The 72,089-nt window shown below is 42.9% G+C and overlaps 1 protein-coding gene across 6 annotated transcripts; it reads right to left on the bottom strand.

Moving 5' to 3' along the window:
- Positions 1–12,790: 12,790 nt before the first annotated feature.
- pfkpa (phosphofructokinase, platelet a) lies at positions 12,791–45,653 on the bottom strand. 6 transcript variants are annotated; one of them, XM_024374708.2, is made up of 23 exons: positions 45,392–45,653; positions 38,139–38,212; positions 36,350–36,430; positions 35,982–36,171; positions 35,133–35,298; positions 34,984–35,028; positions 34,716–34,824; positions 34,311–34,406; positions 32,906–32,998; positions 31,874–31,999; positions 31,405–31,469; positions 30,687–30,756; positions 30,108–30,254; positions 23,768–23,838; positions 21,285–21,372; positions 17,038–17,190; positions 16,278–16,442; positions 15,852–15,913; positions 15,459–15,570; positions 15,242–15,341; positions 14,778–14,783; positions 14,213–14,318; positions 12,791–13,733 (listed from the first exon to the last, which is right to left on the bottom strand). In XM_024374708.2, the coding sequence occupies exons 1-23, from the start codon at positions 45,486–45,488 to the stop codon at positions 13,574–13,576; spliced, it is 2,382 nt and encodes a 793-aa protein (XP_024230476.1). In that variant the 5' UTR covers positions 45,489–45,653; the 3' UTR covers positions 12,791–13,573. The 6 variants fall into 6 exon arrangements, with proteins under 6 accessions (XP_024230476.1, XP_024230479.1, XP_024230482.1 ...); XM_024374711.2 differs by lacking the exons at positions 17,038–17,190; positions 34,311–34,406 and adding exons at positions 18,701–18,853; positions 33,907–34,002; XM_024374714.2 differs by lacking the exons at positions 14,778–14,783; positions 17,038–17,190 and adding an exon at positions 18,701–18,853.
- Positions 45,654–72,089: the final 26,436 nt, after the last annotated feature.

Below are 72,089 nucleotides of genomic sequence, written 5' to 3'. Positions count from 1 at the left end.
GATCATTATTGTTGTAAAAATGATAGCTAACGGGTTAGCAATTAGCATGTTTGACTTATCAGTGGAAATACGGTCGGTCCCCAGTTATTGGCCACCTAATTTTGTTCAAAAAAGAGACACCAACCTCATATTCGAAGTGTTTACTAGACAGTTGACTTGAAGGTTAGCCTTCAAGTAAAAAAAAAAAGGACTTGCCTGTCAATTTATCATAGCGTAGCTAGGTGCACCCCTCCTTGGTTCTTCACCAACATCTTCTTCAGTGTTGTAACCAAATGATGTCTCATGATTTGTTTTACAGATTAATCTTATGTTTTGAGAAAGTAGATAACAGTTTTAATACTAACATATAAATGAGTATGAACTTAACTTACATAAACTGCAATGAAAATTGGTGGTCAGCTAGCTAGAAGGTTGTCTTTAGTCGCAAAATGTTTTCCAGGCCATTTCAATGTTGAGCTCCAGATGATTTAATCCTCCAACTGCTAGAGAGTGTCCGAAGTTTGGGGGTGTCTGAAGTTGGGGGGAAATTAGCTCCAGTAATGCTGAATAGGGGTGCCGATTCGTTACAGTGTGTTACAGCACTCCCCTTTAGTGCTTTGTTAAATACGCTTTAACTGCTTGTCTGTCCAATCAATGGTGCTGATACTGGGGGTTCTAGAGTCTGTATTCCAAATGGCACCCTATCCCCTATATGGTGAACTACTTTTAAACAGTAGTGCACTCACTACATAGGGTATAGGGTGCCTTTTGGGATTTAGACAGAGAGTTAACGAGTAACCCTGTGAGAGAATACGAAAAGAATGATTTACTTTGTCATATCTCCCTCAATTACCTCATAACTCTGCACATGGACTCAGTACTGGTACCCAGTGTATATAGCCAAGTTATTGTTACTCATTGTATATTTACTCCTCTTGTAATTGTTTCTATATTTTATTTTTCTCTCTGCATTGCTGGTGTAAGTAAGCATTTAATTTGTAGTCTACACCTGTTGTTTATGAATGTGACAAATAAAACTCTATGTGATTTTGGATTTATCGTCTGTTTTCACACAGGGACCTAACCTGAGCAGCCATTGAAGAGGAGTCAGTTCATATTGGCATTCCTTACAGTCCGTCTCCCTAGAGGAATATCCACCCTGGGTAAACAGAGCCCACACATCAGATGGTGTGGATGATACATGGAAATAGAATTACTAGAATGGTAAATGGTAAAAAAAAAAACAGAAATTGGTCCACCTATCACAGCACATTGACTTGAATAGGAATTCACGTTCTAGTGATTTTATTTCTATGGTCCAGCATACCTCTGGATTATGGACAGGTCACTGTGAATGACTGGGGAATAATTACATTTTAGCACTCTTTGACACCACCACCACTGACTGAACTACAACACCAGCCAGCTAGGGTCGAGGTCAGCCTCCCGTAAATATCTTCGCACTTGTTAACGTGTCAGGGCCTTAATGCGCCAGCTAACAGCCCACGGGGGACCTATGGAAAAATAAAAATGGGTGGCTTGAACTGTCGAACAGGACTCTGGACCGTCGTTATTTTTACAAGTCTTTACGACTCAATTTAGCTGTCAGGATATAAAACAAGCAGGTATCAAGCGTCAAAATAAAAGCGGTCCAGGTCCAAATGAGTTATTGTCAGTGGAGGTCTCCTGTCAATGATCTCTGCATGGGGGTGGAAGGGTGGAGGAGAGGAAGCGGGAGGAGGATGGGAGGGTCGGCTAATCAACGGGTTTATTTAGATCAGCCTTGGCTTCAAATCCTGCAGAAAATCAAAGTCCACTGGGTTATGTGGATGGGGAGATATGGGACTCATCTCTGTTTGTCAAACAGAGAGAGAGAGAGAGAGAGGCCCCTTCACTCATTTGCTGGGCTGACATGTTCTAAGGGCTCCAACCAAACACCATCTTCTCCTCCTCCTCAATCTACACCCTAATTATCCAACCGATTTCAATTAAAAACCCACGTTTTAAATGCAAATGAACGGACGCTTTAAAAAAAATATGTTTTCCTTTTTCATTTCCCTCCCTGTCTTAATATTCCAAACTGGATATTCCCCTGCTAGGAATTGATTAGGTTTTTGCTTTTCTTTTTTTTAAGCTAGCTTAAATGGTAGCTTTGCTGCCTGTGTTAATTATTCTCTGATATAGCTTTTATATCACTCCTGATAGCTAATGTTAATGGCACTGTCTCTCCCTTCAGAAAGGCCTTTTCTGCTGTTATTTCAGACCAATTGGAGCGTACTCTAAAGGAAGGGAGGAGACGATCTGTAATTAAAATTCTGTTCAGCATGACAACGCTGTTTCATGGCTCATTTTACACACGTGTGATGAATGCCTAATAAGCATGGTAACTACAATGGGTAAATAGATACCGGTAGTTCTAGGATACAGATTTACTATTATATAGCCACACCTACATTACAGTTCATGCTTATCTATAGTGGATACAGAACCTTTAAGGTTGTGTTTACACATGCATCCCAATTCTGACCTTTTCCCACTAATTGTTCATTTGACCAATCAGATCAGCACATTTGCCTATAATTGGGCAAAATATCAGAATTGGGATTCTTGTGTAAATGCATTGAAATAATGAATGTGTTTGTTGTTCTGAAAGCTGGACATCTTTAAGGGGACAGTGGTGTGTGAGGGAACTGAGGTGTATGTGTGTGTGTGTGTGTGTGTGTGTGTGTGTGTGTGTGTGTGTGTGTGTGTGTGTGTGTGTGTGTGTGTGTGTGTGTGTGTGTGTGTGTGTGTGTGTGTGTGTGTGTGTGTGTGTGTGTGTGTGTGTGTGTGTGTGTTTGTGTGTGCATACTGATTATGTGATGTGTTTACACAGTTAGGGGCAGCAGGGAGAGAGATAAACTCCTGGGACGGTGTCCACTGGGCTTGTCAACTAGTGTCACTCACTAATCAATGTATGCTCCTCTGCCTCTGAGCTGGTCTCAACTGAACAAAGACAGCATCCAAGGGACCAGTCCTCTTCAGTATTTAACCTCCACTGTATCCTACCACTCTCTTTTTTCCTCATCAAAGCATTCTGGCTATTTTGTTTCCCAGCTCTGCAGAGAATTATTGCTCATGACAACGATCGCGGAAGTTTTTTTTCCATCTCCCTCTCGACTCAATGCATGCTGGGATTGTATTACCCTGTGATATTCTACCGCTACCTATTAAATATGCATGAACCCTGGAGATGAAAAATAATTTTGGGAATGCTGCTTGTAGACTGTCTCCCTCTCTTTGAATGTTCAAATATGCCTTCATCATCTTTTGTATCAAACCTTGAATTCATTCTTTAATTTAGGATGACGGGGTATAACAGAAAGATGGGTAGCATTTTGCTATTGATCTCATTAAAAAAGGAAGAAAGGAAAAAAGAAAGAGTTCCGGACTTAACCAGATGCAAGAAAACGAGGGGTTTGATCCACCAAACACGAACAACTTTGCCCCAAGCTTCTACCCATGAATATTTAGGAAATGAAATTGGAAACAATAAATGAAATTATGTACAGTATGTATGACGGGTGTAAATGTGGACCACCATAATGTGGTTAGTGTTTTGCAACATGATCCTCTCCTTTTCTAGCATTGAATTAGATTCATTATACAGAACCGAACTACATGCAATCATCATGCAGTCTGATGTTGACCTCTGTTCCAAAATGTAAACTATTCATGTGGTTGTTTTGTATGTTCATCTGGATAGAGTTAAACAATTTTCTGGACACCGTTTGAGCCCTGCTATGCACCAAAAAGTTATTTCAATCAGGGGTTGGAACAGGATCAGGGGACAGAACTGAAAACTGGGAAATAACAAAACGTTATCAAATCATAAGAGGGTACAACAGTGATCTATACTGTTCCGGAACAGAAGCTTTGTTTTAAAAGCATGGGAATAATAACTTTCAGGGCATTCATTTTCAGCCCTACACTTGTCTTTCCGTAACGCAAACAACTATAGCTTGCCCACTCCATAGCCAGCTGATCTATCTGCTCTGATTGGTGAAGTAATTTAATATTGAGCTATTTCAAAGGTTTAAAAAGAAACAGAAGGCCTCCTGGGTGGCGCAGTGGTCTAGGGCACTGCATTGCAGTGCTAGCTGTGCCACCAGAGACTCTGGGTTCGTGCCCAGGCTCTGTCACAGCTGGCCGCGACCGGGAGGTCCATGGGGTGATGCACAATTGGCCTAGTGTCATTAGGGAGGGTTTGGCCGGTAGGAATATCCTTGTCTCATCGTGCACTAGCGACTCCTGTGGCGGGCTGGACGCAGTGCATGCTAACTAGGTGACACATTGTGTTAAGAAGCAGTGTGGCTTGGTTGGGTTGGGTTGTGTTTCGGAGGATGCCTGGCTTTTGACCTTTGTCTCTCCCGAGCCCGTACAGGAGTTGTAGCGAAAATTGGATTCCATGAAAAGGAAGTACATTTTTCTTTAAAGGAACAGAAAGGAATGATAAAAAAACCAATACTTTTGGGGGGTTTGAATTGGTTCAGAACTTTATTTTGCTGGTCAGAACAGTGGAACGGAATTTTTAAAAAGTATTTTTCCAACCCCTGCTTTCAATGGTGATGTCCCACTGAGCAGGTACAGGCTATTGCAATCTGGGTCCAGGAAACTGTCCCTAAGTGTAATAAAGGCACCACCTTGGAAGTTGTGGGAACTTAAATTCTTGGTTTCCCATTGGTTTTGGGATCGAAGTTATGGGAAGGTATGTTTTTGATTTCCCATTGGTTCTGAGAACAAAGCCCTATGCTTCCTGACTGGTATAAAACATAGATTTTCTTAGCGTTCTGAGAACGGAAGTGAACAGTTCTGAGAACTTTTTAAAATGGTTCCCTGAACGTTTTCCTGGGAGGTTTTATTAACTTTGTGAGAAGTGAAATTATATGTTATTTGAAGGTAGGTATTTAAATAAATAACGTTTTGGAGAATATTTTCAATAACACTTTAAATAACACTGCTAGCTTACAGTAGGCTAACTGTTTGACTTCTAAGCACAGACAGGACACATTAATATTCATTTGCTTAGGCATTACTCATGCAAACACATTTTTTTTGTGTGTGGCACAGCGTCAGTGAGATTCAAACCTATGATCTTCTGTTCTCTATCCATGGAATTAATCCACTTCTCCGCCAGGATTGAGCTACTGTAGCATGCCATGTTTTTTTATTTATTCATACAAATCTGTTAATTTTAGTCTATTCAAACATTCCCCATTTCAAAGTAAACAAGTACTAATTATGATCAGGTGTAGCCAATTAGTGTGCGTGGCCAACACACTTAAACACACTTAACAAGTTAGAGGATAGAGAGTTTTGTTGATGCTGTGTTAAACGTTAAATAACATTCTTAGAACGTTCTCTGAACATTACTAAAGTTTGCTTTTGATTTTTATATACATTTTTATTAACATTCCTCAAAAAAAATTGAGAACATTACTTTCAATAGAACCACGAGGAAACCTGTTGGAAACACTATGCTGAAGAACTGAAATTCCCACAGTAGAACATCCAGTTGAAGAACGTTCCTAGAACATGACCAAAATTGAAATGAAATGTAACCATGTTTGAAGATTTAGGAAACGTTCTGTTAAAGTAATGAAATAGCAAGAAAATAATGTTTTTTTTGTCAAGTTCTTTAAATGTGCTGAGAATGTTCTGAAGCCAAGCAACTATCTTGCACCATTCCCAGAAAGTTGTGGGAAGGTTGTATTCAAAATAACCATAGGATAACCACGCTCTCACCAAGCTCTAAGGAACACATGGTTCTCAGAACATTATGTGCTAGCTGGGCAGTTTCCTCTGTCTCTGTCTCATTGAGTTATTGGGAACTCTGTGTTCCCTGTCTCTATCTTTCTCTGAAATGTTGGGCATATATACACATTGTTTGTTATGTCTTTGCTGCTGCTGGCTCTGAAGCCTTCCCAGCTAGCATATACATTTCTGAGAACCATGGGTTTCTTAGAGCTTGGTGAGAGCCTGGCTGTCCCTTGGTTATTTAGCATACAACTTTCCCACAAAATTCTGTGAATGGCTAAGGATAGTTGCTTGGCTTTGGAACATTCTCAGCACATTTATATAACTTGACAAAAAAAGCAAAAATGTTTCTTAGCATTTCATTACTTTAACAGAACATTTTCTAAAATGTTCAAACATGGTTACATTTCATTTACATTTGGATTGTTCTCGGAATGTTCTCCAACTTGTTTTACATTGGGAATGTTCTCAAATAGTTCAGAGGATGTTAAGAAACAACATTCTTCAGAGGGAATTTCAGTACTTCAGCATAACATTATCTACAGGTTTCCTCATGGTTCTATTTCAAGTCATGTTCTCACATTTTTCTGAGAATGTTAAGAAAACTTTCCAGAAAAACCACAAGAAAACTTTAGTAAATGTTCAGAGAACGCTCTACAAATGTTACTTAAAAACATATACATTCCATTCTCGTCATCAACAAAACTCTCTCCATCTTCTAACTTCTTACTTTAGTGTGTTCAGGTGTCCACTAATTGGCCGTACTTGATCTTAATGAATGCTTGTTTCCTTTGAAATTGGTGTCTGTTTGAATAGACTAAAATTAACAGCTGTGGCGCAGTGGGCTCATTTCATGAATAGAGAACAGAAGATTATAGGTTTGAATATCACTGATGTCGTGTCACAATAAAAAATAAATGTGTTTGCATGATTAATACTTATGGAAATTAATTTCCATGTCCATATCGGTGCTTGGAATTGAATTGTTTAAACCCAAAACAGGCAATGTTATTAAAAGTCTTATTGAAACAGTCAGTGAAGGTTTTAAGGAGGTTATTTACAAACCTTCAAATAACCTATCATTTCTGTTCTCGGTGTTAATAAAATCTCCCAGGAAAAATTCAAGGAACCAGAGTAAAATGTTCTCAAAACCTCCCTGCAACCTCAAAATAAACATATACAGAACAGGTGAAATTTTCACTTCTGTTTTCAGAATGTTCAAAAAACTTTTACCGGTCAGGAAATGTATGGCTTCATTCCCACCAACAATGTGAAACCAAAAACATATGTTCCCACAACTTCCAAGGAATCAAATGTGCTAGCTGGGTTCTGTAGGTCACACACACGATGGTACAGTACAGTAGGACCAGCCTCCCTCCCTCCCGCGTCGACCCACCAGCCCCCTATGGGTGGCATTCATTCACTCCAAACCACATCTGCATAACTGCATCTTTCATGAGCAGTTCAGCCATGCCGAGTCCATATTGTATGGAGAGAGAGCCCAGCAGCCCCAATGAGTCCCCTTTCTACCAGAGAGACAAATCACCATGATCCACACCATCCAAAGACCTGCAGTGGAGAGGAAGTGCCTTTTCATGGACAATTAGAAGCCCTTCCGTCTCTTTATCACCCTGGTGCTGGTTAGTACTGGCAGCTTGTTTGTGGCTGGTCAATATTAGCTGAAGAGGGATGTGGCCACTAGGTAGTGGGCCACCTCAGGGTTCTTATCAACTAAAGTGTTTTTTGATTAGTGTTAATGGGGGAGGCCTTTAATGGCATTTGGCTGTAACACCCAACGCTCATGATTCAAGTCTGCTTTCAACATTGTCATTGTGTGTGTGTGTATTTTGTGTGTGTGTGTGTGTGACTTGAAGCCTTTTGCAAGTCAAGGGAATGTGGACAGCTGCACCATTGAGAGCATCTTGACTAGCTGCATCACTGCTTGGTATGGCCACAGCACCACCCTCAATCGCATGGTGCTACAGAGGGTGGTGCGGACTGCTTCCACACGGCAAGCGGTTCCGGTGCATCAAGTCTGACACCAACAGGCTCCTGGACAGCTTCTATCCCCAAGCCATAAGGCTGCTAAATAGATAACAAAATGGCTACACGGATTATCTGAGTTGACCCTTGTATTTTATTTTTTATTTTTGCAGTCTTTATGCACACTCACACGCACTGACATTCCAGCACAAACATTTCATTTGCTCACACACAAATAACACGCACACATTTATACTGACTCACACGCACACACACTCACATACAATCATCATATACGCTGCTGCTACTGTGTTTATCATACATCCTGATGCCTACTGTAGTCACCTTACCCCTATACATATCTACCTCAGTATCCCTGCACATTGTAATTATGGTACAGGAACTGACCCTGTATATAGTTCTTATTATTTCTTATTTCTCATGTTTTTGTTCTTCTACCTTACACTCTTAGAAACAAAAGGTGCTAAGTAGAACCATATATGATTCCTCAGTTTGTCCCCATAGAGAAACCCTTTTTGGTACTGGGTAGAACCCTTTGCAGAGGGTTCTGCCTAGAACCCTCTAGGAACGGTTCCACCAGCCTTATTTGCTTTTAAAATTGTATAATCTATGAGAATACATTATATATATCATAAGGCATTTCTTTGCCTAGTTACAGTATAACCTAAAAGAGTGGTGTTAGGAATCTCCTGGTCTACATGCCACATTAGGCCTGCAAGTCACATTATGCTGGCTTGCAAAGTGATGTGTAATTCCTATTACAATTCCAACAAGACCCACAACCTGCATTCAGTATGACTGCCAGGGTAGGGAAGATAGAATGTTGAGACTGCCTCAATCATCAAATCTGGAACAACCATCTCAGTAATGGGTGCAATATATCCAACAGATTGGATTAGTTCAGAAAACTGTAGGTTATTTATCTTTGTGTAGCATAAAATGTATTAACCAATCAATGTAAATGCAAAAACACAAATATTAGAGTAAAACTAAAAAATTCTGAAAATCTAGCACATGCCGGGAAATATTATATGGTTCTTTGTAGAACCCTTCTTGCCTTCCAAATAATCATTCTTGCCTTCCAAAGAAACATCAAATAACCCGTTCTTCCAAAAACGTTTCTTAGGGTGTTAAAGGTTCTAGGTAGAACCCTTTGCCTTACAAGAACCCTTATCTTCCAAAAAGGATTCTTCTGATCAAAACAGTTCTTGGTATAACCCTATCCCAATGCAAAGAACCCTTTTGGAACCCTTTTTCTAAGAGTGTATGTTATTTTTAGTACAATACTGAACAAAAATATAAATGGAACATGCAACAATTTCAAAGATTTTACTGAGTTACAGTTCATATAACGAAATCAGTCAATTGAATTAAATAAATGAGGCCCACTCTATGGATTTCACGGCTGGGCAGGGGTGCAGTCATGGGTGGGACTGGGAGAGCAGAGGCCCACCCACTGGGGAGCCAGGCCCAGCCAATCAGAATACATTTTTCCACACAAAAGGGCTTTATTACATACAGAAATACTCCCAAGCTCTGTTGGACATTCCTGCAGTCAGCATGCTAATTGCCCGCTCCCTCAAAACTTGTGACATCTGTGGCATTGTGTTGTGCGATGAAACTGCACAATCTAAAGTAGCCTTTTATTGTCCCCAGCACAAGGTGCACCTCTGTAATGATCATGCTGTTTAATCAGCTTCTTGATATGCCACACCTGTCAGGTGGATGGATTATCTTGGCAAAGGATAAATACTCACAAACAGTGATATAAACAAATTTGTATGGAACATTCCAGGGATTTTTTTCCAGGTCATGAAACATGTGACCAACACTTTACATGTTGCGTTTATATTTTTGTTCAGTGTACACTGATATTGATTACTGCATTGTCACGTACTTGTGCACGTGACATTAAAACTTGATTCCGCCCTAGTTCTGGTCTTAAACCTGTTGCCTAATCGATACCCTTTCACTAACGCTTTTAGCTATTCAGAGAATGCTGTTGGTCAGAGGGTATCAGTGTTGCAATACATCCATTGGTTACAATACCAGAGCAGGATCTTTGTCATCTTTTCACAATGTGGGCTATTTACGTCTGGGACTGTGAGTGGAATGAGGGTTTTCTTGTTGTGCATAGCTTTAGGATGCACTCATAACCCCAGAATGAAACAGGGCCATGGCTCTGACTTCCCAAAATGCCTGGCGTCTGGTAAGCTTGACAGCCGCTTGGCATACTAATGGCAAGTTAATATTATTCTTATGAACTGCGAGTGACTTCACATGTTAGCGAGCACTCTGTCAAATTAATGTCAATTCCATTAATGCTGCCTTCTATTCCTCATTGCATGCCGCGCCGGGTCTCGCTCTCTCTCTCTCACACAGACGCACACGCAAAGTCATGCACAGACCCACACACACAGACATGCGGACGTACACCTGCCCACGCACACGCTCACACTGGCCCACACACTCGCCCACACACACACACACACACACACACACACAGTTTTGATTCTTCACACAGAGGAAAGGAGAGATGAGACAGAGAGGAAAATGAATGTCCTGAATCATTTATCATACAGGTCCAAAAGTATAGATGATCCTGCGATGAAAATCTGTCCTGAGAAATGTCAGGATGATATTAACTCCAATACATCAAAGGACAGCTGCAGTCTCTGAGCTGACTGCCAACTAAAGCTCCTCTCCTTTCATTAAATATAGCAATACAACGCCACCGTCAATATCATCTACTCTGTTCTCTCTATCTGTCACATACAGACGAGTAAATAAAGACACAGACTCCAAGTCGCTTTCTTCAAAAGATTAACATTTTAAATGATGCAGAGCAAACATCATTAGCGGCTCCAATACAATTCCTTATATCTGTCCGATGCCATTGAAGTGTGTGTGAGAGAAATGAAAGAAAATTGCTTTTCCATGTAGATTTCTCATATCAATTCTGAGGCAAATGCCACATAATGGAGTGATGACTATGTTAGGGATGAGTGGACAGGTAGCAGGTTAAACAACATAGAGACCAATGTAAAATTACAGCTTTTCATGCCCTCATGGAAGCCCTAATAGCCAAGTGTGATGACCAGTGGCCAGTCTCCAGTATCCACTCATTCAGTAAATTGTAAAAATACTCAAATGAGGTTCAACTCACTGCACCTGCCTAAGCCAACACTACACTTCTCTGTGTTTTGCAACATGTTCAATATATCTTTCAACTGGGTCTGAGAACGAGAGCTGTGTGGTTCTAAATCAACCTGCACCACAGTAGTATCACTATTCCAATCCTGCATGGATCCAGAGAACGGAAGAATTGTACTCGTACTTACAATCCATTACCACAGCTACAGCTACAGGCAATATGCATTTTCCTTCATGGGGCAGGTATTTGTGCTGCAATGTATTAGCTATGCTAGTATTTTTAAATATTAATCTTTCCCATGTCACTTATACATGATTTATCTGAAAGGAAAATATAGTTTTTTTTAATGACACAAGCAAAGATTTATTGGCTGTCGTTACTCTTGTAATCACAATACCTTTCAAAGTAATCTGTTTTAGCCCCATGGTGGGTATACTTTATTCACCATTTACAGCGAGAAGAATTCTCTGCCAATATTCCTCATTATCCCTTCAATTCAAGTGTATGAACTTAAAGAGGAAAACATGCTTTTCATCTAGTAAAGGTCAACATAGCAGCCCATTTCAGTGATTCAGTGTCCCATCTTGTAATTGGGCCTTTGGTTAAAGAGAATGCTACATTAAATGAAGACAAAGTTGCGGCTTTGATACATAACTAGAGAGAGGACCCTTCATTTGCAACCTTTAATCAGCCCGATGAGATCAGGTGTGTGTGTGTGTGTGTGTGTGTGTGTGTGTGTGTGTGATTTTACAACAGAAAGAGGGGAGAAATGAAAGGTAATGACTATTGATTACCTATGAGCATATGACCCCACAGGCTCTCCCTCTGCATTCTTATATCAACTCAAATTATTGGAGTTGCTAATTTCGTGCTGTAGGAGGGTCAGAGAAGCAATGGGAGAATAATACCTCCCTCTAACCCGAGCCCCCATCACTGAAGGTGAGGAAAACAATATGATGATGAAAAAGAGAGCGCTTTTGTAAGAAAGCATGAGTGACTTATACTGTAGTTTAATGTATCATATTAGTTTGAGTTAAAGCTGATTCCCAAGGGAATAAAGATGGTGGTTATGGGTAACTTTTATGAGTAGAATTCATATTTCGTGTTGCTGACTGTCACTTTGCAGTGGTCTTAGCCCTCTGTATACACGCTCACATAACTGCTTATGATTAGCAAAGCAAATCCATTTAGGTGTGAAAAAAATTACCCTATTACATGTATACACATTTAATACACCTCAGGGAAATTGAAATTCCCTTTAAATTAAAAGATAAATTCATTATTATGGTGGCTATGTAGACATATAAATTCAGGCACACGCTTTCATGTCTTTTTAAAAAAAAAATATATATATATATATATATATATATATATTTTTTACAAGAGCCCATGCTCTGAAATGGTTCTGAATGGAATAGGTAGAAATTGTAGGGAGCTTGTTGGAAAACGCCTAGTTGGAAAATGTAGCCTCGGCTACACTGCAGGTAATGTTATAGTGAACAGAGACAGTACTTTGCTGCCATCAGGTGGCAAAGAAAATAAAACCAATGAACCCAATGACGCATCTAATGCATATGGGATCTTATCGATTCATCATCAGTGCCTTATTCATAAAGAGTCTCAGAGTAGGAGTTCTAATCTAGGATCAGTTTTGTCTTTCAGATAGTAATGAATAGATTACATGAACAAGGAGAACCTGATCCTAGATCAGCACTCCTACTCTGAGATACTATATTAATACAGGCCCAGGAAGGTATAATGAAACCCATTGCATAAGGCTTTTAAAATGACTTTTTAGTATGTTTGAGTAAATACACAAGTATGTGACCATTAATACAACAAATGCAACGACTTCAGTTCCTTTGTATTTCCATGTTTAATAATGTTTATTGTGTGGGGAATATTGGCCTTACACATTTAAAATTAATGGTGCATTACATTTGACTCCTACTTTTAAGTAGTGTCTAAATAGTAGTTGTATAATATATCCATGTTTCAAGCAAATTAACATGAAGTTAAAACAAAAACAAAACATTTGTGATGTGAAACTCACAGCCAATATCAGCATTGTATTTCAATCAGTCTTACAGGTACGTAAATATGGCCAGTAACTTCACACTGGCAGATCTACCGTATGGTGTTACCTATTCTCAGACGGGTTAGTCTTGGGAACAGACATCAGGGTGTGACAGGAGGAAGGAGAAAGTACAGTTCAACACAAAGGGTCACTGATTGACAACACAGCCACAGTGACTGACAAGGGCAGGGGACAGACATGACGACTGAGTTGTCGCATAGAAATAGAAATTGCCAGTGGTCTGAGGGGGTATGGGTTGTTGGAGCAGGCGGGTCAGTGTGAAAACAGACAGAAGCACTGGAGTTAGGCTGGAGAGCTCTCAATGGTGACAGATAGACATTCCTAGTCCTACTGTATACGCCGGTTTGTAAATAAAACAAAAACAGGAGGGACTTATACAATGGGGACGAATGAAAGACAGACAGAAAAATAAACAAAGTGACTGATAACTGACCAACAGAGGACTTTTACGCTGCTATTGATTGTTGCTAGTTGGTACTCTTTTACGCAGACAGCCCCCTGTTCTAAAGGGGACAATCAGACAGACCTATGACAACAGATGCTCACATGGCCCCGGAGGGGTCCGACTCCTTGGGCTGGATGTTGCGGACCACGTGCTCCAGCTGGCCAGAGTCAGATACGTCATAGCTGGTCTTGTACTTGGCCAGGATCTTCATCAGGGGGCGGAGCTTCAGCCACCACTGTTCCTTAGGGATCCTGTGGCTGCAGGGGGACAGACAGAGAGGGAGAGATTGTACAGTTGAAGTCGGAAGTTTACATACACCTTAGCCAAATACATTTAAACTCAAGTTTTTCACAATTCCTGACATTTAATCCCAGTAAAAAATCCCTGTCTTAGGTCAGTTAGGATCAACACTTTATTGTAAGAATGTGAAATGTCAGAATAATAGTAGATAGAATTATTTATTTCAGCTTTTATTTCTTTCATCACATTCCCAGTGGGTCAGAAGTTTACATGCACTCAATTAGTATTTGGTAGCATTGCCATGAAATTGTTTAACTTGGGTCAAACGTTTTGGGTAGCCTTCCACAAGCTTCCCACAATAAGTTGGGTGAATTTTGGCCCATTTCTCCTGACAGAGCTGGTGTAACTGAGTCAGGTTTGTAGGACTTAAGGTGTAGGTGTTACTGTCAGGGGGTGCTGTACAGTGACAAAAGCTGTCAGAGGTAAAGTGACCTACACAAAGTCAGTTTCATCCTTCAGCTGTACGACGGGCTGGAAGACCAGGGCCCTGCGACGCATCCCCAACAGACAGCACGTGTCTTCTGTGTTGGCAAACACTCTCCCTACAAAACAACAGTCAGCAGTCACACACTCATCCATGGTTTATATGCCACTTCACGGTTATGGTCCAAGTTTCCAGTACATTATTATGGTAATGGTTGTTAAGTCAACTTCCTACAATTGGAATGTCACTATACTGTCTACATGGATCTAGGATAATGTTTGAATGGGAAAGGGGAATACTGTTCTAATTTAGGTTTGACAGAAGGAAACATCTAGGAGTCTTGCAACAGTGTGCTGAATAAGAGCAAACCAAAGAAAAATACACAGTTCCAGAAATTATATCAAAATATAATACCTGCTCTAGTTTTTTTTAACAGAACCTCCAACTGCTACAAACACCAACTAAACTCTATTTGAGACATGTAACACTACAAGGGCATGATGGGTAAAGGGACATGGAACTAGATCTAATGAAATAGATGGTCATGGAGCCAGAGTCAATTAATTAAGTAATTTACCTTCATCTTATGTCATCCATGTGCACAACAAATAGACAAAAGACAAAGAAGAATGTAATGTTTTAACGTTAGCCTTAATCACGAAACTAGTATAGTACTTATTTTACTATTTATTTACTTAGTAAATAAGTAATTTTTTAAATTTTTACATGTGGTATGCACTTATAGTGCAGTATAAGTGCAATTGTCACATTTATTATGGAATAGTTACTTGCAATTTCATCATGCAAAGTGTCCAACATAGTCCTTACACATTATATTAAATAACAAATACGCTAATGAACCCGGAGGGAATTTGAAATCTGCTTTGTGATGGATGCATTGTGAACAAAACTACCGAAAACACCCAAAAAGTTATTGAAGGACTCCATGACAGATCCAGGTAAAGGTGCTGCATCACGATCACAATCTTCTCTGAGGACACTAGGAATCTACTGGCATAACTACAGTCTTTACTACTGTACCTTGTCTGAAGGTCTCGTTCATTTTCTTGGTGAGCCATAGCATGGCTTTGGCCGAGATCTTTGTCCCAAAGTTGCGGTCGAAAGGAGATGGTGCCCCTCCCTTTCAAAACAATCACAACAGCTGTCACTATATTCTCCTCTTCTCAAAAGTAGTGGACAATATAGGAAATAGGGATCTGTTTTGGACGCAACCACAGAGTATTCTACGGTTACCTACCTGCTGCATGTGTCCTAGTACATTCTTCCTGCAGTCGAACACTCCTCTCCCTTCCTCAGAGTACAGCTGGTAGATGAAGTCTGTCGTGTAGTTCTCGTTGCTGTTCTCATTTCTGCCACACCAAAATGAGAATGAGGGAGTGAGTGAGGGAGTGAGTGAGTGAGGGAGTGAGTGAGTGAGGGAGTGAGTGAGGGAGTGAGTGAGGGAGTGAGTGAGGGAGTGAGTGAGGGAGTGAGTGAGGGAGTGAGTGAGGGAGAGAGGGATTGAATGAGACGGTGAGTGAGTGGATACGTCCCAATTATCTCTCCTTTCTCCCAAAGTGTACACTTTTCTCTTGCCTTCACCGAAAAGGAGATATTGGGACAAATCCAGTGAGTTAGTGCACTGCGTTACCTGAGGACCAATCCTCTTTGAATGGCTCCCTTCATCTTCTCTGTCAGATGCTCAACGTTGGACTGAAACAAAACATGCTACGAGTCAGTGTTCCTTCTCTTGACCAGCAAAAAGCATAACTGCACTTTAAAAACATTGATCTATATTGGGCACAAATCCATTCTGTTCCACTTACACATGCTCTACTATAATACTGCACTGCTAGCCAAATAGAGCAACTTGAGTATCTTACCTAAACAACAGTCTCTGCAAAGGCAGATGGTCATAACCTGAGGTTAGCTGTTATAACTGCTTAGGACATATTCCATTTACAGTATGTCATGGTTATGAGACTGCTATGAGGGTTCAAGTTGAAGGTTTGGGAGAGGTTTTTCTGAATTAACTTGCACATATATTCCTGTTTGTTTAAGTGTGCGTTTGTCTCACCTGAAGGTCCCTGATGTCAAAGGGTTCTTCGTAGATGTAGGCAGCGTCCGCCCCAGCAGCCAACCCCCCGACACTGGCCAGGTACCCACAGTACCCTCCCATGGTCTCAATGATGAACACACGCCGCTTGGTCCCGCTGGCAGACTGCTTGATGCGGTCGCATGTCTGACACACACAAACACACTCGCAGAGTTAGACAGACGCCGACAGCATTAGTTGGGAGATCAAGTGAACAAACACTCCATTCCAGGCAGACTACTGCCACAACAGAAGGTGCTAAAAACATGTGAACTCGTTTTCTTTCTCATTCTGTTCATACATAATAAGTTGAGAATTCCTGGATTGTTCACGACACACATCTGAAGTGAATAAGTCAACCCAGGCTTCGTGATAGTACATCCCTCATCATAGCGTTACTCCGCCCTACTCATAGCAGACAACCATAAAGCATTCTGATACTGCCGCAGGTCATTGAGTGGTTATGATACCACGACACGGCTTGCTTGCTATACTAAGCACACATAGGCCCGTTCGTTCTAAAATGTTCTATTCACCAAAAGACTGGAGACCTGCAGAAGGCTAAAAACGTATATACCGTTTAGTGGTAAACATGTTACATTACATGCAGTGTGTGATACTGTCTAAACATTGCACATCTAAATGTTGTGATATTTTGTAACAGAGGTAAAACATCTAGAAGAGAGATTTCAATCGATAAGACATCAAAGTAGTGTGATCTTAGCGGGGGTTTGTCCCTTACCTCCACGATGGAATTGAGGGCTGTGTCTGCCCCAATACTAAGGTCAGTGCCAGGCACATTGTTACTAATGGTGGCAGGCAGCATACACATGGGGATGCAAAACTCCTCATAGCTGGACCGAGCCTCATACAGCTGCAGAAGACACTCAAGCGCCTGAAGCAGTAGGCAGTAGTACAACACGCATTAGACAACCAGGGGGAGACTTCTGACTGAGAGACGGTCGAACACACCTCTCGGAGACACTGATCGAGTGTACCCTGCTATTCCGGGCTCTTTCCGTGTGATAGCAGCTATGGCTTCCCATTGGCAGAGAGGGGGAGGGTGGGGAACGGAGGGAGGGAAGAGAGAGGGAAGGATGGAGGAAAAGGCTACGGTAAGGAGCTGGGAGAAGAGGTAGGGAGGTGAGAGGAGGGGGTGGAGAGGTTGGAGGGTTGAAAAACGAAGGGATTCATCTGATGGAGAGGCAGAGAGAGGTCTGTTTGGGTTTCGCAGCTCAATGCAGCTGGTGACACTGCCTACAGTACCTCAGCCAATAGAAACGGTGGCTGGAGGCGGGGCACACAGGTGGCAGGACAAGCACGGGTCAAGTCCACAAACAGAGGATGAGGATGATGACAGAGGGGGGGACGGAGATGAAGGAGGAAGAGATGTCGGTCAACTTGTAGCCCAGACTGGACCTCTGCCTTGTCGTTTCACAACATGCTGTTTGGACTGCATACAACAACGTTGTGATGTTGTGCCTAACTGCTGTATACAATCCTTTAAAAATCGGACTCTTGTACAGTAACTCTTTGTAAAAAATGAAACGAACTGGACATGTTCTGGCGGATGAATAATCACTAAAGTATTTAACCGTGTGCAAAAAAAAAAGAAGAACTGTTCACCATTTTGCTGTAATCTTTACACAAAACACTTACTAAGGGATCGTTCTAAAAAAATGTTTTATGCAAACCTAGCAATAGCACACACGTAGTATCAATGTGAGAGCTTCAACAGCTACTAACTACTTAGCTACCACAACCTAACAACTACAGCATGTTAGTTTGTGCCTTTTAGAGGGTAAAAGAGCATTCTATTAAACACTAAGCAGTGTAAAGCCTGAACGTTGTTGACCATCGGTCTTTGTTAATGAGGTAGGTACACACACAGTCAAGGGGCAGGCTGGAGCAAACATGGTGGCACCACGACACATAGGTACGGTCAAAGCATGCCTCCATGTCATTACGCACTTACCTGGGAGTGCTAGGGACAACTCGGCTTTGGTTTACCAGCCATCCAATTTCCCCTCTGGGGATCAATAATGTTAATTCAAATTCAAACTATGTGTAATGAATGCTTATCTGTTAGTTATAAACTGAGGGAAATATTTAGCCAACATTCACTGCATGGTTGTTAATTTCAGAAACGGTGTTATTGAATCAATTGTTACATTTAGTCAAATTTAGTACAGTAGATAAAATAAAACATTTTCCTATTCAGGTCCAAAACCTTTTGCCCTGTCAACTGTATCAATGCAAATAGCTGATCGTGATAGCTGATTGGCTGATGCTGGTAAATGGAAGGCCGAGGGGGTTGGTCCAGGTCAGCGTTGCCCCTTTATGTGATTGGCTGAGCCTACCAGGAAGTAGGTGTGGCTATCTCTTTTTTTCCCAGCCTCGCTTACATCAGTGATGGCGTTCAGAGCTGTGTCAGCGCCAATGCTGAGGTCTGAACCCGGCACATTGTTGGAGACAGTGGCTGGCACCATGACCATGGGCACACAGAACTCGTCATATTTCCCACGGGCTTCTAACAATTCCATGAGTCCCAGGTAGGCCTGCAGGGCAGAGCCAGAGCCAGGGGTTTTAGTTACGAGATGGTGCTGATAAAGCAGACTGACAGTCAGGGAGGAGGAGACATGAAAGGATGCCAAGGGAGAGCCAAGTCTATCACAACGGACAGCAGCGTGAAACAGACAGGTACCACTCCAGACATACACACACACAGTGTTCCTACACATGTGTGCATACACGCGCACAGGCACACACACACAAACTCAATTGAACACACTCTTACATACACATATATAGAAAGCTGGTGAGCCTAGTGCACAGGTGTGCGTGAAATGACGTGTGACTTAATGTGCATTCTGTGTTTTCCAGTGGGACCAAATTATCACTTATCTTTTAAGTTTCAGACCGTTGGTTCACTATTCATTTGAATGTTTTGAATGCCTCAACTAAAGGATCTATTCTAGGTTTTGAACTGAAATCAAAAACGGAACAATGAACCAACTGTTTTTTTCGAATTCTTAAATTGAACTGATTATTAATTTACTTATGCACTTGATGCAACAACAAGTACCAAATAATGTGCATGGCTATGCATTAAAGCAGGTGGGTACGAGCCAACGCTACAAAGAAGCAGATTGATGGAAAGGGTTGGCAAAATCAACATAACAATGTTTTCTATGATGAACTCACACAATAAACATTACAAAGTTATATATTAGTTATATATACATATTAATCCTTTACATCTACAGTATAATACATGTGAATGATTCATTTGAATCATGAATTTAATTACAAATACAGAGTACCAGTCGAAAGTTTGGACACACCTACTCATTCAAGGGTTTTTCTTGATTTTTTTTAGTATTTTCTACATCGTTGTAGAATAGTGAAGACATCAAAACTATGAAATAACACATATGGAATCATGTAGTAACCAAAAAAATCTAAATATATTTAATATTTTTCAAAGTAGTCACCCTTTGTATTGATGACAGCTTTGCACACCCTTGGCATTCTCTCAATCAGCTTCACGAGGAATGCTTTTCCTGCAGTCTTGAAGTAGGTCCCACATATGCTGAGCACTTGTTGGCTGCTTTTCCTTCACTCTATGGCCCAATTTATCCCAAACCATCTCAATTGGGTTTAGGTCAGGTGATTGTGGAGGCCAAGTAATCTGATGCAGCAATCCATATCTCTCTCATTCTTGGTCAAATAGCCCTTACACAGCCTGGAGGTGTGTTGGGTCATTGTCCTGTTGAAATACAAATGATAGCGCAAACCAGATGGGATAACCAGATGGGATGGCATATCGCTACAGAATGCTGTGGTAGCAATGCTGGTTAAGTGTGCCTTGATTTCTAAATAAATCCCCCACACCATCACACCTCCTCCTCCATGCTTCACGGTGGGAACCACACATGTGGAGATCATCCGTTCACCTACTCTGCGTCTCACAAAGACACTGCGGCTGGAACCAAAAATCTCCAATTTGGATTCATCAGACCAAAGGACAGAATTCCACTGGTCTAATGTCAATTGCTTGTGTTTCTTGGCCCAAGCATGTCTCTTCTTCTTGTTGGTGTCCTTTAGTAGTGGTTTCTTTGCAGCAATTCGACCATGAAAGCCTGATTCACGCAGTCTCCTCTGAACAGTTGATGCTGAGATGTGTCTGTTACTTAAACTCTGTGAAGCATTTATTTGGGCTGTAATCTGAGGTGCATGTCAAGTAACTCTAATAAACTTTCCCTCTGCAGCAGAGGTAACTCTGGGTCTTCCTTTCCTATGGCGGTCCTCATGAGAGCCAGTTTCCTCATAGCGCTTGGTGGTTTTTGCAACTGCACTTGAAGAAACTTTAAAAGTTCTTGAAATTTTCCGGATTGACTGACCTTGATGTCTTAAAGTAACGATGGACTGTCATTTCTCTTTGCTTATTTGAGCAGTTCTTTCCATAGTATGGACTTGGTCTTTAACCAAATAGGGCTATCTTCTGTATACCACCCCTACCTTGTCACAACACAACTGATTGGCTCAAACGCATTAAGGAAAGAAATTCCACAAATTGACTTTTAACAAGGCACATCGGTTAATTGAAACGCATTCCTGGTGACTACCTCATGAAGCTGCTTGAGAGAATGCCAAGAGTATGCAAAGCTGTTATCAAGGCAAAGGGTGGCTACTTTGAAGAATCTCAAATTTAAAATATATTTTGATTTGTTTAACACTTTTTTGGTTACTACATGATTCCATATGTGTTATTTCATAGTTTTTATGTCTTCACGATTATTCTACAATGTAGAAAATAATGCAAATAAAGAAACTCTTGAATGAGTAGGTGTGTCCAAACGTTTGACTGGTACTGTATATATTGTAAAATACATGAAAAATGTGTAAAAAATCTAATCTAACACAAAGCTCGAAATTCATGAAATAATAATATCTACTATATAGCAAAAACAACAGGCGTCAACATACCTCGAATCCTCCGATAACTAACAATGCATTTATGTTATGTGCTCGCATCTGCTCAGCAATTTTTTCAACATGCTTTGCAGGGAGAGTTCTGAAAAAAGAAAATAGGATAAAGCAACAGAAGAGTTAGACAGTTTTACATTTAGTGTGTGGGGTGGGGAGGAGACCCTACCTGTGTACTGTAAAAAATAATTGCACTTCAGCATGGTTTTGAGGCACAGTCGATGCCACCCTGGGCTACGAGCCAGAAGGTCGAGGGTTCACTGACCACCACAGTCGAGTTCACATTTCCTGCCCGTCTCATTACACTACGATCAGAGCCGGCTGCAGACAATAATCAGCTAGGGGGAATCCGTTTTTCTACATTTTGATGCTATATTTATAATTATATAAAATAAATGCAATGATTTTCCACCAGCGGGTTTCTGTGCCAATGCACCACACACAACCAATAAGCAACGCATAACTGCATACCGATTACCGACTCCGAGCGCTTCATCACGGTTTGTATTTTCAACACCACAATCAAATGCAGTATGACAATCTCGACTTACAGAAAATACATACCTCTCTACTCAGTATCAAAGGCTTGGCAAACTCTGAATGTTATTAAACTTTCTGGTGTTTTGTGACAGATGTTTCTTTCCATTCACCGAATGGCCCGGAGTGGAGTTTGGATGCTGAAATGATATTAGAATGGAGTCGAATGTGTGCCGGTAGTCTACAGGAGACTTTTGAAGTAGCCTCATCAGCTTGAAACATTATGACTGGTTGCGTTTATGCCACACAAAAAAAAAGGTCATACATTTTAAAAGTTAAAGATGTACTATGCAGAAATCGCTCAGCCGTTTCCTGGTTGCTAAAATTGTAATAGTTTGTCTAATTTCAGTTTGTGACAAAACAAGTAAGTATAGTGTAGAAAATCATTGTACCATCTAAACTGCTGTGAAATATATTTTCCATAACGCAAACAAATTGTGTTTCCGGCTGTTTGAAGCTGGTGTACAAAGGAAAAAAAAACACAAACTAAAGTTAAACACGGGAGGCATAGAAATAGCGCACATTGAACATATCTAGCGCTTCTTAGAATTGCTTTCAATGCAAATGACATATATATATAACTCATATTTCTATGTGAATTTGGTCGGTTCGCCCAAAAAAAGTTACATATTGCAGCTTTAAATGACAAATATTTTATATTGAAACATTAGGTTCTAGGTCGAGGAACAGCCGCTCGGATCGGAAAGGAAGCAGAACGCTTGTTAAGCTTTCCTGAATAACTGGGCCTGCGGTGCGCATAGATAGGCCTATGAGGCCGAAGGACAACTTGGAAGAATGATGATGGGCAACAGACAGCGCATCCATATCAGAAGTAAAAATACAGACCGATTGTCCTGTACTGTGCCTTTCTGGACTGTATAATCTGTTGAGAGTAGACCCACAACTGTTCCAAATGGAATTAATGGAAGTAAACATTTAAATAACAGGGCTTTTGTGCCATTATTCAAATTACATTTTCACTGCAGTTTACAGCCTAGAGTAGAATTGTACTCAAAACAATAATTGTACAAATATTCATTGCATTGCAGTGTTGTAGGCTATTCTAGGTAGGATAATTATATTGTCCCATACACAATTATTTCACTGTATAACAGATTTCACTGTATAACAGTCAGCGAGAGAAAAAAATACAATACAGGCTGACTACTAGCATCTATCGATTTGCAATGTCCGATAAACAGAATGTCTAAATCAACTTAAAGTATATACAAAATGAGTTTTACAGCAACAATTCAAAAGGAAAGTTACAGCCCCCAGCATTTTTTTTTACCGTTTGCGATTCACAATTTATTATGTTGATTCCCATCATTCGATTCACGGGATATAACCAAACCCCAACTGCATGCACATCAAAGAATTGTTAAAAAATATATATACTTTCATAAAAATGTAATTTACTTTTTTTTTTTTCTTTTTTTTTTACTATTTTGAGAAATGTGAAGAGGGGCATCCGTTATATATCAAATGAAATGTGTATGGCTTAAACAAGATCAATACGGGAGCTTTTTGAGCTGTGTGTCTCATGTGTTTACTATTCTTTCATGCGCAATGACGCACCAGCCTCTCTGCTGCCTATCAGCTACTCTTCTATGTTTTTCTTGTGGATTCATATTGAACATTTGTGCAGATTTGAATGACTTTCTATGCGATGTGACTGCTAGTTAACCTATTGCAGATCTGGACAAACGATCCACCTACCGCTATTGTCACTAAGCATAGAGGGCAGGATAGAGTTGACTGTATAGTAAGCGTACAGAAAAGCGCAGCACATAAGGGAAGTACCAAAACACCTTGATAGGGGAAATGTGGCTATATGGAAGAAATTATATAGCTTCTCTAAATGCTGTATTATAAACTATTATAATATTATAATCAAGTGAGTGATATTATATCAAATAAGTTTGCATTTGGGATGGAGACTTTACCGTTTTGTTCCCAACAGAGATCCACCTTGCCCTGTCCATCCTCCGACATCTGCCCATTTGATCTCTTTTATCTGAAGGGACAAAAACACAATCAAAACAAAACAAATCACATTGTATTGGTCACATCCACGTTTAGCAGATGGTGTTACTGGATGTAGCGAAATGCTTGAGAAAATATTGGAGCCTACTGTAACTTGTATTGGTTGCCCTTACAGTTGCTTGCGAAAGTATTCACCCCCTTGGCATTCTTCCTATTTTGTTGCCTTACAACCTGGAATTAACATGGATTTTTGGAGGTGTTGTATTGATTTACACAACATGCCTACCACTATTTATTGTTTGTGAAACAAACTAGAAATAAGACAAAAAAACAGAAAACTTGAGCGTGCATAACTATTCACCCCCCCAAAGTCAATACTTTGTAGAGCCACCTTTTGCAGCAATTACAGCTGCAGGTCTCTTGGGGTATGTCTCTATAAGCTTGGCACATCTAGTCACTGGGATTTTTGCCCATTCTTCAAGGCAAAACTGCTCCAGCTCTTTCAAGTTGGATGGGTTCTGCTAGAGTACAGCAATCTTTAAGTCATCCAACAGATTCTCAATTGGATTGAGGTCTGGGCTTTGACTAGGCCATTCCAAGACATTTAAATGTTTCCCCTTACACCACTTGAGTCTTGCTTTATCAGTATGCTTAGGGCCATTGTCCTGAAGGAAGGTGAACCTCCATCCCAGTCTCAAATCTCTTGAAGACAAACAGGTTTCCCTCAAGTATTTCCCTGTATTTAGCAAAATCCATCATTCCGTCAAGTCTGACCAGTTTCCCAGTCCCTGCAGAGTAAAAACATCCCCACAGCATGATGCTGCCACCACCATGCTTCACTGTGGGGAAGCTACATTTTAGTAACATCTGAACAAAGTACCTTCTTCCATATGTTTGGGGAGTCTCCCACATGCCTTTTGGCGAACACCAAACATCTTTGCTTATTTTTTTCTTCAAGCGATGGCTGTTCAAGTGGTCCTATGGACAGATACTCCAATCTCCGATGTGGAGCTTTCCAGCTCCTTCAGGGTTATCTTTGGTCTCTTTGTTGCCTCTCTGATTAATGCCCTCCTTGCCTGGACTATTAGTTTGTTGTGGTGCCATATTCTTTCTTTTTTTTATAATGGATTTAATGGTGGTCCGTGGCATGTTCAAAGTTTCTGATATTATTTTACAACCCAACCCTGATCTGTACTTCTCCACAACTTTGTCCCTGACCTGTTTGAAGAGCTCATTGGTCTTCATGGTGCCGCTTGCTTGGTGGTAAACTACTGAAAGAGCTGCTTCCTGTGCTTGGCCCTCCTATGTTGAACATAATAAACGTCCCTCTGTCCACCGGATGTGTATTAAACTCACTAAAAGTGGCAGTAATAAAGCCTCTCTTGAAAAAGCCGAACCTTGACCCAGAAAATATAAAAAACTATCGGCCTATATCGAATCTTCCATTCCTCTCAACATTTTTAGAAAAGGCTGTTACGCAGCAACTCACTGCCTTCCTGAAGACAAACAATGTATACGAAATGCTTCAGTCTGGTTTTTGACCCCATCATATCACTGAGACTGCACTTGTGAAGGTGGTAAATGACCTTTTAATGGCATCAGACTGAGGCTCTGCATTTGTCCTCATGCTCCTAGACCTTAGTGCTGCTTTTGATCCCATCGATCACCACATTCTTTTGGAGAGATTGGAAACCCAAATTGGTCTACACGGACAAGTTCTGGCCTGGTTTAGATCTTATCTGTAGGAAAGATATCAGTTTGTCTCTGTGAATGGTTTGTCCTCTGACAAATCAACTGTACATTTCGGTGTTCCTCAAGGTTCCGTTTTAGGACCACTATTGTTTTCACTATATATTTTACCTCTTGGGGATGTCATTCGAAAACATAATGTTAACTTTCACTGCTATGCGGATGACACACAGCTGTACATTTCAATGAAACATGGTGAAGCCCCAAAATTGCCCTCGCTAGAAGCATGTGTTTCAGACATAAGGAAGTGGATGGCTGCAAACGTTCTACTTTTAAACTCGGACAAAACAGAGATGCTTGTTCTAGGTCCCAAGAAACAAAGAGATCTTCTGTTGAATCTGACAATTAATCTTAATGGTTGTACAGTCGTCTCAAATAAAACTGTGAAGGACCTCGGCGTTACTCTGGACCCTGATCTCTCTTTTGAAGAACATATCAAGACCATTTCAAGGACAGCTTTTTTCCATCTACGTAACATTGCAAAAATCAGAAACTTTCTGTCCAAAAATGATGCAGAAAAATTAATCCATGCTTTTGTCACTTCTAGGTTAGACTACTGCAATGCTCTACTTTCCGGCTACCCGGATAAAGCACTAAATAAACTTCAGTTAGTGCTAAATACGGCTGCTAGAATCCTGACTAGAACCCAAAAATTTGATCATATTACTCCAGTGCTAGCCTCCCTACACTGGCTTCCTGTCAAAGCAAGGGCTGATTTCAAGGTTTTACTGCAAACCTACAAAGCATTACATGGGCTTGCTCCTACCTATCTCTCTGATTTGGTCCTGCCGTACATACCTACACGTACGCTACGGTCACAAGACGCAGGCCTCCTAATTGTCCCTAGAATTTCTAAGCAAACAGCAGGAGGCAGGGCTTTCTCCTGTAGAGCTCCATTTTTATGGAACGGTCTGCCTACCCATGTCAGAGACGCAAACTCGGTCTCAACCTTGAAGTCTTTACTGAAGACTCATCTCTTCAGTGGCCCAGGAGTGGGAAGGTGAACGGAAAGGCTCTGGAGCAACGAACTGCCCTTGCTGTCTCTGCCTGGCCGGTTCCCCTCTTTCCACTGGGATTCTCTGCCTCTAACCCTATTACAGGGGCTGAGTCACTGGCTTACTTACTGGGGCTCTCTCATACCGTCCCTGGGAGGGGTGCGTCACCTGAGTGGGTTGAGTCACTGATGTGGTCGTCCTGTCTGGGTTGGCGCCCCCCCTTGGGTTGTGCCGTGGCGGAGATCTTTGTGGGCTATACTCAGCCTTGTCTCAGGATGGTAAGTTGGTGGTTGAAGATATCCCTCTAGTGGTGTGGGGGCTATGCTTTGGCAAAGTGGGTGGGGTTATATCCTTCCTGTTTGGCACCGTCCGGGGGTGTCCTCGGATGGGGCCACAGTGTCTCCTGACCCCTCCTGTCTCAGCCTCCAGTATTTATGCTGCAGTAGTTTATGTGTCGGGGGGCTAGGGTCAGTTTGTTATATCTGGAGTACTTTTCCTGTCCTATTCGGTGTCCTGTGTGAATTTAAGTGTGCTCTCTCTAATTCTCTCTTTCTTTCTCTCTTTCTTTCTCTCTCTCGGAGGACCTGAGCCCTAGGACCATGCCTCAGGACTACCTGACATGATGACTCCTTGCTGTCCCCAGTCCACCTGGCCGTGCTGCTGCTCCAGTTTCAACTGTTCTGCCTTTTTATTATTGGACCATGCTGGTCATTTATGAACATTTGAACATCTTGGCCATGTTCTGTTATAATCTCCACCCGGCACAGCCAGAAGAGGACTGGCCACCCCACATAGCCTGGTTCCTCTCTAGGTTTCTTCCTAGGTTTTGGCCTTTCTAGGGAGTTTTTCCTAGCCACCGTGCTTCTACACCTGCATTGATTGCTGTTTGGGGTTTTAGGCTGGGTTTCTGTACAGCACTTTGAGATATCAGCTGATGTACGAAGGGCTATATAAATACATTTTATTTGATTTTTGTGCCCCTTGCTTAGTGGTGTTGCAGACTCTGGGGCCTTTCAGAACAGGTGTATATATACTGAGATCATGTGACAGATCATGTGACACTTGGATTGAACACAGGTGGACTTTATTTAACTAATTATGTGACTTCTGAAGGTACTTGTTTGCACCAGATCTTATTTAGGGGCTTCATAGCAAAGGGGATGAATACGCACCACTTTTCCATTTAACATTTTCAAAATGTTATTTTTAAAATTTCAATGCAGTGGAGCGCAGCAGTTAATGTCATCCCCTGGTAATCTCTTTACAGTCGTATGGTGTTGTTACGTGCACTGAGTGTCTTGAGAACATACAGTTGAAGTCGGAAGTTTACATACGCCTAGGCCAAATACATTTAAACTCAGTTTTTCACAATTCCTGACATTTAATCCTAGTAAAAAGGTAGGATGTCTTAGGTCAGTTAGGATCAACACTTTATTTTAAGAATGTGAAATGTCAGAATAATAGTAGAGAGAATTATTTATTTCAGCTTTTATTTATTTTATCACATTCCCAGTTAGTCAGAAGTTTACATACACTCAATTAGTACTTGCCTTTAAATTGTTTAACTTGGGTCAAACGTTTTGGGTAGCCTTCCACAAGCTTCCCACAATAAGTTGGGTGAATTTTGGCCCATTCCTCCTGACAGAGCTGGTGTAACTGGGTCAGGTTTGTAGGCCTCCTTGCTCACACACAATTTTTCAGTTCTGCCCACAGAATTTCTATAGGATTGAGGTCAGGGCTTTGTGATGGCCACTCCAATACCTTGACTTTGTTGTCCTTAAGCCATTTTGCCACACAAAGTATGCTTGGGGTCATTGTACATTTGGAAGACCCATTTGCGACCAAACTTTAACTTCCTGACTGATGTCTTGAGATGTTGCTTCAATGTATCCACATAATTTTCCTGCGTCATGATACCATCTATTTTGTGAAGTGCACCAGTCCCTCCTGCAGGAAAGCACCCCCACATCATGATGCTGCCACCCCCATGCTTCACAGATGGGATGGTGTTCTTCAGCTTGCAAGCATCCCCCATTTTCCTCCAAACAGAACGACATTATGGCCAAACAGTTCTATTTTTGCTTCATCAGACCAGAGGACATTTCTCCAAAAAGTACGATCTTTGTCCCCATGTGCAGTTACAAACCGTAGTCTGGCTTTTTTATGGCGGTTTTTAAGCAGTGGCTTCCTCCTTGCTGAGTGGCCTTTCAGGTTATGTCGATATAGTACTCGTTTTACTGTGGATAGAGATACTTTTGTACCTGTTTCCTCCAGCATCTTCACAAGGTCCTTTGCTGTTGTCTCCTTCCTGAGCGGTATGACGGCTGTGTGGGTCCATGGTGTTTATACTTGCGTACTATTGTTTGTAAAGATAAACATGGTACCTTCATGCGTTTGGAAATTGCTCCCAAGGATGAACCAGACTTGTGGAGGTCTACAATTTTTTTCTAAGGTCTTGGCTGATTTATTTGGATTTTTCCATGATGTTAAGCAAAGCAGTGAGTTTGAAGGAAGGCCTTGAAATGCATTCACAGGTACACCTCCAATTGACTCAAATGATGTCAATCAGCCTATCAGAAGTTTCTAAAGCTATGATGTCATTTTCTGGAATTTTGCAAGCTGTTCAAAGCCACAGTCAACTTAGTGTATGTAAACTTCTGACCCACTGGAATTGTGATACAGTGAATTATAAGTGAAATAATCTGTCTGTAAACAATTGTTGGGAAAATGACTTGTGTCATGCATAAAGTAGACGTCCTAACCGACTTGCCAAAACTATAGTTTGTTAACAAGAAATTTGTGGAGTGGTTGAAAAACAAGTTTTAATGACTCCAACATTAGTGCATGCAAACTTCCGACTTCAACTGTAGCTGCACATAACCCTCTCTAAGAAACCTGTGCATAGCTGTCTAAGAGACCTACGAGGGGATTCTAAACTCACCAGTGATTATTGTCAAATACAGCTATCTAGGGACTACTGGGCAGGTGCTTCAAATCCATGTACTGAACTGTTCGTGTTACCGCAGTGAGTTTAGATCCAACTAAAGCTGAGACTGAGAATTTCTAGTTCAGTACAAGTAGGGAAAGACCAGTAGAACTAGATTTACAAGATACATCATGGTCTTTCATTGGAATGAATCCTCTTTTATAAACGAATAGCACTGGGGTACAATAACAAAACAAGCCTACTCCAGTGAAGTATTTGTATTACGCGTCAGCCATGTCACGTGGCCCCCTGTTGGTGCAGAGTGGTACTGCTCTTACCTGGGAGGGGAGGTGACATCATTGACCAAGTAATTGATTTACAGTAATCTGGTCAGATTATCCTACTGCTTGTACTCTCTATCAATCACCTCAACATTAACGGCCATGGAGTCAGTGGACGGCTAAAGGTGACATGTTCAACTGTCAGCTAGACTGTCAGCTAATCTAATCTAGAGTACATTATTGTAAGTGAATCTCTGAGTCTGTGTGGCATCTTCTAATCCAAATTACATGTGTTATAAATTGTTAGAAGAACATAAGAATACAACTTGTTTTGTCTGTTTATGATTACCTGTCCCTTGTAGAATCCCTCGAAGCCATCGTTGACAGCGAACATCTTGTGTCCCTCAGAGATGCCCACCCTGACGGCAGAGCGGACAGCAGCGTTCATGCCCGCTGCGGGGGCTCCAACATTCAGCACAGCAATGTTGAAGTTACTCTGCAGGGAAAAGGGGAACAGGATACACCATTACCAAAACTGTCAACTGAAAAAATATATATATATATATTTAACTTTTAAGCAGGGGGTAACAGAGCTAGGTTGGGAAGGGGGAAAGGGGCAACAGAGCTGGGCAGGGAGATAATTGTTTTCTGGCCCTATGCACACATGTTAAGGCTAGGTCATTAGGCATACCCCCTGCTAGCTCAGACAGAGATAGACCACGCTGACACATTAGAATGTTAGAAGAGGCAACACTGATGAAAAACAGTCTCAACACTGGAAAATGAACTTGGAGTGTAAGTCGTGTGCAAAATAAACATCCTTCCTGTTTCGATTTTACAGGAATATGGGGAGGGGAAACTTGAGCAAAGATAAAACAATGTTGGCTTTCTATCACCATGCAGGACTCATGACCTGTGATTGACTTACATGTGGGAGTTCTGATTCTAGTTTACGGTGAGCCAGGAGCTTGTATGTCTTCAGATTGTTTTCAAAACTCCTGCAATCAGACAAAAAAAGGGAAAGATGTCTTACAATATAGATATTACACAAATACAGAGGAACAGAAATCCACTTAGGCACATTAGCACAAAGTGAGACCAAATGAATGATAGAATAGGGCCCTACAGCCCGTTCAATTGATCCTAGCATTCTGTTAATAAGTGGAGCCGGGAGTGATTCATGACACCGTGACCAGGAACACCTCTAGGTTCGGAAGTAGTTTCAGGTTATAACTAGGGTCCAGAGTGTTTCCTAGCCAGATCAGGTGGTCAGGAAAATCTCCTGTCCCTAATAATAACAAGTTCCTCAACATTAACCCACTACTTTTATACTGTAAATGGGGAAACAATGTCCTAACTGGTGAAGAGGATGTCCCTCAGTGAACTCCAATCATTCCAAACTGGGTGACCCTGACGTAATATAGTGATCTAATTTACTGCCTGACCAGGTCCTTTCATGCTGGCTGCTGCTCTCTCTGTGTATGTATGTGTGTGTGTGTGTGTCAGTAGCCCAGTAGGTCACGTGTCAAGAGGCCTACTAACATCAGCACGAGAAACGGGTCACTGTCCCTAATATTTCACACTGGGCTGGTGGTTGTGGCTGTAGCTGTACAAAGCCACTACAGTGGTTGGTGACGTGGCTGTACCTGCCGCGCAGCTTCACAGCCTCTTCGAACTTCTTCTCATCCATGGCTTTCTGCACCTCTTGAGTCTGGTGAACCAAAGCAGATTCATATTTGCATGCAAATTAGCAGACGCTTTTATTCCGAGTGACTTATACATTTTTCTAATGTGTATGCGATTCCTGCCTTAGTAGGACATCAAGTCGATGCAATCTAATGGTACGTATCTAGGTAAGATCAGAAGGGTTTGCAGTGCAGTCATTGAGAGCTGCTCTGTGAAAGCAACCGGCAGCCACATGCCTTGGATAGCAATTAACCAAAAAACACCTCGCTCAGAGAACAAAACAACATTCATCATTCACCCACTTGATGCACTTATATTTCCCATCAGGCAATTCTCTCATTCCTCCATGTGTGTTTGTGAGTGTGAGGGTGCGTGTGCACGCGAGTAGCAAGCTGCCTTGTCCTGGCTACAGTACTCTTGTCTACCTACCATCTGTACACACTCCATGAGAGGAAGTCTCACCGCCTGGTTTCCACACAGAGAGACCACACAGGCCGGTGTATTCGCTGTAGTCTCCAACAGGGCAATGACAGCCTCCACACCCATACGACTGGCCTGGAGAGAACACGCAGCCACACATAATAAAGATAGGAAAGATGCCACAGCCAGAAACTTTTCTCCAGAGCAATGTACAATACACTGAGTGCATGTTAGTACATGTACAGAATGTGATCCCTGTTGGGATTCAAGACATTGGCAATGCTAGGGTAATGCTCTTAGCAACTGAGCCAAACGGGACCACATTAAACATATACTGACATCTCTTCCTCTTTGGGGTGGCAGCGTAGCCTAGTGGTTAGAGCGTTGGACTAGTAACCGGAAGGTTGCGAGTTCAAACCCCCGAGCTGACAAGGTACAAATCTGTTGTTCTGCCCCTGAACAGGCAGTTAACCCACTGTTCCCAGGCCGTCATTGAAAATAAGAATGTGTTCTTAACTGACTTGCCTGGTTAAATAAAGGTAAAATTAAAAATAAAAAAAATTAAATTTGCCTGAGCTCACACAGGGATTAGCGCCGTCCCTCTCTCTGTTTCCCTCACTCTCCCTCATGCTCTCTTGTTTCCTCTTTTCATTTGTTGTATTTCAGAGGATGTAGGCAAACTGGAAGAGCTTGCCAGCCCTGGATTTCTCCCACTCTCTATGATAGACCAGTACGCCGAGATCAACACATGTGCCATGTCCTCAAATCTGTTAATGTGCTTAGCCTAAAAGCAGCAGTTGTTTCCTCCCCAGGCCTAGTGAGTGTATGTCTTCCACACGATTAATCTCGTGGGACTGCTGTACACTACTAGCCTGGTCCCGGGTCTGTTTGTACTGCCCTGTCAGCTTTTATGGTCATTTTGTCACGCCAAGCATGGGAGTTGGCAAAACAGCACAAACATATCTGGGACCAGGCTAGTACACGATTGCAGATGTGGGGTAACGGCCAGGAATGTGGCCAGAATACGGTCAGAATACCTACCAGGATACGGTCGAAGGCAGAGGGGGTTCCTCCTCTCTGGACGTGGCCCAGGATTGTCACACGGGTGTCAAACCCCAGGCATCTGACAACAAGCTGGGACAACAGGAACCATGTTTTAGCTAGATTGAGGTGGTTTTTAGCGGCACTCTTTTAAAGTCTGTCTTATAGTAATGGTATAGGAGTAATGGTCATGCGATACACTCATGCAAATGTTAGCTCTAATACTAGGCTAAATACTGAAGCAAGTATTGTTGTATCTTTACGTACTGCAATAAAACCATCAGATATTATTTGACCTAATATATTCTAGACATACACATTTGTACTAAACACGGAGAAAATACTCCCACAAGCTGAAGAGTTGAGCAAAGGGAAAACACAATGCACATGCAACCCATCCTCCGTATTCCAGTCATGTTTGTGGGGTCTTTACAAGATGCACAGATCCCAAGCTTAAAAAAAGGGTTTGACTTTCAAAATGTGACACAAATAAATAAATAAGACATTCAAGCACACACTGGATTAAATGCTTTGCCTCAATTCCTGAGGGCCTAGAATGAAATGGTAATATGCTGTGTCATATTGTGCTAGATTATAAAAGGACTTCATTTTCGAAATGATTAACCATGCAACTCAATTAGTTTCCATTTATAGTGTATTTGACAGCGGAAGTACTGATGCGTTTTGTACAAAATGTACCTCTTTTACAACACGTTCCATAGGCCTGGCTAGACATGTACAGTAGGTTAATAAAACGTATCTGCTAAAGCTGTCACACAACAAATTAAGAAGGTAGAGGGGAAAGCAGGTTATCAGCTGTAAAGTCACTTTGAGCCCACTCAGGAAGCAGTCTTACCGCAGGGTGTGTGTGTGTGTGTGTGCGCGTCAGAGCATTCAAACCAGAGTGCACAGTCAGCGAGTGAAGCCACACCAAGGGCAGCACGGTAGCGATAGAGGCCTAGCAGGAGCTGTCTGCTATAGGTCTGAGTTGCTGTACTTACATCCTTGACATGGTCTGTCGTTATGGGCTTGTTGTTACAATCAATTGCCCCCTCGGCTACTATTATGATATTCAGCCTTTTCATTCCTGCCCGGTTCTATATGAGGGAGGGGGTGGAAGACACATGACAGAAACTAAAACAGAGGTTTGGCATGGGCTCGCAAAAGACGGAGGGCCAGACAGTGAAAACATTGTCCATGGACCAGAGAGCAAGTGTTGATTTTTGGCGGCTTATTAACCAAAAAATGCTCACAAATCTCTTTGTTTGAACATGTCCTTAATATCACATCATTTACTAACTTGGTGTCGACACATAATACTCTGCTCGTTTGCCAGTGGACTATTTTGACACTGTTGGGCCTACGTACTTTTGGTTTTGGCCCTGTAACACGCTAAGGTACTCACGTCCTTGACAACACTACCGGTTATAGCTTTCCCATGTCTGTCAATGGCTCCCTCAGCCACTATGATTATGTTCAACCTTGAACCCCTGGAGCGAGTCTGGACCATAACATTTTATTTCCAAACAGAAAACAGCACAATAACACACAGGTAAATGACCGTAACATGACCAAATAACTGCAGATTAGATCGTATCACAATGTTACCTTCATGTGACATTGAACTGAACTTGTTCCCATTCTTGGTTAAGCTAACTTCATTTTCTTCTAAAAGTAATCATTTATTTCTAAATTGTTCAATATAAACAACAACAACGACGAAACAGAGTGAACTGGATAGTGAACGAGCATTAATTGTTACAGTGAGTAAGTGTTGTGAGGTGAAAGGATTGCTGAGTTAATACGTTACCGCAGATAGCTTCTGACACATCTTCTCCTCCCAGCCGTCCTCAGGGGGCATCTCAGGAATCAGCACCCAGTCAGCACCACACGCCAGGGCACTCACTAAAGCCAGGTATCTGGAGACGCACACACAGACACACAAAGACGCACACACAAGTCAAACAACAGCACCCATCGGCCCCACAGGACGGATCTGAACTCACACACAAGGTCACACATAAGGTGTGTTAGCATATCAGTTTTTAAATAAGTTTAAAAGTCTGTGTCTGTCTTACCCACAATGCCTGCCCATGACCTCCAGCACAAATGTCCTCTGGTGGCTGAAAGAGAGATGAGCGAGTGAGAAGATGGCATTTGAGAGAATCATATGTTTACAGACAAAGTAAAAACCCAAACAACATTTGCTAAAGCTACTATTGCTAACCTCTGTGCGGTGGTCATGATTGCATCCACCACCTCTATGATCCTGTGCAGGGCAGAGTCCGTCCCGATTGTCATGTCGGTGCCACAGAAGTCGTTGTCGATAGACCCCACCATCCCGACGATGTGCAGGGCTGAATACTTCTGGACAGCATCTTCATCAATCAACCCTGTGGCAAAGTTTAAGAACAATGCAATTATATACTTTTGTGACTAAGATTGAAATAAAGGAAAGCAATTTATTCCAAGATCCCTGACTCTTCAATGTGAGGTGGGATTAGCCATAACTTCTAAGCAGAAAGGTTAACTTGACATTGGAACTTAATTCTAAATTAGATTACGAAACATCCAACACGGGTACACAATGAGAAACTAAGACCAATTCATTCTCAAATAAAAACCATGTCAGAGGACAGAGTTTTTGTCTTCCCGGACAAATCCTTTCAGATGAAAAACATTTGGGGATTTATTATCCTGTTCTAGCAGCAAGCTCACAATGGATTACCTCATCTGCAAATACACTTTTAAGACTGTTCAGCTTACCACAATACCAATCTTGACATTTCCACTTCTTTTCAGTGTCAATATGTCACCCTGTCAGTATGACCTCTCTCTTTTACAGCCCCATACCTTTCTCTAAGCTCTCTTTCAATGACCCCTACATCATGCTCCTGTCTGTCCCCGCAGCAAACAAACCCTCTGCAGTACACTTTTCTCTCTGCAATCCCTTTCAATCGTACTTCTCTTCTGTACCCGCTTGAAGTGCCAGTCCCCACTTTGCAATCTTTCCAAATCTTCGATCCCTAACCGCTCTCCTGTCCCCGGTAGAAACAAAACCAGCCCCATTCCCCACCCTGCTGGACCAGTTCCTCCAGCAGTCCGCTCCACTCCTCTCTGAAGAGGTTGGCCCCAGTCAGGCTGCCGTCCCCTCCGATCACACACAGGTTGGTGATGCCACGCTGCACCAGGTTGTGGGCTGCCTTCAGACGCCCCTCGTGGGACCGGAACTCCTTGCACCGGGCACTGCCAATGACAGTGCCACCCTGGCATGGTGGCATTACACAAACATTGAAGTGGATGTAAAATACAGCCCAGATGCAAGATGCCTACTCACACCAATCAATTATAGCTCTGTCTATGTCTACTGGTTTTGTAAATAGGCTACTGTGATTCAGTGTGTGGTCATCTATTTCTGTCCTACATGGATGGTACAGTACTCACCATTTGTAACATGCTGGAGACACTTTCCCATGATGCCTCCTTTATGTTCTCTTCTCCACCATCTACCATACCCTGATATCCCTGTAGATACAACACAGATGTCACAAAGTACACACGCACACACACGCACAGGCACGCACACTTCCTAACAACACCCCACTATCTGTAATATCTGGACTGGCATGGCATGCAGCTTGTATATCAATCATTATCGTCACGTGTTACCCCTGCAAATTAGAAATGTCCAAGTCCAAGACTAAGCAGTGCTCTAAAAAAAAATGTATTGGTAGCACTGGGTAGCATTGGTAGCAATACGTTTTGTGATTTCAAGTTCAGTCCGATTTTTGGAACTAATTTAGCAATCACATCATGTTTTGCTTGAATTACCTTTTTTAATTGGTCCCCGAACCCATAGGAGGACATTTTCAACTATATAAAAGCCTCCATTTTTTTTACCTGTAAAACTTCCACTGTCAAGTTGTCAACTTGACTTTGAACTTATACTGTCCTACAAGAGTTGCTGAATTTCCTGTTCACCCTCACAGGTGAGTTGAAATGATACAATGCACCAACTTTATCAAATAATTCAACAAATGTAACAACAACCAGAGCGTAGGCCTACTGACAAGAAACGATACACATGTAATAACTTTGCTTAGGCCTACTGACAAGAAACGACACAAATGTAGTAACTTTGCTTAGGCCTACTGACAAGAAACGACACAAATGTAATAACTTTGCTTAGGCTACTCCAAATGGCACAAACATCATTTTGCCATTCAATGTTTATCTGAGTGAATATACTTCCGAGGCGGACTGGTGCTACCAAATGAAAACACTCCAGGCTGCACAGACTACCAATGCTTATTGGAGCATAGCCTATGCAACCAGAATGGTCGCAATTTAAACCAAAGAGCTATAAAACAAATATGTCCTACTGTGTATCAGGTCTTTAGCTTTCACATCCTGTTTAAATGGACACGGAAGCCAAACAGATTACCTGAGCAAACCCGAAAGGGAACACACATGTGATCTGTCGACTAATGCCTTTAGTCGTTGATATAAAAGTGTAGGCCACCATGGACACAAATGACAGAATGAGCAGGCATTTTAGGCCCCCGGCCTGCTCAGGAAGTGAGCTGCATAGAGGCTTAACATATCATAATTCATTCAACATATGCATCATCATTAGACCCGAGGCGTAAGCGAAACCCGGCCCATTTGTCAGCGTGTAGGTTATATGTGAAATAGATGGTCTGGTTCCATCCAGATGTTAGAATATGCAACACAAACATTGCCATGTACTGTAGCCTACTGTAGGCATGTATCCCTGTGTTTGTAATTCAGCTTCCACATGATGGATGCAAGAGCTGGTCAAATGTTGGGCGGTAGCCTCTAATCGGCTAATTTTGAGAAGATTCCAAATGTTGGGCGGTAGCCTCTAATCGGCTAATTTTGAGAAGATTCCAAATGTTGGGCGGTAGCCTCTAATCGGCTAATTTTGAGAAGATTCCAAATGTTGGGCGGTAGCCTCTAATCGGCTAATTTTGAGAAGATTCCAAATGTTGATCAGTCATCCTGTGTTTGTCTACATACAAAACCACCCTGGATGGTAGGAACATACTCAGCTCAGTGAGGTGTTTACAAAGTGTTTTGTCTCGGGAATAAAACAGAGTGCTCCTTGTCTTGCTTTGCCCGCATAGTCCCACCTGTGGACGTATCCTTGGGTAAAGGAAGGTTTTTTATTGTTTGTAAAGTAGTGCTGTGTGTACAGAGTGTCTAGACTCACCTCGCGAATGAAGTAAACTTTGGCTCCCACATAGATTCCCATTCGAACGACTGCCCGGACAGCAGCATTCATTCCTGGCCAACAGAAAACTCACTTGAATAAGGCATTTTTAAATAACAACATCTGAATACTGCTTAAGACTCCTGTAGCGATGTGTCCTACGTAGTCTAATTAAATCAACAAGAGAACATATGGCCAAAGCACATGAGTCCTGTGCATACACTTATGAGCGTAAGTGGTGAATAGCTCAACATGTAATGCCATGCCCCCTTTCAGGCCGAAGTCTGAATCTTTTATCACCATAAGAAAGAGCCTCACTTCCAAAAAATACCAACACTGTGCAGTCCGCTTCCACTGCAGGACTCCCAGTCTCCCACTGCCATGATCAGTTGCCTTGGAGAGAATTGTAAAGATGGTGTTCTGTGCCTACAATTCTAATGTCAGGTTAACCTACTGTAACTTCTTAGACAGTAGGAATAATGATTTGTGTGCTTTAGACCAGGCAGATCCGTGGAACTTGGCTGACGAGGCCAAGGCATTTATAAACAATCTGATAAACGTTTGGTTTCACAGTGTAATAGTTGCTAGGCTAAGCTGTTACTAAGCAACACACTTCTGAAATTGACCATCAGGAGGATATGAAAGAAAGCAAGAAAGCAGGGAAGAAAAAAAATAATAAGAACTGGTACAGACTTCTCTAAATGAACCTCATAGGGCCGAGTGTGTTATAAAAGCTATTACATAATGACAAATCCATAGTTCTTCATCCATAATCATCATAAAGAGATCATCCGTTGCCACTTTACAAGTCAAGTGATCATCGCTGTTCTGTTGGCGTAACTACATGAATATGAATAGCATCGTTATATTCGTATTACCTCTTGTAAACGATCTGATTATGAGTGCGGCAGAGCCAGAGAGAACATATGGGTATTGCAAGCTACAAGTCTGACGGACTCATCCCACTGGGCACAAACAGGTTGAATCAACGTTGTTCCCATGTCATTTCAACAACAACAACAAATGTAATGTGATGACGTTGAATCAATGTCCAAAACGGATTTGCAAAAAGTAATCAATGTAAGGCACTGTTTTCTTTTTTACTCCCAACATTTAATCTAATAACTCCAATGATATTTTGAAATGTTTTGTTGATTTCACATTAGTTGACAACTCAACCAAATTTAAATCAACTGGCATCTGTGCCCAGTGGGACTTCTTTCTGAAGCTGACATTCTTGTTGTTGTTTTCAGTTGGCCTGAATGCTCTCTGATCCTCCAGATGAGTACTACAGTAGTTGTACTTTCCGAGGCCCAAGACTTATGTTTGGGACCTAACAGAGGCTGAGCAGTAAAGGCCTGCAGCTACAGTGAACCCTGCAGCGCAGTGAGGCAGACGACATTGCTTTGGCATTATAAAGCCTCCCACAGGGGATCGATCAGTGTACTCCTGGTCATTCCTGGCTGAGTCAAAGGCATCTTGACTGCACTGTAAGACTTTTCAATATTAAAACACTGTAGAATGCACAGTAAAATTCATTATGGGTAAAATACTCAAATTTCTGATATTAATTGGAATAAATAACAGAATTTCAGTATTTCTTTATAGTATGCCTAATGTAGATTCAAATGTTCCGTTTCAGGCACAAACCTAATGCTGCCGGGTGAGACGCATAAAGCTCAGATTAGCAACAACAACAACAAATGAAGAAAAAACGAATCACGCAGACAATAATTGTAATGATTAGGCTTCGCTCTACCGTAGCCTCTGGGTACAGTAGCCACCGTGAATAAAGCACAGATTCGTGACTGTTAGGTTTGCACCATTAATACAGAGCCAATGGCTTGTTTCTTGCCCAAACAGTTAAAAATATATTTTTATTCTATATATTTATTTATTGAATATTCGAAACATACAATATACTTGCAGTGAAGCCGCTCAATAACTACATCATACCAGTTCTCCAACTGATTCCCATTCAGAACGACACACAGAACCATCCAAGGTCAATGCCCTGCTCAAGGGCACGTTGATCAATCTACCACTAGGCCTAAAAATGTGAACCCGAACCCTCCAAGATCCCCCCCCCCACAGTTCCCCAAAAGCTGTCCCTCAACCATTCGAGACCCCTCCCACAGTCCCCCAAGAAGAAAAATAAAAAATTTAATTAATTCCATTCCCCACCCCCAAGAACCCCCCAATGCACCAACAACCAAGAGAATGAACTAAAGAGAAAGAAGGAAAAGACAGAAGAAAACAGTAAACAACAATGCAAAAAAATAATCAAACAAAATAATACATTTTAAACAAAGGACATCAATGACAACTAAAATCATAACAGCAATGCCAACTGTATATGTTTGTGTGCATGTCTGGCACTATTACATGTATGTGTGTGTTCTTGTATGTGTTTATTTGAATGAGAGTGTGTGTATATGCATGTGTACAAACACCTGCACGGCATCAGCCTCAGGCAAACCGGCATTAGTTGCATCAGTGTCATTCAAATGTACTTTTTATTATGTTTTACTTTGACTTTAAAAAAAAAACGTTCATCTTTGACCATCATTCTATCTCCCACACAGCAACTCCACTCCCACTTGTCTCCAATTCCACAAACCAACCCTCAGCTTCCCTCAGCCCATCCCATCTATCTCTGATGGCCACCCACTTTGGGTTTCTACGCAACACATAACTTTCAACTATGCTGTGGATGTTTAATGTACAATTTCAATCTATGTAATCGAATAGAATCCACAGATTGCGAGTTGAAGATAAATACTTTAAATAAGAGTAGTAGTATATTAGTAATTGACTGACCCGGTCTCTCCAGATCTTCTAACAGTACTATTTCTAGGGTCAATTTTAGATCAATGCTATGCATTTTCAGCCATTCCTGAACCTGAGATCAGAAACAGGCTACCTGAGGGCAATACCAAAATAAATGGTCTATTGATTCTGTATCCTCACAACAAAATCTGCAGAGCTTCAATGATTTTATGCCCCAAATATTCAACATTTTGTTGGTGTCAAGGATTCTATATAATAATTTTAGCTGAAAAGCATGAAGCCCTGAATCTTGCGTTGTTTTTTAAAATATAAACTCACACACCCTGTACCATGGAATCGGTACATCAAAAAACTCTTCCCAACTATTTTGCAATCTGTATGGCACAGTTGTCCACATCCTGGTCCTCAAATGAAACTGGTATACTTTAATATTTATGCTATTTTTATTCCTCCGACAGTTTTGATCCTTTATATTGGGCAGACAGATCAGTTCCCTAAGAAGATATTACCCATATTACCAGCTGTCACACCCTGACCTGAGTATTCTTTGTTTTCTTTATATATTTTGGTTAGGTCAGGGTGTGACATGGGTGATGTATGTGTTTTTTGTACTGTCTACGGGTTTTGTAGGTTTATGGGGTTGTTCACCTTCTAGGTGTTTATATATGTCTATGGTTGCCTAGATTGGTTCTCAATTAGAGGCAGGTGTTTATCGTTGTCTCTGATTGGGCACCATATTTAGGCAGCCATCTTCTTTTGGTATTTCGTGGGTTATTGTCTATGTCTAGTTGCCTGTGTCTGCACTAGTATTATTATAGCTTCACGTTGGTTGTTTTGTATAGTTTGTTAAGTGTGAGGATGGATACAGGAGAATGGAGGAACGGCGACGATATAAGGCTACACGGCTAGCACGGAAGCCCAAGAGGCAGCCCCAATAATTCTTTTTGGGGGGGCAAACGAGGAGATTGGCTAAGTCAGGTAGGAGACCTGAGCCAACTCCTTGTTCTTACCGTGGGGAGCGTGTAACTGGTCAGGCACCGTGTTATGCAGAGATGCGCTCGGTGTCTCCAGTGCGCATTTCTAGCCCGGTGCGCTATATTCCAGCTCCTCGCATTGGCCGGGCTAGAATGAGCATCCAGCCAGGACGGGTTGTCAGCTTTACACTCCAGACCTCCAGTACGCCTCCACAGCCCAGTACGTGCTGTGCCTGCTCCCCGCACTCGCCCTGAGGTGCGTGTCTCCAGCCCGGTACCACCAGTGCCGGCACCACGCACCAGGCCTATAGTGTGCCTCGGCAGTCCAGTACGCCCTGTTCCTTCTCCCCGCACTCGCCCTGAGGTGCGTGTCTCCAGCCCGGTACCATCAGTGCCGGCACCATGCCACCAGTGCGTCTCCAGGGTCCAGTACTCCCTGTTCCTGCTCCTCGCACTCGCCCTGAGATGCGCGTCTCCAGCCCGGTACCACCAGTGCCGGCATCACGCACCAGGCCTACAGTGCGCCTCGCCAGTCCAGAGCGTCCGGCGACAGTACCCAGTCCAGAGCGTCCGGCGACAGTACCCAGTCCAGAGCGTCCGGCGACAGTACCCAGTCCAGAGCGTCCGGCGACGGGCCGCTGTCCGGAACCTCCTAGGACGGGCCGCTGTCCGGAACCTAACACGATGGGTCGCAGTCCGGAACCTACCAGTCCCGGATCCGCCAGAGTCTCCGTCCAGTCCCGGATCCGCCAGAGTCTCCGTCCAGTCCCGGATCCGCCAGAGTCTCCGTCCAGTCCCGGATCCGCCAGAGTCTCCGTCCAGTCCCGGATCCGCCAGAGTCTCCGTCCAGTCCCGGATCCGCCAGAGCCTTCAGCCGGCCAGGAGCCGCCAGAGCCGTCAGCCAACCAGGAGCTGCCGATGCCGCCTGTCACGCCGGCGATGCTGGAATCTCCCTCCTGTCCGGAGCGGCCAGAGCCGCTCCTCAGTTCCGTGGCGCCCTCTACGATGATCTTCAGTCCGGGGCCCGCTGCGAGGGTCCCCGCTCCAGATGCGCCACCTAAGTGGGCTAAGACTGAGGTAGAGCGGGGTCCACATCCTGCACCCGAGCCGCCGCCGTGAAAAAGGCCCACCCGGACCCTCCCTTTAGATTAGGTTTTGCGGCCGGAGTCCGCACCTTTGTGGGGGGGTACTGTCACGCCCTGACCTGAGTATTCTTTGTTTTCTTTATTGTTTTGGTTAGGTCAGGGTGTGACATGGGTGATGTATGTGTTTTTTGTACTGTCTACGGGTTTTGTAGGTTTATGGGGTTGTTTACCATCTAGGTGTTTATATATGTCTATGGTTGCCTAGATTGGTTCTCAATTAGAGGCAGGTGTTTATTGTTGTCTCTGATTAGGCACCATATTTAGGCAGCCATCTTCTTTGGGTATTTCGTGAGTTATTGTCTATGTCTAGTTGCCTGTGTCTGCACTAGTATTATTATAGCTTCACGTTCGGTTTGCTGTTCTGTATAGTTTGTTAAGTGTTCTTCGTCTTCATTAAAAGTATGTATTCATCTTACACTGCGCCTTGGTCTTCTCCATACGACGATCGTGACACCATCGCATCATTTTTTTCTTTCTACACTATTAAAACATGTTGTTCTTACAGTATTATACAATAAAACTAACAGCAACATACCATATTAATTATTTACACTAAATTACCGTAAATGCCATGCACTCTGGGTGATACATTGTAAATCCCAATGACACATTGGTTTAACAGTAGATTCCTTTAAAGAAGTACTGTATTTCAAATGGTACTGTAATTCCACCCCACAGAATACAGTACCTTACCATCGTTTTGGAGAGCTAAAAACCTTTTGACCACTAGTGAGTGCATGGTATTGTTGTTTCTGGCTCATTGACATATTTTGAGGCATGCCTTGTAAGAGGCTACCAATGTCACTGATATGTGGTAGTAGTGCCCCAACAATTAAATGTGTAAAGGGGGCAGATTGGAGTGGCAGCAAGTCTCAAACCTTGAATGGTTGAGTATTTGCCATGTCCTTGGTCTGTTTTGGAAGTCGTTAAGGTTTCTAGAAGTGGAAGTGGTTCATACATATTTGGTATATACTGTATATATAGATAGATATTGCTGTATTGTATAAAACAATGTTTTTCTTATTGTAAAACATTTTACAGCAACCCTGCTGTGGAGCAAAACTACAGTATTTAACTGGCAACTCTGCCGCCAATATAATGCTGTACATTTACAGGGACAATTTTTACAGTGATGACCATGTTGTATCCTGCAGTGGGTAAGGGCATTTGGTCATCATTGTAGGGGTGTGTGGGCAAGTTCATTTCAAATAGATACTGCAGTGCAATGTGATGGACCATGTGGAATATAGATAGGCTTCCAACCATGGCTCATAAGTCAATATTGCTGCAGTAGGCCTATAGTAATAAAGTTACATTTTGAGCAAAGGCCTACTGCAGCAAATCTTGAAAGCGGTTCTGCTTTCTCTATGATTCAATCAAGTCGTTTGAGCTGATTCCCACTGCTTATTCCTCTTTTGAAAAGCATGTACACTTGCTGAAATAATTACAGTACAGCTGGTATGGCCCTATTTTGACTAAGGCACAAGTCACATTCATAAAGTGACAGTAGGCAGCATACGACAATGGGTTTCCTCTGACGCTGCCTGCAGGTCCTCACGTAGGCAACACACAGGCTAGGGCATCCCTGAAGCTTATAGCAGTCCCATAACTTATTTCAATTACATTCTCGTTCATAATAATCATAATAGTGAACGTCTGCTTTTCAGAGACAGACGTGTATTACATTTCAAAATGATGAAGATAGCAGCATGAACACTATCGTTTTTAGTGACTTCCTGGTTGGGAGGAGTCGTCGTGAACATTCATCCTCACTAATTCCTTTATCAACCCGATGTTATCATGTGGCATATTACTATGAAGTATACCAGTATTATTAAGGGACAAATGCTACAATACGTGATCACACGAACAGAACGAAACTCCGCAATGCAGTGGCAAGAATTCGAAAAATTAAATCACCTCTCCTCTCTCCACACTTCGACCGGTGTCATCGTTTTTGTTAATGTTGTGGAAAATCAATACAAATCAGATGATTGGCATGATAATCGAATAGACGTCGAGCTATTTGGCTATGTCGGCATTTGTGTTTCACCTTGACGGGAGCCTGCAGCTAGCCTAGTGGTGAGAAAATGCTCCATATGTGGGTAATCAGAGCTAGCTAACCACCGAAATGCTAAATGCGCCTGTGATATCTGCTACTGTAACATTACTTCAAAGAATTGCTATTTTTATTGAAACATGGTATCAAGGCTAGTTGATTCAATATACGATGTAACAATGTGTTTCTTTTCAGTTCAAATTGGTGCTTTTCGCCCTCTACGGGCCTCTCCACTGATACAATGTCATAGCATACAATCTCTTGCACTGTCATCTGTCACAGTACCTTGAGCATCCCCTCCGCTAGTCAGCACTGCGATGGATTTCCCTGCTCCCGACAGACTCTCAAAGAATCTCTTGCTTTGGTTGTCTGGCTGTGCCATTTTGGCGGCTTTCACTTCTTCTTATGAATAAATTGGTAGTTGTACAGTTATATTTAAAACAGTATAAATTGTGCCGCTGATGATGGCTAAAATTGCTGTCCACCCCCCTTTCCTCTCTTCCTTCCCGTGCCCGCTATTCACCCACTGCCTGTTCCGCATGTACGCTAGTAAGCGATTTGCATAGAGTACAAGTTGGCGATAAATTGACATAATCGTCAGCAAATGAACTTTCGCTTCACGTAGACCTTTCCGTATTTGAACCAATCGGAGACTTGTGGGTGGGCAGATTAGGTGATGGAATGGGAGGTACCTATGAGCAGTACACGAGTAGGCCAACCTGACTGTAAAACCACTGTATGTGACAGTACATTGAATAGACCTAATCACATTTTAATGGCTGCTAACATTGAATGCATAAAGGCTGACCATAAAAGACAGGCCACTTCATGAGTTCGGTGCAGTGTATAGGATCTATGTTATTGAAAACTCAAAACTGTTGTGCAAAAAAATCAACCTACTCTGCAGATACCTGAGATGCTTTCATATTTAAAAGCTACCACTGGTATTTACATTCAGATTGCCTGACTCGCTCTCTATCTCTCTCTGTCTCTCTCCGTGTGTGTGTGTGTGTGTGTGTGTGTGTGTGTGTAAAATCACATTTTTAGGGAATATGGAGCAGTACTTTTTACAGTGGGGATACACTGTATCTTACCTTCTCTCACTTTATCTGTACCAAGTGTGTGTGTGTGTGTGTGTGTGTGTGTGTGTGTGTGTGTGTGTGTGTGTGTGTGTGTGTGTGTGTGTGTGTGTGTGTGGGAATATGGAGCAGTACTTTTTACAGTGGGGATACACTGTATCTTACCTTCTCTCACATTATCTGTACCAAGTGTGTGTGTGTGTGTGTGTGTGTGTGTGTGTGTGTGTATATATTTGTAGTGGTGCACCTGTCATAGAAAGGTAGATCTATGTGATGCATTCCATTAGGGCGGCTTTGCAGTTTGGAATGAAGCCTCATATTTCCACACTGACCAGTTTAAACTGCCATTCTGATATTGTATATTATTCTATATAAAGTAAGACAACATTCATGCCACTATAAAAAAAATCTATGTGATAAATTTGGCAAAATATTTGCACCCTCTAGTGGGATGTTTGTTCAAAATACATTGTCGCCATCTGGTGGCCCAATGCATAAACTAACAAGGATATCAAAGAACATAAAAGTTACAGTTTCATAACAAACTCCAATAAATGATTGCCTACCTCCAACATTTAAATCCATGTATTTGTATTTGATAAACAGGCCCTAAGGCATGTATTTCCCCTTTTGTGATGGAGGAAATTCTCCAGTTTGTTAAAGCATGCAGTCACTGGCTCATGGTCAGCATTTGAATGGAGTTGTGCCACTGCCTATGGTCAGAATAAATATTAGTTATAAGTAAATAAAAAAACACACGTGGAAAACTAAAATGTGAATATGATATTAGCAATACAGGCGAAAGCTTGTTGTAGCCACTCACACAAGATGTTAGCCTATGTTGCGACATGGCCAATTGTACTATTAATGCCCATGATTTTGGAATGAGATGTTCAACGAGCAAGTGTCCACATACTTTTGGTTATGCAGTGTATCTATCATCCAGAATGGTCAGATCCATTCAAGAATATAATAATTTTGTCCTAAAATGTTACGTTTTTCTATCAACAGAATGCACAAAAAATAAGTGAACTTTACCTCGGAGTAGATGTCCTTTCTCAACAGTAAGATGCTGCGTCTTGTTTTTGTTCCCTGATATAGATGGGGGTTTGTGATGCCCTTCGTTGCAAGTCCATGGTACTTTTATACCAAATAGATGCGGTTTCTGGGATACCACACCTGTTGGGCTTGCAGAAATCAGTGTATTCTTCAAGGTACTTTGATACTGCTATACAATAGTAAACAAAGTATTGATCTATATATATTTTTTAAATCCATAACCCCTGAGTTTATTGACAATATATCTATTTTGATGGTGACAGAGGTCAAATGTTACACAGAAATGCATATTGTACTAAGATAGTGTGCAATTATCTCAGTAAATTTCCTTTCTCCTAAAATGGTGTGAATATTTTGTCAAACTGCAACTGGCACTACAAGCACTTGCGAGCTGTTTGTGTGTGTGTAGAGAGGAAACCCTTCCCGGCTGCACCACTTGGGAGCCTCTTTCTCTCTCTTTCTCTCTCCCTCCCTCAAATCAAATCAAATCAAATTTTATTTGTCACATACACATGGTTAGCAGATGTTAATGCGAGTGTAGCGAAATGCTTGTGCTTCTAGTTCCGACAATGCAGTAATAACGAGCAAGTAATCTAACTAACAATTCCAAAAAAACTACTGTCATACACAGTGTAAGGGGATAAAGAATATGTACATAAGGATATATGAATGAGTGATGGTACAGAGCAGCATAGGCAAGATACAGTAGATGATATTGAGTACAGTATATACATATGAGATAAGTATGTAAACCAAGTGGCATAGTTAAAGTGGCTAGTGATACATGTATTACATAAGGATGCAGTCGATGATATAGAGTACAGTATCAACGTATGCATATGAGATGAACAATGTAGGGTAAGTAACATTATATAAGGTAGCATTGTTTAAAGTGGCTAGCGATACATTTACATCATTTCCCATCAATTCCCATGATTAAAGTGGCTGGAGTAGAGTCAGTGTCATTGACAGTGTGTTGGCAGTAGCCACTCAATGTTAGTGGTGGCTGTTTAACAGTCTGATGGCCTTGAGATAGAAGCTGTTTTTCAGTCTCTCGGTCCCAGCTTTGATGCACCTGTACTGACCTCGCCTTCTGGATGGCAGCGGGGTGAACAGGCAGTGGCTCGGGTGGTTGATGTCCTTGATGATCTTTATGGCCTTCCTGTAGCATCGGGTGGTGTAGGTGTCCTGGAGGGCAGGTAGTTTGCCCCCGGTGATGCGTTGTGCAGACCTCACTACCCTCTGGAGAGCCTTACGGTTGAGGGCGGTGCAGTTGCCATACCAGGCGGTGATACAGCCCGCCAGGATGCTCTCGATTGTGCATCTGTAGAAGTTTGTGAGTGCTTTTGGTGACAAGCCGAATTTCTTCAGCCTCCTGAGGTTGAAGAGGCGCTGCTGCGCCTTCCTCACGATGCTGTCTGTGTGAGTGGACCAATTCAGTTTGTCTGTGATGTGTATGCCGAGGAACTTAAAACTTGCTACCCTCTCCACTACTGTTCCATCGATGTGGGTGGGGGGTGTTCCCTCTGCTGTTTCCTGAAGTCCACAATCATCTCCTTAGTTTTGTTGACGTTGAGTGTGAGGTTATTTTCCTGACACCACACTCCGAGGGCCCACACCTCCTCCCTGTAGGCCGTCTCGTCGTTGTTGGTAATCAAGCCTACCACTGTTGTGTCGTCCGCAAACTTGATGATTGAGTTGGAGGCGTGCGTGGCCACGCAGTCGTGGGTGAACAGGGAGTACAGGAGAGGGCTCAGAACGCACCCTTGTGGGGCCCCAGTGTTGAGGATCAGCGGGGAGGAGATGTTGTTGCCTACCCTCACCACCTGGGGGCGGCCCGTCAGGAAGTCCAGTACCCAGTTGCACAGGGCGGGGTCGAGACCCAGGGTCTCGAGCTTGATGACAGCTTGGAGGGTACTATGGTGTTGAATGCCGAGCTGTAGTCGATGAACAGCATTCTCACATAGGTATTCCTCTTGTCCAGATGGGTTAGGGCAGTGTGCAGTGTGGTTGAGATTGCATCGTCTGTGGACCTATTTGGGCGGTAAGCAAATGGAGTGGGTCAAGGGTGTCAGGTAGGGTGGAGGTGATATGGTCCTTGACTAGTCTCTCAAAGCACTTCATGATGACGGATGTGAGTGCTACGGGCGGTAGTCGTTTAGCTCAGTTACCTTAGCTTTCTTGGGAACAGGAACAATGGTGGCCCTCTTGAAGCATGTGGGAACAGCAGACTGGTATAGGGATTGATTGAATATGTCCGTAAACACACCGGCCAGCTGGTCTGCGCATGCTCTGAGGGCGCGGCTGGGGATGCCGTCTGGGCCTGCAGCCTTGCGAGGGTTAACATGTTTAAATGTCTTACTCACTTCGGCTGCAGTGAAGGAGAGACCGCATGTTTCCGTTGCAGGCCGTGTCAGTGGCACTGTATTGTCCTCAAAGCGGGCAAAAAGTTATTTAGTCTGCCTGGGAGCAAGACATCCTGGTCCGTGACTGGGCTGGGTTTCTTCCTGTAGTCCGTGATTGACTGTAGACCCTGCCACATACCTCTTGTGTCTGAGCCGTTGAATTGAGATTCTACTTTGTCTCTGTACTGGCGCTTAGCTTGTTTGATAGCCTTGCGGAGGGAATAGCTGCACTGTTTGTATTCAGTCATGTTACCAGACACCTTGCCCTGATTAAAAGCAGTGGTTTGTGCCTTCAGTTTCACACGAATGCTGCCATCAATCCACGGTTTCTGGTTAGGGAATGTTTTAATCGTTGCTATGGGAACGACATCTTCAACGCACGTTCTAATGAACTCGCACACCGTATCAGCATATTCGTCAATGTTGTTGTCTGACGCAATGAAACATCTCCCAGTCCACGTGATGGAAGCGTGTGTGGGTATATTCACGTTTATAGGGAGTATGGAGCAGTACATTGATCCTCATTTACTTTTTACAGTGGGAACACACATTCTCTCACATTATCTCTACCTAGTGTGTGTGTGTGTGTGTGTGTGTGTGTGTGTGTGTGTGTGTGTGTGTGTGTGTGTGTGTGTGTGTGTGTGTGTGTGTGTGTGTGTGTGTGTGTGTGTGTGTGTGTGTGTGTGTGTGTGTGTGTGTGTGTGTGTGTGTGTGTGTGTGTGTGTGTGTGTGTGTGTGTGCGTGCGTGCGTTCGTTCATGTGTGTTATTTATTTGTAGTGGTGCCCCCAAACCTGTCATAGAAAGGGAGCTCTATGTGATGCAGTCCATCAGGGTGGCTTTGCAGTTTGGAATGAAGCCTCGTATTTCCACACTGACCAGTTTAAACTGCCATTCTGATATTTGATATTATTCTTTATAAAGTAAGACAACATTTATGCCACTATAATAAAATATATGTGATGAATTTGGCAAGATATTTGCACCCTCTAGTGGGATATTTGTTCAATATGAATTGTCGCCATCTGGTGGCCAATGCGCAAACTAGCAAGAATATCAAAAACACAAGTTACAATTTCATAACACATTACAATAAACGATTGCCAACCTCCAACATTTAAATCCACATATTTTTATTTCATAAACAGGCCCTAACACATGTATTTCCCCCAATAAAACAATACAAATTAATTAAAATACAAAGCAATCTTTTTTTCAATGTTGATGTAATGAACAATTTGATTCAATCATCTTCTTCGTCGTAGTCCTCTGACGGTGCGTTTCTCAAATCTCTGAAGGATTTCTCTGACTGTGATGTGGATAATCTTCCAAGCACACTGTAGATGAGCCTGAATAAGAGATAACAGTTTATAATCAGCTTACTGCACATTGTCATCACATTCAGTCTACCCAACACCCTCGTATCACTTGTAATTTTGTGACACTGACCTTTTTGTGATGGAGGAAATTCTCCAGTTTGTTAAAGCATGCAGTCACTGGCTCATGGTCAGCATTTGAATGGAGTTGTGCCACTGCCTATGGTCAGAATAAATATGAGTTAGAAGTAAATAAAAAAACACACGTGGAAAACTAAAACGTGAATATGATCTTTGCAATACAGGCGAAAACTTGTTGTAGCCACTCACACAAGATGTTAGCCTATGTTGCGACATGGCCAATTGTTCACTGAAGTTGTCAAACTGAGGGCTTTTCTCATACATGGTCACAGCCTTCTTCATGATGTCAGCCAGAACTACTTCTTTGTGTTCCATCTGTTGAAAATAGAGAGAAGCACTTCAAACTCTGTATCTCCCTGATTTAATTATCAGCAGGCTATCAAACATATCAATCTGGATCCAAACTTAATTGCTCACAACAATGATAAAACCTAGCAATTGAAGTTGGATTCAGACTAATAGGCATCTAGGGAGCAGGTGAATTTGAGTGATCCCGTATTTTATTACAGAGGTCAACATCATATACATGGAAAGTGATTGACTATTTGATGACAATGTCAACCTGTTTCTCTTACCTGACCGAGCATCAGTTGAGGATCACAGAGACTGGCCTTATCGTGGTGATGCACACACTCGTGGGAGATGTCTTTGCACTGATGGGATGTACAGAACATAGCATATTGTCACATGGATGTGGAAAGGAAATCAAAAAATGTTTTGTGGAATGGTTATGCATGATTTTTAAAATGTGTCGTTGTATATTATATTTGCCCATTGTGTAGGATATTTACCAAGATGTTTAAGCTGTGCAGTAGATCGCTCCATACAACACGTTTAAAGCACTCTTTCTGAGCCTTCACCAGGCTTATCAGAACACAGATGACAGCAACTCTTATCCAACACATGATCCCTGGAATAAGAGAAATATAGGTGTATTTAGACATCATTTTAATAAGATACATTGATACACGATACAGTGCATTCTAAAAGTATTCAGGCCCATTGACCTTTTCCACATTTTGTTTTACGTTACAGCCTTATTCTAAAATGGATTACACACAATACCCCATAATGACAAAGAAAAAACAGGTTTTTAGAAATGTTTGCTAATTTATAAATAATTTTAAACTGAAATGTTGCATTTGCATAAGTATTCAGACGCTTTGCACTTTGCTATGAGACTCAAAATTGAGCTTAGGTGCATCCTGTTTCCAGTGATCATCTTTGAGATGTTTCTACAACTTGATTGGAGTCCACCTGTGGTAAATTCAATTGATTGGACATGATTTGGAAAGGTGCACACCTGTCTATATAAGGTCCCACAGTTGACAGTGCATGTCAGAGCAAAAACCAAGCCAAGCCATGAGGACGAAGGAAACGCCGGGACAGGATCAGACCAGCTGTGTATTGTCACTTTCCATGTTGTCTATAGCTTGTGAGGTGTGGGAACACTTTGTTGCTTTAATGCATTTGGTTTTGCTGCTTTTGGTGCTATTGCTCTGTCTGCATGCTACATGTTGCTTGTCCTATGTTCGTCTGCATGTGCTCACTGCTCATTGTTTGTCTGTATTAATGTTGTAATTGTTTTTAATAACCTGCCCAAGGACTGCTGTTGAAAATTTGCCGGCTGGCTAAAACGGGCACTTTAACTAAAACGTTGATTAATGTACACTGTCCCTGTAAAAAATAAACTCAAACTTAAGAGTGGGGGGACCAACTCCATATTAATGCCCATGATTGTGGAATGAGAAGTTCAACTAGCAGATGTCCATACACTACATAACCAAAAGTATATCTATCACCCAGAATGGTCAGATCCATTCAAGATTATAATCATATTTTTGTCCTAAAATGTTAAGTTTTTCTATCAACAGAATGCACAAAAAATAAGTGAACTTTACCTCGGAGTAGATGTCCTTTCTCAACAGTAAGATGCTGCGTCTTGTTCTTGTTCCCTGATATAGATGGGGGTTTGTGATGCCCTTCGTTGCGAGTCCATGGTACTTTTATACCAATGAGATGCTGTTTCTGGGATACCACACCTGTTGGGCTTACACAAATTGAAACTACACTGTATCTTTGTACCTTACCTGATGTTACTATTACTGTACCTCACGTGGAAATCCCAAACAAGGGCACAGAAAGGTGTTTTCACGTCACAATTCCAAAAATAGTGATCTGTAATATCACGAATGTTGCAGTCCAAACAACCAATTGTAAGTGCAGCAACTTATTTTCATGCTGTTATATTAGAATCAGTCCTAATTGCTGTTATATTAGAATCAGTCCTAATTGCTGTTATATTAGAATCAGTCCTAATTGCTGTTATATTAGAATCAGTCCTAATTGCAGTGTAGGATTAACATCGTATTAAATGGGTTATAATATTGTGTAATACTTTGTAACGAATAAACTGGATCTAGAGTAAGAGCTCCTGCTCTTGTAAATCAGTGTATTCTTCAAGGGGCTTTAATACTGCTATACAATAGTAAACAATAAAGTGTTGATCTATCTAAAAAAGCTCAACAACTCTTGAGATTATTGGCAATATATCTACTTTGATGGTGAAAGAGGTCAAATGTGACAGAAATGCATACAGTACTAAGATAGTGTGCAATTATCTCAGTAAGTTTCCTTTCTCCTAAAATGATGTGTGAATAACTGGAATAGGCACTACAAGCACTTCCGAGCTGTTTATTTGTGGGTGTAGAGAGGAAACCCTTCCCGGCTGCACCACTTGGGAGCCTCTCTCTCTCTCTCTCTCTCTCTCTCTCTCTCTCTCTCTCTCTTTCTCTCTCTCTCTCTCTCTCTCTCACTCACTCACTCACTCACTCACTGTCCCTCACTCACTCACTCACTCACTCACTCACTCACTCACTCACACAGACACAAACACAGAGAGAGAGAGAGAAGGAAGGTTGCCTGAAGTAGCCTGGCATGTCCCAACATGCACTGCTGCAAAGTGGAGTGACAGCTGTAATTTCCCTGAAACTCCAATACCACATTCACAGAGAGCACTGAAGTCAAGCTACTCTCTCCTGTGGCTTGAGAGGAAATGAATGTGCCGAGCCTAGCGTATCTGTTATAATAGTTACAGCTCTCTAAAGAGAAGGACAGTGCCCCAAATGGCAGTCCAAATCCTATATAGTGCACTACTTTTGACCGAGGCCCATATGGGTGTCATTTGTGATGCGTAAAGGACTGTAGGAGAGGTTGTTTGTTACTGTAGAGTGCAGTTGTTCCATTTGTGATGATATATGTCAAGCAGCCTTTTCTCATTGCCATCACTATTGTTTGCATTGGGAATCCAGGGACAGCTGCATGTCAAAGACAGGTTCACTAGAGAAAACATGCCTCTGCCATATACAATATTATCCCCAGTTGTGGTCATTGAGAAAATGTGTCCTTTCAAGATACTATAGAATAGGTCTGCTTGGATACTGGCAGGTAATTGTTAGTGAGTTTGAGTCATTGTATTGTGGTAGATAGATGAGTAAATATGTGGGACTTGGTCTTAAGCTAATGGCCACCACATCTCTCACAGGTCACTCCAGACAGCATTATTGACCCAGAGTCCTCTTGGGAGGAAAAACTCCTGTCCGATAGATTACATTGGCTGTTTGTGGAGATGAGGGGTATTATAAGGAATGGCTCACCTCTAAAATCATCATATGACGGTTGGCTGTGTCCAAAGGGAAATCACATACTATATAGCCTACACACCAGTGGGTTTGGATTAAATAGATTACCTACTAAAGTTTGCCTTATTGCTAGTTGGAATATAGCTAGTGTCCAGGATGAGTTTGCTGCCAAATAGATGGGCTTCAAGATTGTCCCCGGTCCCCTGATACTGACTTGGGATTTCTAACTTCTATTTCATGGATCAACAACCCTTTCCCAGTCAGCAATTTTACGCCTAGTGACAATTAGCCCACTTAGAATCAGCTGCACATGGTGCAAGCCATTAGTGGAATATAGTATTGTCTTTCTTTTCACAGAAAAAAGTAGCAAAAACTGCATTTGCTATTAACAAAGCAAAGTACATTTCAACACAGAGTCAGTAAAGTTGTTTGGATCAGTTATGATGACATGGTTTGCAGGAAATGTAAAATTGATTTGTGCTGTAATGCTTATCAAGGTTGAGATCTAAGGGACAATGTCGATGACAAGTTTCCTTTTCCAGAATGAGAGAAAGTAGGATCTCATGATGAGATTTGGAGAGTTTCAGAATGAACATAGCTTGGGGCTTTGATGTGCCGGATTCCTGAGGTGAAGTCAAATTTTTCATAAGGTGTTTCTTCTAAATGAAAATGCTTTTAGGAATTTGTACTAAGTCAGTTAGTGCTATCGTACAAAACTTGACGCATTTACTACACATGAATGACATCATTTTATTGTACATACAGTGCACAGTACAGTGCATATAGTGCAAGCTGGTAGTTAGGGTTAATAGGGTTGTAATTTCTGGTAATGTGCATTTAGTTGATGAACAATTCACATTAAGACCAACAGATCTTTCATTAGTCAGGGTTAGGGTCAATTCGAATTGAAGGCAGTCAATTCAGGAAGTAAACTTAAATTACAATTAAAATATTAAAAAATGTATCTATTTTCAATTACTTCTCAATAAAGTAGTAGTGCTATTGAGTAGTAATAGCAATTTTTTCCAAATTTGTAATGTTCTTGCATTTTAAGTTCAAATTACTTCCTGAATTGAGTGCCTTCAATTTGAATTGATCCCAACCCTACTATTAGTATGCGTAGTCTGATTGTCTTACCATAACCTTCACCTCCCTAATCGGGACAGGAGTAACACAGGATGACAGACATAAGTATCTGTCTCTCTATTACTGTGCTGATATGAGACGAAACAATGTGTCCCTCTCTAATGCATTAATAATTTAATGAATGTAATACTTTTGTCAAAGATGCACTGGAGAACTGCCTCTAGCTGAAAGTTAATTGGGGTTACATGGAGGTCACATCCCACAGTCACACAGTGAATCTTGCACAGTTGGACTTCACTGATTTGTCAAGGGTAAAAACAAAAAAGAGGAGGAAAAAAGGAAAGAAATGTATGAGTTTAATGTACAGATAATGGGGGAGACTACTTCTAGTCTGGACTGATTTCTCTCACTTGCACTCTCTTTCGCTCTCTCTCTTTCTGTCTTTCGGAGATTGCCACATGGGAACAAGTGAGAGCGAATCAGATTTGCTGAACTGATTTTCAGGGCCTGAGGTTGCTGATTAATGCAGTGTGTGTGTGTGTGTGTGTGTGTGTGTGTGTGTGTGTGTGTGTGTGTGTGTGTGTGTGTGTGTGTGTGTGTGTGTGTGTGTGTGTGTGTGTGTGTGTGTGTGTGTGTGTGTGTGTGTGTGTCGATAAAAAGACAGCACTGAGCAGCCGTACCCACTACCCAGTCTCCCACTAGGCCTTTGATTAGCCTAATCAACCTATTGTCACCCAGCACTCTCACTCTATACATCTTTTACCCAAATGAAAAGGGAAAAGAACGACGGGGAAGAAAGCTGCATTCCCTTCCCTTCACCTCCTTTCGTTAGATTTTTTCTCCCCATATCAAATTTTGCCCCATTAACTTTTTTCCCCCATAAAACCTGTATACCATCCATCTAGCTCACTTTAATGGCAGACTCATAATTATTTAGATAATTATGGTTGCAAGCCATTTAGCATGCTCAATGACACAATTTAATTTATTTTCTGCATCTATACTCAAACGGGGACCAGGGAAAAGGCGTGTAAAGTGGAGGGTGGTGGCGTAGCGCTAGTCGTGGTGGCAGCTAAGCTAGTCAGCCCAGAAATCATTTGATATATTGCTGTTGTTGTTGGAATATGTCATATAGCAAAGTTAATGTGTTGGATCCTAACAAAAGGCATGGGCTTTATGTTGCATTGCAATGTAACGCTTCTGCTAATGAGTTGTGCGTTGGTTGACTAGAGAAGCCACATAACTTACTGCACCATTGGACAAGCTATTAGTCCAGGATAATAGGACTTATATTGGTGTAACAAGAATGGCTGATATAACAGGGAATGTGGCCTTCTTTCTTAGAGAATGAAAGCACCGTATGAGGCTACAAGGCTACATAGAACTTTTAGAATACCTTCCAGAATATGTTAAACTGTGTTGCAATGATGTAGTCCACTGTACATGCATAGATAGCAGATAATACTTTATGAATGGTTACTACTAAATTGTAGGTTTCTATAGACGTGTATGCAATTCATTTCTCTAACCACTAGAGAGTGGTAAAACCCCACTGAAACACAAAAAGTCTTGTTCATTCTAACTTTGACTTTGTTAAATAGACTGCATTTGTTTACAGGTCTTCTTGATATGATTATGGATTACCGTTTATATTTTATTTCTAATTATCAATTTTTTTTTCTTTTGAGGTCCCAGATTTACTCACGTACATTTGATATATTGTAACCTTCAAGTTCAAATCTGTCCGGATACTCGTCCTCAGTTATTTCAGGATGTCAAACAAAACATTCATATTTAAGGAGGCACCAGATTTTTGCATCTACTCATCAATTGTTTGATTTTGGGGTATTTTGTTAGTATAATCATTTTAAACTTGATGTAAATGCATATTTTATTTTGTTTACCATGCTACCATCATCAAAATGTAATGCAATTTATCCACATTCAAATGGACAGAAATGCATCATTTCAAAGCTCACTGCATGTAATCATACACAAATTAAAAGCCTGTTTCATGGGGAATGTTACAAACTGGACTATATGTAGTCTAAATAGGCTTTTAGCAATTGGTAGGCTAAATTCATTGCACTTACTTTTAACTGCCTTTTCCTGAAAGTCAGACTCTTCCCACACACCAACTCATTTTTCTCCCGTTCAGATGCATCTGCATTCACCAAGTTTTGTGTGGTTATCCGTAGACATATTATCCAGACTTGTATCGATGGAATTGTTCATATGTTGATTGTTGATATGTTGTCAAATATTGATTCTGGAATATTTTTTTTTAAAGAAGGACATATGTGCCCAAAATGCAGTTTACCTACATGTCTTCAGTATTTTACAGACCGAAAGATGAAAAAAAGTATATATCCACAATCTGCTCTATAGAAGTCCGGACCTGGATTGTCATAACAAATTGAAATGAAAATATTAAGGCGGACTTATTCCAGTGTCCTGAAAAATGGATTTGTGGTATATACAAATGTGCGCATATTTAATGTTATATTGCCTCATTTGCATATTTTAATATAATATTTCAGAGAACTTTCAATACAGAAAAGTGTTATATTGGTGTCTTTATTCGACTGGTAAAGGTTCATTGTGATATGAAGAAAAATACTATTAAGGTGTGGTGCCTCTCCTTAACTCTTTCTAGGAAACTTCCACATCATTACAATTTTTCCTCAAATACTTCACTTTTACATATTATTATGTTTGACATCCAAAGAGATGCCCTATACAACAATGCACTATGACATCCAAAGAGTTGTAATTACGTCCACAATATTCAATGTTATTGGACATAACAGAGGACAAACTGTCCAATGCTTTGAGCAGTCTCGGTGGTGAGGTCTGTCTCTTTGTTACCAGACTGCACCCTCATCTCTGGCATCGGCAGTGACTTGTGGGAGAGGGATTTCAGGAATAATCACATTTCACTTGTTGTCAGTACTTGGTGTCCTGGTCTATTTCCTCTCCGAAATGTCACACACACAAGTCCACCTGTGACAAACCAGGTTAGGAATCCAACGAGGGACATTTAAGGACTGTCTCCATAAGAGGTATTCTGTGTTGGCCTCAATGAAATGGAACAGCCAATCAAATAACAGAAACAAACAATGAGAGTTGCCGTATTTCCTTTATTTTTTAAGTATTACCTTCATAGGTATAGTGAATGGGAGCTGAAACACCTAATGAAGAGGAGACCTCACCCGAGGATGAGCCAGGAGCAGAATAACCACTGATTGCAGGCAGAAAATACATACATATAATGTTTATACAAAGACAAACCACAAATTCACCCTCAGCCTATATCCAATAAAGACAGTCTTCTTCATTAGCAGTAGGCCTAATCCTCCTCTGAATTATTTATCCCAGAATTGGCCTAAAAGATGATAGTTGAAATAGAGCTAATAAAAGATGTGCAAGCTAAGGAGAGGTAACTAGCTCTCCGTCTCCCGTTAGGTGAATAATACACAACCACCAAACTCTGTTCTTCGCAGGATTTCTTCCAACCCAGAGCTCTCTTCAAAGTGAATTTGAATTGGTTCACAGTGCAGGAGTTATGAGTTCATACACAGCTCCCTCCTCCTACTCAGTCGTCTCAGCTCAGTTTGAATAAGCAGTCGGAACCCAGAAGTTTCCTCAAATCCACACCTAAAATAGCCACAGGGCTGGTTGAGGATATCGGGGCTTTGTAAGTCAAATAGTTGCAGAGTAGAAAAGTTTAAAACCTTGTTTTTGAACTCCCGCTTTTGTGGATGCTGGAATATTCATCATCAGTTACATGAATATCTTCATTATAGTAATCAATATTATTGTAACTATCCTCCTGGTCAGTTATTTGTAGATATGTCTGAGTTTATGGTCATGCTAACGAGTTTCACAGGGTTTCACAGGATCCAGCATGCCAGTCTCTCTGCTGTCTGCCAATCAAGGGGATGCCTGGAATGTTTCAGTGCCAGGTGTCCTTGTGGTTGGTGGACAGCGTGGGGGCTTATCCTTTGTTCTCTCTCCTTTCTTCTCCCGACAGTGTGCATTTAGTTGTTGCTGTTCTTTAGGGTTTTGTTTGGCTACGGCCAGACAGTAAGCTGTGAGAGTTCCGTTCAATAAACCGTTTCCATTCGAGAACTCAAGAACTGTCGTGAACATTCAGACTCATTTATGATTTATCGAGGTCATTATATTGGTGTCAGAAGTAAAAGCTCAAATTGCGCTAGCTAGCTGACTATGAAGGCTTGCTACGTGGATTAGCCTAGCAATAGAGGGGACTGAAAATGATTCAACGCGGTCCGAGAGTGAAGTAGAAAGCTGAGGACGATCACGTTGATGGGGGGTGCTTGTGGATGGACGTAGGAGGATCTGATTGAGGATTTTGCAAGGGCATAGAGGCACAAGTCCAGTATAAAAGAGACCCGGGCATGGGTGCATCCTCATCAGCTTTTTGCACGGATTCTGGTTGGCGGAGCGAAGGTGTGACACCGACATTGCATGACGGAAAGGCTGGGCTTCAGAATAACAGAATAACAGAATAACATTGGTAAACAAACATGGCGGGATCCAGTCCCCAGTCGCATCCGTAGCTTAAGGACCGGACCCTTCTTTACCTAAAATGACATACCCAAATCTAACTGCCTGTAACTCAGGACCTGATGCAAGGATATGCATATGCTTGATACCATTTGAAAGGAAACACTTTGAAGTTTTTGGGAATGTGAAATGAATGTTGGAGAATCTAACACATTAGATCTGGTAAAATATAAATAAAATAAAAACATTTTTATCATTTTGGAAATGCAAGAGAAAGGCCATAATGTATTATTCCAGTTTAGGCGCAATTAAGATTTTGGCCACTAGATGGCAACAGTATATGTGAAAAGGTTTAGACTGAAACAATTGACCATTGCATTTCTGCTCAAAATGTTGTATCAAGTCTGCCCAATTGCCTAATTGGTTTATTAATGTGCACTCTCCTCAAACAAGAGCATGGTATTCTTTCACTGTAATAGCTACTGTAAATTGAACAGTGCAGTTAGATTAACAAGAATTTAGGCTTTCTGCCCATATCAGATATGTCTATGTCCTGGGAAATGTTCTTGTTGCTTACAACTGCATGGTAATCACATTAGCGCACGTTAGCTCAACCATCCCGCGGGGGAGATCACTGATCCTGTAGAGGTTAAGGGAAAGGGGATACCTAGTTAGTTGCACAACTGAACTGTATTTAACCCAACCCCCCTGAATCAGAGAGGTGTGGGGGGCTGCCTTAATTGACATCCACAGTGTCTGCGGAGCAGTTGTTGGAGGTTAAGTGCCTTGCTCAAGGGCAAAACGGCAGATTTTTTTACCAGGTACATCGGGGATTCGAACCAGCAACCTTTCAGTTACTGGCCCAACGCTCTTAACCGCTAGATACTCCGGTAAGGGGGATTTTCTTCCCCAGTTTGAACTGTTAGGTCATTCAGGGGGGTGATCGGCTAAAGATAAGGCACTTCAGGTAGCTTTGTGCCTCACGGACGATGCTCTGTCCTGTTTGATATTGATTAGCCCAGAGGACAGACGTGATTATGGGGCTTTAGTTGAAGCACTGAAGAGGAGCTTTGGACATTGTTTACAACCTGAGTTGCTGCTCTCCAAACTGAGTAATGGACGCAGGCAGCCAGGGGAGCCACAACGGGTGCCAGCTAATTGAGAGCCTCACTAGGCAGGCATACGCTCACATACCCCCCTCAGTGCATATATGCACTCTCTCCTACGAAGCTTCGCCCACAGACCAAACTGGCTCATCCCACAGACCAAGCTGGCTCATCCCACAGACCAAGCTGGCTCATCCTGAGTCATTACAGAAAGCCTTGCAAATGGTTTTCAGAGGGAGATTGTGTGGGCCGGAGCTTCAGTGGGGGCGTGTGGAGATACACCCACTCTGATTGGGCTGTGGTGCATAGCAGCCCAGAGCAGGAAAAGCCTGCACGGGTAGCTGAAATAACTGAAGTCATTCGTGCTGTAGCACTACAGACAGTGCGCAACACACGCTCTGGCCCCATGGTCTGCTAGGGGTGTGGCCAGCCAGGCCATCTGGGATTGCCCCATGTCTCCTAGAGCTCAGGGAAATGGGTTGGGGTCTGCGTAGATGGGGCGGTGCGGACCCCTGGCTCTCTTTTCCAAACCCCACCAACGCCAGGAGGATGCCAACGGCATAGACAGGGGAGCAACGCTACACTTCCCCCAGAAGCTGCATGCAGATGGAGCCTGTTGTTATGGTGGGCTGGACCTGTAGGGAATTATGCATCATCCTATGTGGGTGGCGACTGTGTAGGACTCCTGTATCCTGGAGTTGGACTTTCTTAAGAGCACAGGCTGCCAGCTAGCACACTGAGCTTCCAGGGTAGGCCCGCATTCACCATGGCCCCTCCTAATGTCACAGTCACGCAGCCCAATGACCCCCTTACTCAGGCTGTGAAGGCAACAGAGACCCATGGCTGCCCCCCCCACACACACACACACACATATGTGTGTGACTTTCCCCCAGCTCCTCTGTCACCTACGGCTGTGTGTTACATTCCTCCAGCTACCTCCATGACACGTCCCTCTGTGAGCCTGGGCCACACCCCCTGCCCAGCTACACCAGACAGAAGAGGAGAGGACACTGTCCGGAGATATGGGGGAGGGACTGTGTTGGTCTTGACCCCGACCAGTAGAAACAGCTGTGGCAGTTGCTGTTGGAGTTCAGAGACAGCTTTGATCTGGGTGAGGAGGAGGTGGGTCAGGCTCATCTGGTGCAGCACGAGATTGACACAGGGGGTGCTAGGCCCGTTAAGATGCGTCTCTATCATATCCTGCTGGCTTGCCCGGCGGTGGCAGACAAGGCTGTGTTGGAAATGCAGCGGGCAGACTTAATCGAGCCCTCTGACAGCCCCTGGGTGGCTACAATAATCATGGTTCCTAAGAAGGGGGACAAACTGATGTTCTGTGCAGACTACAGGAAGCAGAAATCGGTAACCAGGAAGAATTCATACCCTATACCATTCATCAATGAGTCGCTGGTTCTCCTCACTGGACCTCCGCAGTGGCTACTGGCAGGTGCCCCTCTCCCCAGAGGCCAGAGCCAAGACTGCTTTCTCCACCAACAGAGGGCACTGGCAGTTCAAGGTCCTGTGTTTCAGCCTGTGCAATGATCCATCTACTATTGAGCGGTTGATGGATTGGGTGGTGGCTGGCATCCCCAGCCCCGACAGGAGTGTCTGGTCTACCTCGACGACATCCTGGCCCATGGCAGCTCCTTCCAGTTTGCCCTGGTGGCGCTACAGCGTGTGTCAGAGAGGGTGGCTGCCGCACGCCTGAAGCTCCACCCTGAGAAGTGCTACTTCACGAGGAGAGAGATAGATGTCCTTCTTGGGGGAAGAGGGAATCAGCACAATGGAGGACAAAGTATGGGCTGTCTGAAACTCTCCCACCCCATTGACCAGCAACACCCGAAGAGCTTCCTGGGCCTGGCCTCGTACTACAGGAGGTTTGTACGGGGCTTTTCCAGTGCCGCCGCTCCGTTGACGAAGGACCAGGCCTTCACATGGACAGGGGCGTGCACCGATCAAGGCCCCTGTGCTCGCCCCCGCTGATCCCACCTTGCCCTTTTTCCTGGAGAAAGATGTGATCAATGCTAGCCAGGTGGGGCCAGAGGGGAAGGAAGTGGTAGCGTACTTCAGCAAAACATTCAACAAACAAGAAAGATGCTACTGTGTCATCCGGTGAAAGTTTCTTAATGTAGATGGAGTCCATCAAGCACTTCAAGTACTACCTGTGTGGCCTGCCCTTCACTGTAAGGACTGACCACTCTGCCCTCCAGTGGCTCAAGTCTTTCAAAGAACCAGAGGGGCAGGTAGCACACTCGTTGGAAGAGCTGCACATCTACCATTCCAGTGTTTAATTGCCAGATTGTAATTACTTCGCCACCATGGCCTATTTATTGCCTTAACACTCTTATCTTACCTCATTTGCACTCACTGTATATATACTTTTTGTTTTCTTTTGTTCTACTGTATTATTGACTATGTTTTGTTTATTCCATGTGTAACTCTGTGTTGTTGTATGTGTCGAATTGCTATGCTTTATCTTGGCCAGGTCGCAGTTGCAAATGAGAACTTGTTCTCAACGAGCCTACCTGGTTAAATAAAGGTGAAATAAAATAAAAACTCCACTTTAACGCTGACACCGTGTCCCATCGGCCCTGAATAGCAGACGTGTGCTGCCTTCTGTGAGAAGGAGAGAGGCCCGTGAGAGAGGAGGCGGTCTGTGCCTCAGTATGCCAGGTGAGCATGCCTGTCTGCTGTGAGCTGCAGGCTGTCGACGTGGCTGAATGGAGGCAGCAGCAGCCAGTGTTACAGTTGGTGGAGGAGCAGGAAACAGATCTACAGCCAGTGCTACAGTTGGTGGAGGAGCAGGATACAGACCTACAGCCAGTGCTACAGTTGGTGGAGGAGCAGGAAACAGATCTACAGCCAGTGCTACAGTTGGTGGAGGAGCAGGATACAGACCTACAGCCAGTGCTACAGTTGGTGGAGGAGCAGGAAACAGACCTACGGCCAGTGTTACAGTTGGTGGAGGAGCAGCATACAGACCTACAGCCAGTGTTACAGTTGGTAGAGGAGCAGGATACAGACCTACAGCCAGTGTTACAGTTGGTGGAGGAGCAGGATACAGACCTACAGCCAGTGTTACAGTTGGTGGAGGAGCAGGATACAGACCTACAGCCAGTGATTGGTGGAGGAGCAGGATACCTACAGCCAGTGTTACAGTTGGTGGAGGAGCAGGATACAGACCTACAGCCAGTGTGGTGGAGGAGCAGGAGATCTTGGTGGTGGAGGAGCAGGATACAGACCTACAGCCAGTGCTACAGTTGGTGGAGGAGCAGGAAACAGATCTACAGCCAGTGCTACAGTTGGTGGAGGAGCAGGATACAGACCTACAGCCAGTGCTACAGTTGGTGGAGGAGCAGGAAACAGACCTACAGCCAGTGTTACAGTTGGTGGAGGAGCAGCATACAGACCTACAGCCAGTGTTACAGTTGGTAGAGGAGCAGGATACAGACCTACAGCCAGTGTTACAGTTGGTGGAGGAGCAGGATACAGACCTACAGCCAGTGTTACAGTTGGTGGAGGAGCAGGATACAGATCTACAGCCAGTGCTACAGTTGGTGGAGGAGCAGGATACAGACCTACAGCCAGTGCTACAGTTGGTGGAGGAGCAGGATACAGACCTACAGCCAGTGCTACAGTTGGTGGAGGAGCAGGATACAGACCTGTAGCCAGTGCTACAGTTGGTGGAGGAGCAGGATACAGACCTACAGCCAGTGTTACAGTTGGTGGAGGAGCAGGATACAGACCTATAGCCAGTGCTACAGTTGGTGGAGGAGCAGGATACAGACCTACAGCCAGTGCTACAGTTGGTGGAGGAGCAGTAGAGGCTGCCGTTGGAAGAGGTGGCAGCATTCAGACACATGTCCAAAGGTCTGTGGTCTAAGTTTAAGGCTCTGTGACTGGCTGATGACCTGCTACAGCGAGCACGGAAGAAGCGAGCTACAGGAAAGAAGAGGTGTCAGGTGGTGGTCCCCAAAGCAATGTGGGAAACTGTACTCCAGGGAATGCATGGAGGAGGAGGGGCTGGACACTGTGGTCACAAAAACTCTCCACTGCCTCCGTCAGTGCTTCTACTGGGGTCAGCACAAGAGGGGGGACCTTTGCCACCTCTGTCACAGCTGCACAGCGAGAAAGGGCCCTCCGGGTCGCTCCCAAGCTCAGCTCCAACAGTTCTCAGTCGGGGTTCCCATGGAGAGAGTGGGAGAGGTTGTAGCTGGGCCGTTCCCCACCAAGGACAGTGGAAACTGCTGGGTGCTCACAAAACTTCCCAAAATGGAAGCAGAGACCATCTGCTGGTATGTTCAGCAGGTTTGACACTGTGGATTCCATTCACAGCAACCAAAGCAGAATCGTTGAGTCCTGTGTGTTCTCCACCAGGTGTGATCGGCTGGGTATATGCACAAGTCCCACACTAATCTGCTTCAAACACAGAGAGATGGCCTTGTGGAACGCTTCAATAAAATGCTTCTACAGCGGCTGGCCATCACCTCTGCCAAACATCAGTGTGACTGGGACAAGCACCTGCATGGTCCTCACGGCATGCCGACTCCATCTCCTGCACGCCTGCCCTACTCTTACTGGGGAGAGATATCCGAACCCCTGCAGAGATGACATTCGGGAGGTCCCCTGATAGCCCCCCTGTTCCCCAGGGGCCGGAGTGTGCCAGGAGATTCCAGGACCGCCTAGAGACAGCCCACACCTTCGCCAGGGAGCAGGTGTGAGGCAGAAAAGAAACTATGATGTGCACACCCAGGGGCGGCACCTTGAGACTAGGGAGCTGGTCTGGGTCTACAGCCCCCTGAGAAAGAAAGGTTGTTGCCCCAAGGTGGACAGCCTGGATTGTTTCAGGTTATATCCTTTCTGTTTGGTCCTGTCCGGGGGTGTCATCGGATGGGGCCACAGTGTCTCCTGACCCCTCCTGTCTCAGCCTCCAGTATTTATGCTGCAGTAGTTTATGTGTCGGGGGGCTAGGGTCCGTTTGCTATATCTGGAGTACTTCTCCTGTCCTATCCGGTGTCCTGTGTGAATTTAAGTATGCTCTCTCTAATTCTCTATTTCTCTCTTTCTTTCTCTCTCTCAGAGGACCTGAGCCCTGGGACCATGCCTCAGGACTACCTGGCATGATGACTCCTTGCTGTCCCCAGTCCACCTGGCCATGCTGCTCCTCCAGTTTCAACTGTTCTGCCTGTGATTATTATTATGGCCATGTTCTGTTATAATCTCCACCTGGCACAGCCAGAAGAGGACTGGCCACCCCACATAGCCTGGTTCCTTCCTAGGTTTCTTCCTAGGTTTTGGCCTTTCTAGGGAGTTTTTCCTAGCCACCGTGCTTTTACACCTGCATTGCTTGCTGTTTGGGGTTTTAGGCTGGGTTTCTGTATAGCACTTTGAGATATCAGCTGATGTACGAAGGGCTATATAAATACATTTGATTTGATTTGATTTGACAGTCACTATGTGAGGCCCTATAGGGTCCTAGAGAGGATGGGAGAGCTGGTCCCCAGCTGCCTTCCAGGGGGAGAAAGGTGGCACTGCACCGGGATAGGAATGCACCATACAGAGGGGCCTCTTTGCCCCCACAAAGCCAAGGTACCCCAACAACCCCACCGTTTGGCAATGACATTCCGCACACACCCCTGCAGACAGGGCTCCAGACTGCCCACTCCCGCTGTACTCCCTGTGTCAACGAGTGGTTCCCCAGATCCCCTATGCCCCCATTCTTTCACTCCCCACTCCCCTAATTTATGATTTATCGAAGTCATTATATTATTTCAACTAACAGGCCTAACTCATTCAACTCTCTCAAGAACTAAACTTTCTACACCTCTGAATAAAGTGATGATTTGGAAGTGTCTTCACCAGAGTGCCCTATGAATGAAGTAGTTGGCTGATTGAAATTCTTTCTCTCAATCAGGAAGTGGGAGTCATACAATCAACTACTGATTCACACCTGGTAACATGAAGTGAATTCATGTTCTATTATTAATAATTATCACTCATTACTACACATATTTCAATTAATCAGTCAGTTGTGCTGAGCAGCCAAACCATTGGCTCTCTCTCTCTCTCACGATCTCTCACTCGCTCTCTCTTCCTCACATATTTTTGTTCTCTCTCTCTCATATGTTCATTGTCTCTCTCTCTCTCTCATATTTTCATTCTCTCTCTTTATCTCTCTCTAGACTGAACCTGTCCTATACACATCATTCATTGCTTTTAGGGTAGATGTAGTCTGCTAATCCTTTTCAACTTTGTTCAAAGGTGGGGACATGTACACTGACTGATTGATTGATTGACTGGCCAATCAGGGTTTAAGTATCCCCAAAACTCATAGGCCTCAATCAGCCAGTTAATTAGCTTACATGTAAGTAGACAGACCCAGAGCCTAGGTCCCCCTCTGTCTCCTGAGACGTCTTATCTCAGATCTTTCTGAGGTCATACTATTCTCCTGATACTGACTGATTACCTGACGTCAAAAATCAAGTACAGGCATGTGCACAGATAGGGCTCAGGCAGTACCCGAGCACCTGCCCTTTAGCCCTCCTTTGAAAAAGTACCCACTCAGCTCGTGGACTTTTTACATTTTATGAATGACTAACATTTTATTCTCCTCTTAATTTGATTTAGTCTTTTATTTGTAAGTAGCTAATTTCATAAGCTCTTGAATCTCAGAAAATGCCCCATCCCGGGCCTTCCGGCCCCAAAAGTGCACTCGTCTGACTTGCATACAGTGGCCAATGGCTGGGCGGGGAGACTTGAATACCGGTAGGATGCTATTTTAGAGTTGGATCTCTCACTGTCAGGGACAAAAAAAAAGTGACAATTTGACTGATTGTTTGTTAGATGCAGATGGCAGCAGCAGAACAAACTGTGTGTGTGTGTGTGTGTGTGTGTGTGTGTGTGTGTATTTGTGTGTGTGTGTGTGTGTGTGTGTGTGTGTATTTGTGTGTGTGTGTGTGCGTGTGTGTGTGTGTGTATGTGTGTGTGTATTTGTGTGCGTGTGTGCGTGCGTGTGTGTGTGTGTGTGTGTGTGTGTGTGTGTGTGTGTGTGTGTGTGTGTGTGTGTGTGTGTGTGTGTGTGTGTGAGTGTGTGTGTGTGTTAAGGTGTGGAGAGTCAGAGAAGGTTATCAGTCCAGTTCAAGTGTTCAGCAGACTGATGGCTTACACCGTCATTCACTTTGATCAGCTGATGTCAATCATCTCTCGTCGTCTCTAAGCCTAGGAGTCACTGGTACTCGCTTGCTTACAATGTTTTATGAGTGAGTGTGTTGTTGCATAAAATAAATAGGCCTATAAATTATAACATGTTGGCTACAGAGGCAGTTAGTATGTAATGAATTTCGAGTTATGAATTATGAAAGTCCATTCTTATGCCCTCTTTTATTTTGAGCATCTGGCCCACCAACGGTCTGAGCTGAGCTGTGCACGGCCCTGGTCAGGACATAGTCAGAATGACTGAAATGCCCCAAATCGAAATTAACAGGAGAATAAGTTACATTTATTGACGTTGCATTGTAGTTACATTCATTATGGCAGAGAAACGGGATAATTTCTATTAGCCCTTCCTACAGACAGTCTGTAGATCAGATCAAACAGAATGCCTCGCCATTAAGGCAGCACAGCCCATAGGCCTACTGCACACACACATACACACGCACACAAATACACACACACACGCATGCACACACGCACACAAATACACACACACATACACGCATGCACGCACACAAATACACACACACACATGCACGCACACACGCACGCAAATACACACACACAGACACGCATGCACGCACACAAATACACACACACACAGTACAGCACTCCGGCAGACCATCCGACCGCCACCAAACCTTTATGACACAGACTGTCTGCTTAATGGGCTGGAAGATTCTTCCCATTTACCCCGGCGCAGGAAATAAAATAAATCTGGTCGCTGCTTGGGAAAAATGCCTGCTTCCATTTATGTCCCTCAGTGAATTGGAAATTAGAAAATTATAAGCATGGTGATCAATCTTGGAAAAGGAAATTTTCCCCTGTGAATGAAACGCCCCAGTATTCGGGGAGATGGGTTGCGGATGGAAGGAAAGAAGGAAGGGAGGAAGGAGGAGAAGGACTTGACCCCTCATCAGAAAAGAATTGCCTTGCGTTGCCATCTGTCTCATTTAGTTAGGTAAGGCCAAACAGACTCTCCCTCCCCCCTGAGACATGCGGGAAACTAGATACCTAAACCAGGATATTCTATAACAGATTATATTCTAGAGCATTGTCTTCCGACAGGTGGCATCACTCATACACAATGCTCGTCCCTCAAGCAACCTGTCCTGTAGGACGTTGAACTCATATTCAAATTTGAGTATTCCAGAGCATCTGCCATTCAACAATGAGAGCGTAGTTCCTAATGTTTAATATCACTTTAATAGTTCCTCATGTTTAATATGAATAGGCAGAATAACTAGCTAAATTATTACAAATTATTTTGACATGCAGCCCCAAAATTAAAAGGCCCTGTTATCATGAAATTCCTCCCTAGATTAGCATGTTTCTCCACTTTAGCTAATGCTACTTTGTATTGTTGGGTCAGCTGAGCACAGCAGCTGACTCAGGACAGGAGGCTACTGCGATAATTTGCGGCAGAACAGTGCTTCATGAAAACTCATAGTATTGTGAGTAGGTTGCTAACTACCTTTTCTTGTAAGCATTCAACATTGTGTGTATCACTAAGCAGGTAGGTTGGTTAGCAGCATTGTTTCATTGCCCTGCTCAGCTAGCTATAGCAAAGTAATGTTGGACAAATTTATGCTAGCATTTCGTGTCCATTTTCAAACTTCAGAAATACTGCCCTTTGAAGCATCAAAATCCTTAGCTAGATGTAAAATGTTGTGACTACCTCACAAAAGAAACGCCAACATTATTGACAGATTTGCTGTTTTAGAGTAGATTTATTCAGCCTGATTTGAAGCAGATGGGGTTCAGCAGACGATGTCAGCTACTGTAGATCATATTTTGTTATGTGAGTACATTGTAGCAAAACTACTTTTAATCTTTGCAATTAGTCATTGCAAAGAATGAGACAGACCAGTGCAGATGCAGTAGTCACGCTATCTGACATAAGACAATGATTTGTATTCATGATGTCGAAGGTTAAGTATGTAACCATGGTTATGTGAGCTATTGGATCACTCCAATAGGGTATCCTTCCGCTCGGCAGGATACATTCCGAGAAATAATTTCAACCAGGTCCCGACCTGGTTGGCTGCAGCAACACTGACTCGATAGTACCAAGCAAAAGTGCTAGACTATGCCTAATTGGCCGAGGTGCAAATTTCATTAAGGCAACCTCCTCGGAGCAGGGCCGAAGATGTAGCTACTACAGCTAATGTGCTGTAGTAATAGTGTCCACAATTCAATGTGAGTCTCTGTTTCGATAGCCTGTTCCCCAGAACTCTCTGACCATAACACACAAACAGCTGATCCGACTATCATATTGACTTATGTCCGTGTATGGTAAGTCTCTAGTGCCCTCACCGGGCACAGCACACTTGGGGAAAACCCAGCCCACTCGCAGCCATGGGAGGTGCGTATGCGGACAAATGTAAGGTTCACATGTCCGTCAGACAGAACTTTCATCAAAAAAGAGGCGTCAGACCGGAGGAAAGCACTCCCTTTGTCTGCACCCATTCGGAAACATGCAGCGCTCACTGAAAGAGCATGAAGTTCACTAATCCTCTTGGTAGAGGTAATAGCCAACTGGAATGCCACCTTCGTGGATAGGTTCTTCAAAGACGCTAACCCCAAGGGCACTTTAAGGTCCCAATTTGGCACCAAACGGGCCTTTGCTGGACACAGACGTCTAAACATGGAGCTCAATGGATGGCCACCCTTGGGTCCCTCCGGGCAATCGTCATGGTAGTCTGAAATTGCGGCCAAATACACTCTCAAAGTAGATGCCGTTCGGCCCGTACAAAGCAGCGATTGTAAAAAGTATAAAACTGTTTGTATGTCACACGACTCGGGGGCAACATTATGACCCCCACACTAAGTACAGAATATGTTTGATGTGACACATTGGTGTAAGACGCCCTGGCGTTCTGCAACGTGTTCACCACATTGTCCTGAATGCCTAGTCCATTTACACCTCTCAGGGGCCAAGTCCAAAGCTGGAGGCGACGTGGGTCTGTATGCCAGAGCGTCCTCCGAGTCTGAGACACCTCACTCGGGGCATGACTTGTCTCTTGTACAAAGTTATGTAAAACAATTATCTCTTATAGTTTCTCAAATCACATCCCTCTCTTAACAAAAACACTTTCATCATTTTTCATATTATATGCACAATGCATAGTATGTCAACTTTGTACATGTAGTGGGTATACTTTACAGTATTTCCTTCATAACATTTTTCATGACGTAATAACAAACAAAATAACAAACAAAATGACATTATTGTTCTATAGATCGACTCTGACCATTCCCCACATTCTATGTTAGAAATATTGTTCCAGTAGTTTCTTTTGAATGTGTTAGAGTTTTGAAACATCTTGAAACAAAGGACATTCCTTTGATGAACATTGGAGACCTGAATCTTCCCACTTTGTTTTCCAACAGGATGAGAGTTGTTAATCCTG

Source organism: Oncorhynchus tshawytscha, linkage group LG16, assembly GCF_018296145.1.
Source record: "Oncorhynchus tshawytscha isolate Ot180627B linkage group LG16, Otsh_v2.0, whole genome shotgun sequence".
NCBI lineage: Eukaryota > Metazoa > Chordata > Actinopteri > Salmoniformes > Salmonidae > Oncorhynchus > Oncorhynchus tshawytscha.
Note: the sequence above shows the minus strand (reverse complement) of the source record. Positions and strands in the feature narration are given on the sequence as shown.

Excerpts from the sequence above, each read along its gene's own strand:
- pfkpa (XM_024374708.2), bottom strand. The coding sequence starts at position 45,488 with ATGGCACAGCCAGACAACCAAAGCAAGAGATTCTTTGAGAGTCTGTCG. Across the intron at positions 34,825-34,983 it reads GTCATGGGCAGGCATTGTGG|ATACCTGGCTTTAGTGAGTG; the intron begins GTAAGACAGACA and ends GTGCGTCTCCAG. Across the intron at positions 30,255-30,686 it reads TAGAATCAGAACTCCCACAT|AGTAACTTCAACATTGCTGT; the intron begins GTAAGTCAATCA and ends TTTTCCCTGCAG.